Source organism: Rhinoraja longicauda, unplaced genomic scaffold, assembly GCF_053455715.1.
Source record: "Rhinoraja longicauda isolate Sanriku21f unplaced genomic scaffold, sRhiLon1.1 Scf000487, whole genome shotgun sequence".
NCBI classification, from domain to species: domain Eukaryota; kingdom Metazoa; phylum Chordata; class Chondrichthyes; order Rajiformes; family Arhynchobatidae; genus Rhinoraja; species Rhinoraja longicauda.
Window position 1 is genome coordinate 2,864 of NW_027601704.1, and position 72,089 is coordinate 74,952.

The 72,089-nt window shown below is 41.3% G+C and overlaps 1 protein-coding gene and 1 long non-coding RNA gene across 2 annotated transcripts; both read left to right on the forward strand.

Annotated features, from left to right (window-relative positions):
- Window positions 1-456: 456 nt before the first annotated feature.
- On the forward strand, window positions 457-24,570 carry LOC144591015 (uncharacterized). Its single transcript, XR_013546661.1, has 2 exons — window positions 457-600; window positions 12,687-24,570. It is a non-coding gene; the product is annotated as an uncharacterized LOC144591015 (long non-coding RNA).
- A 37,818-nt stretch (window positions 24,571-62,388) lies between these two features.
- LOC144591014 (E3 SUMO-protein ligase CBX4-like) lies at window positions 62,389-70,271 on the forward strand. The gene is made up of 5 exons (XM_078395361.1): window positions 62,389-63,170; window positions 63,285-63,328; window positions 63,669-63,734; window positions 66,442-66,508; window positions 68,155-70,271. Exons 1-5 carry the CDS (start codon window positions 63,102-63,104, stop codon window positions 69,541-69,543), a joined length of 1,635 nt encoding a protein of 544 aa, XP_078251487.1. The 5' UTR covers window positions 62,389-63,101; the 3' UTR covers window positions 69,544-70,271.
- Window positions 70,272-72,089: the final 1,818 nt, after the last annotated feature.

Here is a 72,089-nt window from a genome sequence, read left to right on the forward strand (position 1 = left end):
GACCACTAAACATTCTCTGGTGCGTCTCTTGCACAGAAGTAGAACGGTGAAATTTAAAAGCTATCCCAATCAGAAGTGACTAACTTGTCTTTTGTAACTGATTATTTAAGTGTCAGTCATAAGTAAATTGGTAAAAGTAATGTACCATGAAAGCAAACGAGAAAGAGCAGGAAAGTTTTGTTCATGTACGATCCTTATTATTTGTAATATTTGTTCAAAGCCTAGTGCTATCTGTAATTTCAGATTTAAATGAATTAGGGTGAGTAACAATTTTGGATTTTCATTTGGGAAATTGTAACGGTAGAGAGGATAATGAAGTGCTGCTAGTATTTTGGTTACTGATGAGTCAGTGTACAACAATCCTGTTGCTTTGGTGTTTGTAACGTTGAATGATTACATGTATCTCCAGTTTCTCTATGGTAGTAATATCATTTATGTACATGTGACTTGCAGACTGACTACTTCCACCTGTTTGTTTGTGTGGCCATTGTTGTGATCTATGGAGATGATGTGAATGAACAACAGTTAGCGACAGACCAGATGCTACTCCATTTTAGCAACCTGGCCATGCATATGAGTGGGGAGATTGTCCTAAGGAAGGTAAGAACTTGGAGAAATGCTTTTGTGTATACATTTTAATCAGATGCAAATAATAACAAATGTAATAGATCTTCCTTAAATATGACTGTTTAAAATGCATAAATTCTTTCAAATTACTTATTGAGGGATTGATCAAAAGTATTGATGCAGCAGTATTATTAATACAGCGATGCATTGGTTTTATTTGGATTCCTTTACATTATAAATTCTTGCAATCATCCCATTTCATGCAAAAACAATGTGATAATTATTCGCTGGCAAAGCCCCGTTCATTGATTGTAACCAAATTTCACAGAAGTCATTTTAATGATGGAATTGTTTTCTTAAATTGGTCTTTCAGGCATTGCAGCAATATGAACATAAGTGATGCCTTGACATTTTGCCAAGGTTTAGTATTCTGTTCCTTTATTGTGCACAGCAATGTTGAATCAGAACAGGACACCCTGCTTTCATTTTAAAATTGCTTATGTTAAATGAGTTTTTACTGTTTGCAAGGTACTGTACAGCATATGATTTTACAACTCTGCTCTATGCAAAGAAGAAAGTAACAGTTATTAGATTGTAATAATCAGATTTTAGTAGATGTATGCACTGTGAGCCATCTGTTCAAATATGCAAAACTTGCACCATGGATCACTTTTAAATTTACCCCCGCTCACTTTAAAACTAAGCCCTCTATTTTTAGACTCCTCAAATGGTGAGAAAAAGACTCTGACGATCTAAGCTATCTATGCCCCTCATAATCTGATAAACTCCCATATGGTCACACCTCAGCTTATGGTTTAATTTAGTATAGCTTCTAATAATTACTCAACAATCTCATTTGATATAGTTACAATATTCACAATACATCTAAACTGAGACTATATTTAAAAACAGTACTAGTAAAATGGTTATGAGTTGCAACCGTTTAAAATGCAGAAAATAAGCAAAACAAAACTGCATGTAGTGCTCAAAATTCTAGTCTAAAAAAGATTAATTTGAAGGTGTATATGTCGTCATTAAAGAATCATAGTCATAGAGCTTTTCAGCTCAGAAACAGGCCCTTTGGCTAACTGTTCCATGCTGACTGATGCCTATCGATGCTAATCCCATTTGCCTACAATGATCACATATTCTTCTGCTCGCTTTATGTCTAAGTACCTGCCCAAATAGTTTTTTAAGCATTCTAATTATTTCTACCTCACCCAGCTCTTCTAGCAACTCGTTCCATATATCCACCACCCTCTGTATGGGCAAAACATGCACCTGTGCGTTGTGTAAACACTCTGTTTAATAATGAACCGATACGGCTCTTATGCGCACATCCCCGAGTTCAAATTCTAACTGCAATTTCTTTGTTCTCCGCCCACACACGTCGGCCCACACCCCCAGACCCCGTGATTGGTCAGCCCAGATCACGCCCAGCTCACGCAAGAGTTCAAGCCCGACAAACGACTGTTCGAAACCAAAATGACTCAGCCCGCCACACACCTTTTAAATTCTCCCCCCCCCGTCTTCAACCTGTGCCCTCTATTTTTAGACTCCAATGTGACAAGTATGTTTTACTTCGATGTAGCTTTTAATGATTATCAAAACTGAAAGAAGAAAGTACACTCTTCATTGTTACCAATGGCCATCTTGTTTCGATGTTGGAATCAATATGTTTTGTCTGTTAGTTTGTCTATCAGTGTATGAACTGGATTTTTCTTCTCCATCAGAAATCTGAGCATTATTTTGATCACTGACTATTGGGGACTGGGAAAGAAGGAACTCTGAAGAAGAAAAATATAATTTAAAAATGGGATGGTTAAAATAATTCAGGTGATTGACAATTTTGGTCTATCAATACACTCAAGGGAATATGAATGCACAGAAAGATTAGGTTATACACAAGCTTGCCCTGCTTTTAATACCTACAAACACACAAATTAAGTGCAGGAGTTGGGTACTTGGTACCTTGATCCACCATTAAACCAGATCATGGCTGAACTGATTTCAATTCTGCATTCCTGTCTTTTTTGCAATAAATTTTCACTCCCTTATACATAAACAGAGTCTTTGCCCTTAAAATATTAAAAGATATGTTTCCACCACATTTTGAGAGCGTTCGAAGGACTCTCACAATATTTTTTTTGGTCACTGTATCTCAAATGAGCAATCCCTAATTTTAAACAGCGATGCCACATCTATCCCACAAGAAGTGGATAAGGGAGAACCAGTCGATGTGTTATATCTGGACTTTCAGAAGGCCTTCGACAAGGTCCCACATAGGAGATTGGTGTACAAACTTAAAGCACACGGTATTGAGGGTTCAGTGTTGAGGTGGATAGAAAATTGGTTGGCGGACAGGAAGCAAAGAGTAGGAATAAACGGGTCCTTTTCGGAATGGCAGGCAGTGACTAGTGGGGTACCACAAGGCTCAGTGCTGGGACCCCAGTTATTTACAGTGTATATTAATGATTTGGACGAGGGAATTGAATGCAACATCTCTAAGTTTGCGGATGACACGAAGCTGGGTGGCAGTGTTAGCTGCGAGGAGGATGCTAGGAGGCTGCAGAGTGACTTGAATAGATTAGGCGAGTGGGCAAATGCATGGCAGATGCAATATAATGTGGATAAATGTGAGGTTATCCACTTTGGCGGCAAGAACAGGAAAGCAGAGTATTACCTGAATGGTGACCGATTGGGAGAAGGGGAGATGCAACGTGACCTGGGTGTCATGGTGCACCAGTCATTGAAAGCAAGCATGCAGGTGCAGCAGGCAGTGAAGAAAGCGAATGGTATGTTGGCATTCATAGCAAGAGGATTTGAGTTTAGGAGCAGGGAGGTTCTGCTGCAGTTGTACAGGGCCTTGGTGAGACCGCACCTGGAGTATTGTGTGCAGTTTTGGTCTCCTAACCTGAGGAAAGACGTTCTTGCCTTAGAGGGAGTACAGAGAAGGTTCACCAGATTGATCCCTGGGATGGCGGGACTTACATATGAGGAAAGACTAGATAGACTGGGCTTGTACTCGCTGGAATTTAGAAGACTGAGGGGGGATCTTATAGAAACATATAAAATTCTTAAGGGGTTGGAGAGGCTAAATGCGGGAAAATTGTTCCCGATGTTGGGGGAGTCCAGAACCAGGGGTCACAGCTTAAGGATAAGGGGGAAGTCTTTTAGGACCGAGATGAGAAAACATTTCTTCACACAGAGAGTGGTGAGTCTGTGGAATTCTCTGCCACAGAAGGTAGTTGAGGCCAGTTCATTAGCTATATTTAAGAGGGAGTTAGATGTGGCCCTTTTTGCTAAAGGGATCAGGGGGTATGAAGAGAAGGCAGGTACAGGCTACTGAGCTGAATGATCAGCCATGATCATATTGAATGGCGGTGCAGGCTCGAAGGGCCGAATGGCCTACTCCTGCACCTATTTTCTATGTTTCTATGTTTCCTCTCCATATCATCTTGTCAAGATTCTTCAGGATCTTGCGTGTTTGAGTCAAGTCTCCCCTCTCTCTCTCTCTGTCTCTCCTAAGTTGCAGTGGGCACATACCCAACGATTCAATTTGCACATTCTGGGTATTAATTTCATTAAATTTCTTTGGAACTGCTTCCATGCACTCTTGTTTGATCCTGTGCCACATGTCCACTTACGTAGCTGTTTCCTATATCCTTTGGTTCCCTACCTATCCAAAAATGAATTTATTTAGTTTAGTTTAGAGATACAGCGCGAAAATAGGCCCTTTGGCCCACCAAGTCCACGCCAACCAGCGAATCAAGTATTCCAATATTCACAGGCCTTACAGTGGGAAAGAATATCTTCTCCTTTTGGTCGTAAGTGTCCAATATATTGTCTGGAGACTGGGATAAAAATATGTGCCGTGTAAAGCTGGCCTGTTGATGTTCTTTGGAACTACATTTCAGAAAAGGAGTACATTAATCAGCTGCTCTGGTGTTGTGCTTCAACCACAAGCAACCGAGGACAAATTTCTATCCACGTGCCCCCTAGTTTTAGATTCTCACTTGAAACCATATCTCGGATTTTTCAGCAGTCTGTGGCTTTATTTGCTGAAAGATATGGATGGATGGATGGATGGATGGATGGATGGACGGACGGACGGACGGACGGACGGACGGACGGACGGACGGACGGACGGACGGACGGACGGACGGACGGACGGACACAAAATGCTGGAGTAACTCAGACAGCATCACTGGAGAGAAGGAATGGGTGACGTTTCGGGTCGAGACCCATCTTCAGACTGATGTCAGAGGAGTGGGAGATACATAGATAAGGAAGTGTGAAGGTGTGAAACCAGGACAATCGGGATGGAGATCAAGGAAAATGTAGAATAGATCATTGTTAACTGGTAGAATGTAACAACAAAGCAAACAGAGACAAAAAGTTCTCGGAGACAATCAGAGTCCTGGTTGGAGAACTGGGAAGGGAGAGGGATGGAGAGAGGAGGAAAGCAAGGTTACATGAAGGAAGAGAACCCAATGTTCATACCGCTGGGGTGTAAGCTGCCCAAGCGAAATATGAGATGCTGTTCCTCACTCTGACAATGGAGGAGGCCCAGGACAGAAAGGTCAGTGTGGGAATAGGAGGGGGAGTTAAAGTGTTCGGAACCAGGAGATCAGGTAGGTTTAGGCAGACTGAGCGGAGGTGTTCAGCAAAACAATCATCGAGCCTACGCTTGATCTCGCCGATATCTAGGCAAATACAGTAGATTAGGTTGGATGAGGCACAAGTGAAGAATGGATGAAATTTGAAGTAGGTCAGCCAACCCTGTTGTGCCATTCAATTGGGCATGGGTGATCTGAACCTCAGTTACTCTTAATGTTCTTTGATCATATCATAATGTCATTAACTAACAAAAGAAAAATCACCAACCTCAGCCTTTTAACATTTCAGTTCACTCAGAATCGACAGGCTTTTGGGGAAAGAGTTCCAGATTTCCACTTTACTTTTCTCCAGGGAGTGGGGAGGAGAAATGCCCTGGCTTTAATTTTTAGGTTGGACTTTCTTTCTCGTTTCACTTTCCAAAGAAAATAATATCTCTATGCAACAGTTAAGTAAACTTAAAGAAAACAGCAGTAACATTGATGTGGATGGTGAGTTTCTTCCCATTTAGATGTGACCTGCTTTCACATTGGCAGCAGCTGAAGTTTGAAGGAAAGGAACCTTTATTAGTCTATATTTTATAAATCTGAAGGAAACAGAGAGTTAATATATAAAATTAAATCAAATAGGATTACTTGCTTCTGTCACTGAGATAAAAGAGTAATTACAATCGTTGTTCTAGTGACATCCTTGATTGACAGCAAGGTGATAGGATCCTGAGATTCAATTAGAGCATTGCATCTCGGCATTGTTTTTGTAGCAGCCTGGATTTTCCACTTTTGTGCCTGCCAGACCTTGATTTGTCTCACATTTAGAGTGTGGAAAGCTGCATACTGCCAAGTGCAAAAGCAGAAAACCTCTCGCCAGCATTTTTACAATTGCTTTAGCTGTTCATTGTCTGTAACAGTTTTGCCCTGGATGTGGTTTTTGTGGCTTGTTCTTATTTAATTATTAAAATGTGCATCAGCATTTAAATAAAAGTAGAATTCTGCTGTATTGAAAATATTTATTTTTGAAGCAAAGCAGTCTTTTTGTCCATACTGTTTCATCATGAGAATTAAAGTTAATTTTGGTGCTGGGTTACAGCTCTAAATTATTTTGCCATGTTAAACTTGTTAGTCACCAGAGTTATCGTCAGATGACTATATCAATACATCATTCTGAAATGGAGGAAGTACATTAATACAATATTTTTGTTTTGCATCAAAATAATTCAGATGATATTTATTATGTTTATTGGATTTTTTTAAATAGTATTTGTTTTTGCTCCTTGTCAATGCTGTTCAGTAAATCATCCAACCTCACATTTTCATTTTGTCACAAGCTAGTTCTTTCTTTAAGTGCCAGTGGAAGCAAAATGAAAGTTTACTGTGTAGGAAGAAACTACAGATGCTGGTATACACCGAAGATAGACACAAAATGCTGAAGTAACTCAGCGGCACAGGCAGCATCTCTGGAGAGAAGGAATGGATCACATTTCGGACCGAGACCCTTCTTCAGACTTACTAATTGTGGCAAAACACAGAGGACCAACAGCATATTAGGCAGGTGGTCATAATGTTTTGGCTCATCAGGTCACACCATAATGTTTTGGCTGATCGGTGTTTCTATATTGTTAATGTACTGGCAGTCTGGAGAGGTAAAGAAGGGAACAGTGTTCAGGAAGGGAAGGTAATAGGAAGATCAACTTCCAGTGGGAGTATGGTATCAGATGTGGGATTGGTGAAGAGAAGATTGCCCATATTCATAAAACACTGATCATTATCTCGATGCATTCTTTGACGGCATCTCAAGAGAGGGATATGGATTTATCCAAGAGGCAATAAAACTGATTTGTCAGAAAGAGAGGAGGCAGGTAGAAAGTTTGAGTAAATATTTTGTGAGGCAAAGAACTGACAAAGAGCTGTGCAACCGAATTACAGGAAGCATGGGTTTTCTTTCAGTGCTCCAGTATACCCACATTAAAAAATAGGCTTTTTTGTATGTTGATTTGACCACAATAAATTGCTCTCAATGTGTAGGTGAGTGGTTGAATCTGGAGAGCATTGATAGGATTATGGAGCAAATTTTTTTTTTTTAAGTGGTGCCGGGGTAGTGTAAATGGGTGCTTAAAAATAGCCGCAACTCAGTAGGGTGAACGGTCTCTTTTTGTGCTATATGGTTTAATTACTCGTGTGTGATACTATAACAGAAAGGAGATTAATAGATTGTCAACCACAATTGGGCGTGGAGGAGATTAGTTAAAACAGTTAATGGAAATAGAATATTATTTTGTGTTAATTTGGAGTTGACATTCGGTCTCTTTCAGTTTTCTAAAGATTCAAAATCTGGCCTTTTTTTCACCAGTGTGCATTCAATTGCTGCTAAAATTTAAGGTTAACAGTTACCCATAATGCCAATATTTTTGAAATACACAGGAAATGTAACGTTACTTGAAGTATTTAGTACTAAGCAATGTATTTGTACAGCAACCAGCTACGAAGACAGATGTGTATAGCAATTCAGTCTTCCCTCGCACAATTAAAGCATGGAATAATCTTCACCCTACTATAGGTACTCAACCAGACGCAACTAAATTTAAGGTAGCTCTTCTTCTCCAAGAAGCCATTCTTGCTTAGGTCCATACGCCACCACCTCCAGTTTAAATTCCATTTGGAATATTTTGGCGAACCAAGAATACATTGCCTTGAAATATATTGCTTCAATTATGCTAAAAAAGAGATAGCAATCTAATGGTTAGGTACAGCTGTTAGTAGATTGTTATTTCCTGCAGATATCACTCGATGAGGAAGTAGTTTTTTGTGGTATTTCTGTTTTTTTGTTTACAGTTTTTTGACTTATTCTAGTGTGGCGAGAATAAAAATAGTAAATGCACAACGAGTACTCTCCTACATTTTGTTTCATGTGTCAGTTATTTAGCCTAAGCCATATTTAATATGATAACAGTGGGGAACGTGTAAAGAATTATTGTTAACTCTTAAACTAGTCAGACCAAATGAATGCATAATTTCCAAATCATCATCTGATTTAGCTAGTCAAGCACTCGTGAATATTTAAACAAATTGTATTCATCTCTATTATTTAGTCGTTTCATGATCAAATGTGCAATCTTGTCATCTTTCAGTTGGGGGAAGTGATATAACAACTGCCAGAGTTGTTTCAGGGCTGTTATCCTCGGGTCTTGTGCTTGTCTCTCTGACAAAACAGGGTATTGGTTACGACAAGATTGTGTATCATGTTTTTACTGCTCGTTCTTTGCCAGAAATTGGTCTTTTCTGCTCCAGCACTTAAGTTGCTCAAGAGGATCAGTTTATTTCCCACTGGATTGCAGACCATTTTTTTTCCAAGATCAGAGCAAAAGTCCTTGGCCACAGCCATAGTTTAGAGAATTATGGTTACGCACTGACAAATGTTGTATATTGCGAAAGATAGACACAAAATGCTGGAGTAACTCAGCGGGTCAGACAGCATCTCTGGAGAAAATGGTTCGGTGATGTTGCGGGTCAGGACTCTTCTTCAAACTGATTGTAGTAGGAGTGTGGAAGGAAAAAACTGGAGGCAAAGATAAATGTCAGAACAAATCGGGGCCGGCAACGGGTAACCTTGGGCAAGGACGTTTCCCTGATAGACTGCCTATTGCCAAGAAACAGGTGTGAGCCCAAGAAAGGTACATAGTTGCAAATTGTGGAACCAGTTCCCGACTTTTAGTGGAGGAGTGGAGGAAGGGGAGTGGGGGGGGGGGACGGGGACATCACTGCCAAAGTATCTGAGCTTCCTGACTATCTTAATAGGATCTTAAAATGGCAGTCTGTTTGTCTTTTTTCCTTTTTTTTTGTTTGTGCGTCGGTGTTGGGATGGTTTTTGTTTTTGTTTTTGGCTGTGTATGTGTGGGGTGGGGTGGGGTGGGGTGGGGGAAACGTTTCTTTTTTTAAGTCTCTTCCCCGGGGCGCGGCTCGGCCGCGGGGCCTTCCATCGCCTGCGGGACCTTCCATCGCCCGGCTCGGCCGCTGGACTTAACATCGCCGGCGCGGCTCGGCCGCGGGACCTAACAGTGCCCGGTGCGGCTCGGCCGTGGGGCCTTCCATCGCCCGGTACGGCCGCGGGACGTTTCAGCGCTCGGTGCGGCTCAGCCGCGGGGCCTTCCATCGCCCGGCGAGGCTCGGCCGCGGAACGGTTTTGCGCCCGGCGAGGCCGCGGGGCCTTCCATCGCTCGGTGCGGCTCGGCCGCGGGACGGTTCAGCGCTCGGTGCGGCTCAGCCGCGGGGCCTTCCATCGCCCGGCGCGGCTCGGCCGCTGGACTTAACATCGCCTGCGCGGTTCGGCCGCGGGACATTTCAGTGCCCGGTGAGGCTCGGCCACGGGGCCTTCCATCCCCTTGCGGGGGCTGTGCGTGTCGGTCGCCTCGGTAGGGGTCGAGCTGCCTGTCCGTGGGCGTGGGGGGAAGAGAGTGGAAGTTTTGTTGCCTTCCATCACAGTAAAGGGGTGTTTGGAGTCACTGTGATGGATGTTTGTGTTGGGGTCGTGTGTCCTGTGTTCTTTTCTTTTTTGTTGTGTTCTGTGACTGCTGTAATTTCGTTCGGTACCTCGGTACCGAATGACAATAAAGTTCTGTACAACACATATCATTCATGGGGTCCATGAGGATATGGCAATTGCAGATAGCTAAATTCATAGTGGGTATTGAAAGTTACCTATGTTTGATTTCTTTAAATATGAGCGACGAGGTCTAGGATAAATGGAGTGCAGGCTGTGCTGCACAGTGAATGATGCACACAAAGGTGGCCATTAAAAAAAAAACTAACGCACAAACACACATAGTACACAGGCTCTGTGCAGATTCCCTTGTCCTCTGTCATTTCCACCTCTTCCCTTGAGTTTTTTTTACCATGACTTTTTTCACCCATTAATGTTTTGTCCTTCTCCTCACCTCCTTGCCCTTTACTCACATCACCTTTACTCACATGGCCACATTACCAGTGCTGCAAGGTTTACCAATGACTGTTGGACAGACCATGGCCTAATCTGCTCTACCAACCCATCTAAAAAAATGGTGATGACAGAAATACTCCTGCGTGAAAATTAGTGTTGATGATATCGGTGACATCACAACAATTGCTTTCATCACCCAACATCTCATAGACAATCTGCTGACCCTCAAACAACTGTAGAATATCTTGTTGCCTATGCTGTCCTGAAGTTCACCATAATTAGCATTTCCAAAAAGGCTCTTGGATTTTCTACCAGAAAATTCTGCAACTAACTTGAACATGACCAGGAACAAATTAACAAGGCATTCTTGGATTAGAAACTCCGCCACATCTCACAGAAGACATACAGCTCCAAAGATATCTGAAGAGCAAAAATGTGTTCAAGGAAAAGACAGACAGAAAGAACAGGTCCAGGAACTTATTTGACATTCAAACTGAAGCTCAAACACCAAATGGCCCACATCACTATGAGTTAACAACAGGGGTAAACTTATTGAAGAATAGAGAGGCAACCAGCAGTCGGTGGAGGGAATACTTCAAACTCAACCAATCTGTCCATGACATAAGTGTTCCCTATTCCAGCCCAACACAAACAATCTAGTTCAGCCTCAATGCTACTCCGAACAACAGGTTGAAAAAGCCATCCGTGAACAGAGGAGCAACAAGGTCTTAGAAGCAGATGGCATTCCTAATTAAGTTATAAAACATGGCGAAGAACTTTAGTCAGAAATCCACAAACTGAACTGATGCCTGGGAAGAAGAGGATATTCCATGGGATCTCAGAGAAGCTGACCGCGCCAACCACCGATCCTCGAACACTAACACTATCATGATCGACAATTTTACAATTTTACGAAGCCAATTAACCTCCAAATCTGTACGTCTTTGGAGTGTGGGAGGAAACCATAGCTCCCAGAGGAAACCCACGCAGGTCATGGGGAGAACATATAAACTCCATACAGACCGCACCCATAGTCAGGATCAAACCCCGGCTTCTAGCGCTGTAAGGCAGCAACTCTACCGTTGCACCACTGCCGCCCAGTGAAGAGTGAAAAGACTAATAAAGGGAAACAGCAATGTATCTATGTTTGCAATGCACCATAGTGCAATGCACTATGTATCCAGTGAACAATTACTGGATAAATAAAATTCACGTTTTGTTTAATGTTAATTCTCGTTTAGACACATTTTGAAAAACAAGTTCAAAATACTGTTTTTAGCTTGGCCACCAGGTGGATGCTACATTAATGAATATTCCCTGAAGCAGATAAATGTGAAATGATCATAAACAAGAGCCATATGGGTATGGAAAAGAATAAACTCCTGGATATTCTTGCATCTGCAGCTGATAACAAGTGTACCTTTGTTTTTTCACTTAATGCTGTATTGTATGAAAAAAAGCTAAAATGCCTGAAATAATTTAATATTATCAGGATTGATTGAGTTATTTTCCTTAATGAAATAGTTGTTTTTAATGGAAATTGATGCTGAGATGATGTCATCAGCACACTCAGATACCAGCAAAATGGCTTCTTGTATGTGCTGATGAGACCAGGGTACTGCAGAATTCATCAAAGTAAACCACTGATCACCATCAGGTGTTCAGTATAAAGCAATTGAAGCGATGGACAAATGGTGATCAGAATAATTTGACCTACAGTCTTTGGTGGATTGGAATAATTAAAATATTCGCATCCTACTTCTATGAACAAGCAGGTGGACACAAAATGCTGGAGTAACTCAGCGGGTAAGGCAGCATCTTGGGAGAGAAGGAATGGGTGACGTTTCAGGTCGAGAACCAACGTCTGCAGTTTTTTCCTACGCATCTATGACCAAGCAAATTATTTTCACTATTGCAGACATGTACAGGTTTTCTCTAGCTATTGGACATAGGACCACTGGCAAGATCATCACAAGCTGTAATAGGGACTCGGCCTGGGGGAACCGCAGTGAGAAACGGTGGAAGAACAAAGGGGGACCCGGTGTGGGGGACGGGGGGTCACTCTAGTTTAGAATCCTCTGCCTAGGGGATAAGTCTGTGTTCGTTTATTTGTTTGTTCATTTGCTCCGGTGAAGGCACTGTGCACACGGCAGCCAGCCAACAGTCGCTTGTCTTTTTCTTTGTGTTTTCACTTTTAATTTCAAGTTTTTGTGTAACTTTGGTGTTGTGACTGTCAGCAGGCCAATTTCCTTCCGGGGATCAATAAAGTTTTATCATGTCGTTTCGTAACTTTAATTCAGGTCTTTACCCAGGTGGAGGGTTTTCTTTGAGAGAAATCTTTGAATGAGACCGTTGTGATTCAAACCTATTCAGATAATTTAGCAACAAAAAAAAGAGACAAAGTGCTGGATTAACTTAGCGGGTCAGGCAACATCTCCGGAAAACATGCATGAATGACATTTCGTCATCTGGGTCCCTTCTTCATGTGTCTTTTTTGTTGTTGTATAAAACCGGCATCTGCAGTTCCTTGTATCTCCGAGATAATTTAACACATTGTTTTCTGCTCTCCACAGGCAAGGAGCCTTTTATACCAATTTCGCCTCTTGCCCAGAATCCCCTGCAGCCTGCATGACCTTTGTAAGCTGTGTGGCACTGGAATGTGGGACAGTGGATACATCCCAGCTGTGGAGTGCACATTGAATCACCTGGATTTTGACGGTTGTCCGTATGGAGGGACATCTGCCACTCCATCTCCAAGATCAGCACATGAAGGCAAAAGAGGAGCAAAAGATGTTTTCACATTCCTGAGATAATCAGCTAATCATAATTTGTGCTGAAACCTCCAGTCAGTTATGAAGAACTGTTTAGGGAGTGATTTACTTGGGAGAAGATGAATCTGGGGTTTTAGTAACTAGTTTTCTTGGTATCTGCGAGATAGTATTCATGCACACTCCTAAGGCAGGTCGGTTTTGGGCATGCCCAGAATTAATATCATTGAAAAGAAAGAGAGACTTCTATTTTATACAACACTTTTCTGGGAGTCTCAAAGCGTTTTACAGCCAATGAAGTTACTATTGAATTGTAACCACTACGTAAAGTAGAGAATGTGACATTCAATTTGCACGCTGCAAGCTACTGTAAGTGGGCATTTGATAAAAATCAGATAATCTAGTTCAGTAATGTTGGTTGAAGGGGAAAAGTTGGCCACGAGAAAGAGCAGATGACTCTGGAAATTGTGCCACATGGTCTTCTGTGTCCACCAGCGAATGCAGCTGAGAGTTTGGTTTCAGGCTTCATCTAAAAGGTGAAAGCTCCAACAGTACAGCAGTCCTCATGTACTGCACAGCTATGTCACTCTAGATTTTAATGTACAACTCAATGAAGAGGGACTTTATTCTGTTCCAGAACACAAGATTATTAAGGATACTGAATCTGGCTGCCTTGAAGGAGAAGAGAGAGATTGTTACAACCCAATTATTTAAACCTGTAAACTTACAGATGGTTTTATTGGGATTTTTTTCATAGCCTCAAATATACTGTCCATATTAAATGACTGGAGAATGGTAATTCTGGAACAGTTATAATGTATTGCAAAAAAAAAAATCTGATCTTTTGGAAGACGTTATGAAGGTGAAAATATGAAGTTCAATGATAATGTGTATTCAGTGTAAAAATTAATTGCTGATTCTAAATGTATTTTTAAAACTGATGACACCCAATTATCTAGTGTTGAAGATAAATCTCACTTAATCATATCCCTATCTTAAAATATATTTCCAACTTTAGAAACATAGCCAAACACATGGCCTTTTCACATATTGCTTTTAAGCACATCTACAGTATTTTTAAACTTACAAATTTGTGAGAGTTTAGGGAATTAAGATTTTTATTGAAAGATAAAATTTCAATTGGGTTATCTTTGGGGAAAACTGGAGCAGCTCATTTATCAGATTTTTCCCATCACTGTACACAGAGAGTAAGCTCATGTATCCAAAAATGTATCTATACAAATTAATGTTAAATTGCAGCACCTCGATTTAAATATCAATAGTTGTAAAGAAATGCATTGAGCTCTGTTCTGAGTGGTAGTCTTTATCTTATGAAAAATTGTTAATGATTGATCTTCTTTCGAAAACTAATACCTACAATTAAAAGTCATACTTTGATTATACATGCCATTGAAATAGGTTGGCAGTGAAAGATTAAACCAGCATCAGCAGTTTCTTCCTACACAAAGAGTAAACATGACTTGACAACCATTACCTTCAAGTATGAATGCAAGGAACTCCAGATGCTGGTTTAAAAGAATAAGTGCTGTAGAAGGGTCCCGCCCCAAAAATTTGCCTGTGCATATTCTCCAGTGATACCTGCTAAGCTATTCCAACACATTGTGTCTTTTTTTTACTTTTGTATGATTTGAAGGATTTTAATATTATTCTTTAATTTGTTTAATCATTCACTTGGATCTTTAAGCAGCGACCAATGCATTTCCTTAATCAGATATGAAATTGTGGCCCTAATGATACTGTAGCAGTTGACCTCGATCCTTTCACAGTATTTAATGGGGGAATACCAAGCACTGGATCAGATTTCAGCATTCAAATAAGTTTTGGTGAGTGCTGAGTATTTTGCCACCAATGAAAAGCATTTCTGGCAGCATTCTTACAGGTCAGTTATATAACTAAGAGAATGATGGAATAAAATATATTTCCAAAAGTAACTTATGTAGGTGAAAATTGTAGGTATTTTTGTCTGCAAAAGCATAATTTCATTAATTTACTCTGTATTTTCAGTTGCATGAACTTGAGATATCTTCTCCGGTCTAAATATCTAAATATCTTCTCCACTCTGACACTAATACCGTATTGTTGTTTCTTTTCAAGCATAGAAAACCAGTACTTTCTTATGCCCCATTTTCAAAGTTCGGTTTCTACACTGTATACTTTGATATTTTTTTTCCTATGTTGTTGATGCTATCTGATTAGCTTACTCTAATGCACTTTTTTGTTTTCTGTTCATTGACCACAGAACTGTAACATTTGTATTGATTTGTCAAAAAAGTAATTGAGTCATAACATTATACAGCATAGAAAGGGGCCTTCAATCTAATAGCGCTGTACAGCAGAGAAACAGGCCTTCAGCAGACTATCAAACTTATCTCTACCAATCTCACATGCCTGCATTAATTCCATATCCCCCTGAGTCCGGCTTGTTCAAATACCTCAAGATGCCTCTTAAATGTTGTTACTGTTCCTGCCTCCAACACCTCGTTTGGCAGCTAATTCGCATACCAACTGCTCAGTGTGAAAATTGTACCCCTCTCCTTTAAACTTCCTCCTCTCACCTTAAACCTAAACCAAGCCATCACTTCATTCTTGTGAAATTTTAGACACCCCTGCTAGGAGAGTCAGTCACTGGCTCCCTACCTATCTATACATTTTGTAATTTTATATACCTCTATCATGTCAACTCTCAACTTCCTTTGCTGTAGGGAGAAGAGACCTAGAATATCCAATCTCCCCTGTTATCAAGGCAACATTCTTGTAAATCACCTCTGCACCCTCTCTAACTTAATCATGTCCATTCTATAGTCTGGTGACCAGAACTACACACAATACTTCCTAGTAAGGCCTAACCACCATTTTGTACAGCAATAACATGATGTCCCGAATCTTTTTACCGAATGCCTTGGCCGATGAAGGCAAGCATGCCAGGTGCCTTCCTCGCCACCCTGTGTACATTTGTTTCCATTTTCAGGGAACTATGTACTTGTATCCCCAAGATCTTATGTTCAACAGCACTCCCCAGGGCCCTGCCATTCACTGTGAACATGCTGCCCTGGTTTAACATGCCAGATCCATCACTTCACACTTGTCGAAGTAAAATTCCATTTTCCAATCCCTTCCCCACTTTCACAGTTGATCTTTTTCATGCTGTAACCCTGGACAATTTATTTTCCACTATGCCAATAATTTTGCTGTTATCTGTAAAATTACTAATCATGCTACTTAAATTCTCATCCGAGTCATTAATATATATGATAAACAGAGGACCCAGCAGCACACCACTTGTCACAGTCTTCTAATCTGAAAAACAACCCTCTATCATCCACTGTCTCATACCACTAAGCCAGTTTTGGATCCAATTTTCTATCTCACCCTGGATCCCATGTGTTTAAACCTTCCAGACCATCCTACATTGCAGGACCTGGTAAAAGCCCTTGCTAATGTCTCTGTAGTCTACCCACCTGCCCCTGTCAAACCTCGGTCAATTCGCAAAGAAAAACTCAGTGAAAATTCGTAAGATATGATTTCCCATGTACAAAGCCATGGTGAATATCCATAATCAGTCCTTGTTTTTCCAAATGCAAATAAATCCTGTCCCTCGGAATTCTTTCCAATAACGTTCCCATCACTGATGTAAGGGTGGTGCCTGTAGACATAATGGGGTTAGATGTAATGTGGACAACAGCACGAACAGGCCATGAAATGGAGAGCAAAAATAAAAGGGCTATTTTCAATCAGAATAAGAATCAGTACTGAGGTTTCCATTACTCTCAATCTATTTTAATGGCTTTGGCAAAGGAATAGAATGTTATGTACTGGTTTGCTTACTATAAATGCTATGTGTAAAAATATATATTGTATAGAGCAGAAAAAGAGAGGTATAGATTAGGTTTGTGCACAAAAAAAAGCAAATGAAAAAAAGGTAGGTCTTTAGCAAGTTCCTCATATATTTGTACACAAGATGATAGCGGAGCAAACAATTGGTATATTGGGAGTTACCACAGAGGGGCTGCAATCCAACAGTAAGAAAATCTAGAGCAGTTGTACACCTTTCTGGTGAAACCATATCTGGAGTACTGCGAGGATTTTTGTTTCCATACTCAAAGATTTGTCCAGGCCCAGCACAACATAGGTTGACCTGGGAAGCAAGATTTATCCTATTTGGAGAACTTTGTGCAGGATGGGCCAATGCCCACTGGGGGGTAACGATAGATTACTTCGATAAGGGGAATTGGAAGAATTGACTTCTCGAGGCTGTTTTTTCTGTCTGGAAAGTCAAGCGTGAGGGCTCAGGAATTTAAGAATGCTATCATTTTTTGCACTACAAACATAGTACGCAAAGAAGCTGAATGGCCGCCATTTTAGTAAGCAAAACCCACCGCCCGCTACGCCTTTCGCAGTGTAATCAGTGTTTTTGGGGAACAGTATGTGTGATGATACCTTAGAAATGCAGAATATATCTCATCTATCAACACAGGTTTTTGTTATTTTTCTTTTAAAATGTTTCTGCAAGTTTCTGCCTACTAAAATGGCGCCATGACATACTATGGTTTTTAGGGTCGAGTGGTCTATCTTGCTCTACTCTATTATCTTTGGTCTAAAGACCTCTTAAGGGTTGCCATCATATCTGCTACCAGTGCATTCCAGGCACTTACCACTCTATGCTTAAAAACAACTTGCCTCATACACCTCTTTTAAATTTCTCTCCTTTAAACTTATGCCAACTAGTATTTGACGTTCCACCCAGAGAGAGAGAGAGAGAGACTGACTTTCTACCCTATTTCACCTCGCACAATTTCACATACTTCCACCAACACTCCAGAGAAAACAATCCAAGTTTGTCCATCCTCATTTTACAGCTAATCCAGTCCAGATAATATCCTGGTGAACATCTTTTGCACTCTCTCCAATATGTCCTCATCCTACCTGTAGTGTGAGCAGAACTGCTTACTGTACTCTAAATGTGACCTAACCAAAGTTTTATACAACTGCAATATGAATTCCTAACTTTTATACTCCGTGCTCTGATCAATGATGACAAACATGATATATGCCTCTGTATTTTAGCTTAGTTTATTGTCACGTGTACCGAAGACAGTGAAAAGCTTTTGTTGCATGCTATCCAGTCGGCAGAAAGACTAAACATGATTACAATCAAGCCGTCTACAGTGCTCAGATACAGGATATAGGGTATAATATTTAGTACCAGGTAAAGTGCGATTAAAGATAGTGCAAAGGTCTATCTTGCATGATGGGGGAGGAGAGAAGACGGAGTATTTGGGGTGAGAAGCCCTTGGTTATGTGGGTGGCCTTGCTGACGCACCGTGCAGTGTAGATGGAGTCAATGGAATGGAGGTTAGTTTGCGTGATGATCTGGGCTGCGTCGACAATTCTCTGCAATTTCATTTGGTCTTTAATGGAGCTGTTCCAAAACCATGCTGTAATGCATCCTGATAAATGCTTTCTCTGTAGAAGGATTGCGACCTGAAAGGTAGCCTATCCATTTTCTCCAGAGTTACTGCCTGATCCGCTATGTTACTCCAGCACTTTGTGTTTTTTGCTCAAGCTTCCAGCATCTCAGTTCCTTGTGTCTATGATATATGCCTCCTTACCACCTTGTCCACTTGCATTGCCACTTTCATGGAGCTATGAACTAGCACATATTGATTGAACTGTGGGCATATTGATTCATCTCCTGAGTTGAAACCAGGGAACTTGGTAAATCTGAATTGTTGCTGATTTTTGAGGCCTCCAATTGAAACATGTAATGACATTTTTTTAAACTTGAGTGTAAAGTAGCGACAGAAAGAATAAAACAATGAAAGGTAATGGAAAGTAAAAGACAAAAAAAGCCATAATGTATGGGCATTTATATGAAATTATTCTGACTTTAAAATGTCTAATCCACAGCTTTTAAAGCGAAATACAAAGATCCTGAGACCATTATATTTTGGTCCTGTTTAAGTGCCGTTTTTGATCTACAAATTGTAGTCATTTTGTGGTACTTTACATTTTTTTTAATCATTATGAATCTGTCTGCCAATTTAAACATTCTGAAATGAAAATGACTTTACAAACTTTACACATTTTGGCAAGATGCCGATACTAAACTATACATAGAAATACCACTTTAAATCCTGTGATTATAATTTCCCATTTAAAACGATGAACCAAGTATCCTGTTATATTCCATTCTTTAATTATTTTTTATTAACATGGTTTCATGATGAAGCTAATAAAATTCATACACTGTACAATAAATCCTCCAGAATCATGCAGTTTGAAGTCAGATAAAATTCATTTATAAGGAGGAATGTGTTGTGGGACATTAATTAGGGAGCTAAAAATAATTAGTTTCTTTGAACAATCATTGTGTTTTTCTAGAAAGGAAAGTTTTATGAATCCCACCCAATAACAGGTTTGTACGAGGAACTGCTCTTGTGCATTCCTGCAATTGCTGTCCTTCTGTTCAAATTGCTGTTTACACTCATCCAGGTATCACTCTCACTGATTAAAGGAGAAAGATAGAACTGTGGAGCTGCGGATAATTCACTTGTCTCGTGCCGGCTTTCAGATGGGATTTATTCTCCTACTTGCATGAACATAACTCTGAGATAAAGTCAGCAATGAATATCTATGTGCAAAATCCCTTAGCATTGTGATTTGAAACATGTATATTGGATTTCTAAACCACTGTGAATATTTGCGTTTTGTCAAATTTGAATACTTATATTTGTTGAGCACTTAAAAAAAAATTGAAGTGCATTATTCATCTTGCTCTTTGATGCAGTTATTTAATCTAATATACAAGTTTTCATGCCTAAGGGTCCCTTCGACTCAGGAATTCGTGATTCAGGATTTTAACCTTTTTGTAGAAAATCTTAATGTGCTATTTCTCGGTGGCTGGTGCTGTTTACTCTTTAGACTACTGTCCCTTTTGAATTCAGTTTGCATAGATTATGTAGTGAGCTAAAGGTTAAATAAGACACGCCATGTTGCTCTCATTCTGGCAAATGGAAATATTGTTTTACCTTATTGGTTTTGCATTGGTTGTATTGCAGTGGCACTTACTTAGATCATTGTGTCTATCCTATATTGGCAATAAATGAGAAATATCCAAATATTTTTAATAGACATTCTTCATTTAAAATGTATTAAGTAGGCTGCATGTTGCGTTAAATTTGTAGAGTTTAGTTTAGAGATACAGTGCGGAAACAGGCCCTTCGGCCCATTGATTCTGCACCAACCAGCGATATCGCGCACTGACATTATCCTACACACACTAGGGACAATTGTTTTTAATAATTTTGCCATGCCAATTAGGTTACAAACCTGTACGTCTTTGTGGAGTGTGGGAAAGAATCGGAGCTCCTGGAGAAAACCTATGTAAGTCACGGGAAGAACATACAAACTGTACAGACAGCACCCGGATCAGAATCGAACCCGGGTCTCTAGCGCTGTAAGGCAGCAACTCTACTGCTGTGCCACCATGCTGCCCACATAGAATTTTGGATTAAATTTGATTGAACAGGAAAATACGCATTGTTACATAGATATTCAGGGTGTTAATTGAAATGGGAGATTCCGTTCCTTTTCAGTTGAACAAAAAATTCCTTACACGCTGTCTCAGATGACAACGTAACCACTTGGAGAGAGTATTGAAGTGTGTGGCATTATTGAGTTTAAATATGTCTCCTTTTCTAAATATGGATTTAAAGTGATGCTGTTAAATCGAATATTCCCAGAAATTATTGTTCCTGAGACGGAACGAGAGAATTTGGGATGGTCAATTTGTGCTTTACCCCATTCACAATATATACTTTTTTTTCTAGTATTTTATTATGTTCAAGTGGCAACTGAAGATTTGTTTCTTAAGGATGTTGTCTGTGTGCCATATTACATCATCGTAAATACTGTCAGGGCCAAAACCATTGTTTTTACACAGACGCTGACAAGAATTGGCGAAGGGGGTGGGGAAGTTTTCTGAGGCTGCACTGTAGTTTTTGTAGGACTACACTTAAAATACATACATTTTCAATTGCTTTCTAGCAATGATTGAACACTTTAATGAAATTCTTGTGTTGCATGACATCAATGCTGCAAAAATGTAATTGTAACACTTGCTTTGCTCATGTCAACTTGATTTGATTGCTTTGAAAACTTATTTGAATCCTAAGCATGTTTTAGTAGTAGCTATTTATGTTCAAAAGTCATTGTTGGAATTACAAAATGAATGGTGGTTTTGGTATAGACAATAATTCATTTTTCTAAAGGAAAGTATTGTTCAGCCTTAAAGAAAAAATGAACATCAAAACCTTTACATGAAATCACTAGCTTGAAATGTTTCACTTTGCTGTCTTTGTTCAGCAGAGGTGAGAATGTTCACTCTGGTCAACATATTATTTGTTCACTAAAAGCAGTCGCGGTGGACTGAAAGGAAGCTGGTGGTTTAGCAAGTGGATACTGAAGCTACAAGGAAATGTTTGATTCACAACATCATGCCTGTACTGAGCTCTAACTGAACAATAGAAATTTATTTTCATGGTCTACTGTCTGTTTCTCAAAGTCCTTTGTAACCAAAGTAGGGCATAGTCAAATTTAAGAAATGAAACATACGCCAACTAAAAGTAATCTTTTTGATATAATTGTCTCAAATAACTTTCTATCCACAGCTGCTGTTCTTAAGTTAAAATTCAATAATGGACACGTGCAAACCAGCATTTTAAACTAAATTCAATACTAACATCTCTGTCCCTCTACACGTGGCAGTTTTTAAGTGAGTGCAATGTGCTAATTCCATGAGAGAGCTCTATACATTTACTTGTTCTTGTGTGTTTACTTTGTGTCAACTTGGCTTTAGCAGGAATGAAAAATACCATCCTGTTTTCTGAGAGTTTACCTATAATGGTCCTGCTATGATTGTTCAGCATGAAATTAATTACGGTAAACACCTCATCTCAGTACATTTTCATTAGTGCATTATTCAGATTTAAATTACGGTTTAAGCCTTTTTGACGAATTGCAGTTAGCCTAGCTTCAACCATTTGGCTTTTATTAAAAATTTATTAGGTATAATTCTGCTCTTAAATTTGATGTTCCTTCAGCAATAGTTGGACACAGCTATGTTAAATTGGCATTTTGGACTCATGAACAGTTGTAAGTGTTATGTTTGGAGTGACAGCATTTTCTAATACTAGGTCACACAGAGAACGTACAAACTCCTCACAGTCAGCACCCAAGGTTGGGATTGATCTTGAGTTATTAGAGATGTGTGGTAGTGACTCTACTAACTGAGCCACTGTGCTCAATTTTTGTTTTAGACTTCCAACATCCACAGAGATTTTCTGTTGTTGTAGTTTCATGATAGAACTCATGTCTCTATTAACAAAATCTTTGAGGTTTTGATCATATTTTAAATGTTTTGAAACACCAAGTATAGTGAGATCAGTGAGTGAGCTGTCATTCCAATTTCTAGTCATTTAGTTCATTGTCACAAAATAAGGAGGGAGAAAATAGCCTTTGGTGTTTGTGTGCGAGAGTCAGCCAACATTTGCATTCCTTAACTTAACTCTCAGAAATAGATAGATTCCTGATTAGTACAGGTGTCAGATGTTATGGGGAGAAGGCAGGAGAATGGGGTTATGAGGGAGAGATAGATCAGCCATGATTGAATGGCAGAGTAGATTTGATGGGCCAAATGACCTAATTCTGCTCCTATCACTTATGATCTTATGATCAATTACAGTTGCATTGAGTTCAATGGAAAACCAGATAGCATTGTATATGGCTACTGCTGGTAGTCAAAGTTAAATGTCTCTGTGCTTTAACTGTGTATGGAGAAAGTGCATGCAGTCAGTTTTGGTTCTCAATTTTAAAAAATGAAACAATTCGTTAAAACAGGTGATATAAGCATAATGATTGAAGGCATGCCAGGTGGCACTGTGAGCTGTGAAGAGGACCCAGAGAGGCCAAGTGGTCCTCTTCAAACATTTAGTATTTTGAACTGGTGAGAGATGAAAAGGATTGATGTTTACAGAGTTCTGAGAGTTTTTATAATAGGGATCACTGAAAGTTAATATGCAGGTTCACCGGGCAATTAGAGAGGCAAGTGGTACCTCTTGCACTCAAAATCTTGCATTAGAGATGTCTTGCTCCATTTATGTCTCAAAGTTAAGGATTGGCCTTTTAGGAGAGAGATAAAAAGAAATGACTTTACCCAGATGTTGGTAAATCTTTGGAATTATGTACCCAAGAAGGCAGCAGGTTCTTGATCACTCAGTGTACTCACAACCAAGATTAATGGACTTTCAGTTGTTAAAGGAATCACAGAATATGGGGTTAGTACAAGAAAATTGTGCTGAGGTGAAAGATGAGTCGTGATGTTGAATGGTTGAGTAGGCGCAAAGGTTTCTATTTTTGTTTCTGTTTCTTTTTCTTCTGTGCTCAAGATCTTAAGTGTTGATAGCAGAATTAACCCGGGGATCATTTAGATTCAGTACACAATTGCAAGTTAGTTGTGCTGAAGCAGATTTGGCTTGATTGCAAATGAATTCATTTCATAGTATTCTCTTTGCCCAGGGGACACTGTTAATATTGTAGAAATAGAATGATAAAACTGATTCTGCAACAGGCTCTTCTCCAAGGCAGAGTCAAAGTAAGCTCTGACAAGGAGTTCTGTAGGTTTATGCTCATCTTTACCGTTTATTCTGTAAGATGCTGAGGACAATGATGTCCATTTCAACTCACTCAAACTGATTTATTTGGTCCTCCAGCAATTGCTTTATGTAGTAAAAGGATTATGCTTACGGCTGCAGAATGCACTTGAAAACACAGGTTAAACAGGCCTTTGTTCTGAAAGAAGCAGTCACGTTTTCTCAATCGTTTTCATCACTGAACAGTTAGCAAAACTGTATTGACATCTTTCTCACTTTCCTGCATCTCTCCTAATTTGACCTCCTTTTACGCTGACGTGGCCAAATAAGGCAGTGTTTTTCTACTCCTCCTCTGAGGCCTTTGTTGCCTTACAAGGACCTGTTTCTCTCCACCTCGGCTCACACGTCTGTTCCCTGTGTCGAAACATTTTGCTTTGGTGATTGCTGACAAAACTGCCAGTTCAGCAGTGGTGCTGGTTTAGTTGTAACATACAGGATATTAGCATCATGAATCCTAGTCCTTGTGGTGCTGCACCCAACACATGACACACCAAATCTGGCAACGTGGCATGGAATGTATGAGGGGGTATGGAAGTATCTTATTTTCTGAACCATCATCCTTAATATTGAGGAAAGCCACACATTGTTCTTCATGGAGTGCATAATGTCAGCTGTAAATTAAACTTTACGGGAGGGAAATGGCAGAATTAAAGAAAAGTGCAATACTTAAAGTTTTTAATAATATCAATAAAAAATCTGTTGGCCCTTTTAAGCTGCCCAGTCTCGCCCAGAAGTATGCCTATAAGAATTTACGTGCACTGAAATCTTGTGATCATTAGTTTTATTTAGTTTTTACTTTGTGAAAAGGAATGCTGTCTGAGAAGTTTGTAAAGTTGTATTAATATTCATTTGAATATTAAAGGAAAGCACAATTCTGAAACATTCTTATGAAGTTTGTCTTAATCTTCCTTTGACCTAATTTGAAAGCTGAGCAATAAATCATGCATATTCATTTCTGTGGCATATCCTAGTTCGTGGAGTTCTTTCATTGAATTTCTTGAATCTGAGAGAAGGTTTAACAACTTTAATTCATTTATTATCCATTTTTAACTATCAAGGATGAACGTAATCTAAACAATGTTTACATTAGTCTGTTTGCATTCAGAAGTGACTTAGTTCACAACTGAAAATGTATTAAAATCCTCCATACTTTCAACATACTGAGGCAAATTGTGATATTCTGTTACTAATTCTGTTCTTTGATTTACAAACAGTTTGGTTGCTCATCAGCGGTAGATAGAGGGGAGGTAGAAACCCAGAAAATTGGAGTTTTACCACATGCTTCCAATTACTTCTGTCTCTTGATCCCAAAGGCTTAGCAAAGCTCTTAATTTCAAAGTAAAGGCATTTCTTTCCTATCACCCTTAATTATATAATTACCAATTTCAATTATTTGGTACACTTTGATCTTTTTACATTGGGTTAATTTTGAATGTGATGGCCCACAATATGATTCTGGTTTGAAAAACACCTTTTAATCCGATCAGCTGATTTTTGTATTAGGATTGTAGGAACATGTGTAGACACTTGCTCTTCATCTTTATAAGTGAAGAATTACTTATTCAATCTCAGGCTTTTTTCATCCAAAGAACAAATGTGAAACTTAAATTGTTTGCTTTGGAAAATAAAGTTCTGGAAAATTCTGTATTTGTGGCGTGCTTTTTATTGTAATTTGCTCCATTTATATGGCATTTCAACTATATTTAAAGTCTTGTAAAAAGAACTGCTTTTATTCAGTTCACAAGTATTTGTCCAAAAGAGACAGGCAGTTCAACCTGTTTGGTTTCTCAGAAAGATTAACCAATGATTTTGCAAAAATACTTATGTTTCTCCCATTTAAGTTTAACATGGTGTCATACTGTGTATCTTGTATTTCTGTTTTTCATGTCTTTCACATCCATTCAGAGCTCGAGTTCCTTTTCTTTCCAGTCATTCCCCTTGACATGTTCCACTGGCACTTGAGATCTGCACTGTCAGAGTGGGTTGTTGATATTCCTCTGGCATCTGAACAACCTTGAATTACAAAGTGCTGATGCTGTGACTGGAGTACTGTACACTTTAAGGCTCACTGCCTCTGATTAGTTTTCTGGCAAAATCACTAGTGCCCTGACTAGTTCACCATCTTTATAATTTAAAGGTTTCCCATTCTTCCACGGTATACTGTTTGTACTGAATAATCTATTTTTCACAAGCAAATGTTGTCCAAATTCTGCTTTGATTCTTTGAATTTGACTACCTCCCCCATATTGTTATTTTGTATTTTGCAAAATCAATTTTCACTTCCACACTCAAGCCTATGTACTGATTAATTGGGTCATTAATTTTTGTTCATTCCCCCAGCTTAATTTCTTTCCTAAATAGCCATTACCCACTACTATTTATCTTGCAAAGTGGCATTAAATATGATAATAACATTTAAGAGTCTTTGGACAGGCACACGGAGATGGAGGGAATGGTGGAATATGAATTATGAAGAGTTGGTCTTGACATAATGTTCAGCACAGACATTGTGGGCTAAGGGCATGTCTCTGTGCTGTATAATTGACTCATTGGTCAGTCAGGCCCTCTCTCTGAAAGTATGTTGAGTCAGATCACAAGTGGTTTGTTTTCATTCTATTAACACTCTAGATTGTTCATTGCAGTTCTAATTTTTTTGCCAGTTATTGAAGGAACTCTGTTGGCATAATGTATACAGACACAAATGTGTTTTGTATCAATGCTAAAAAATCAAATGTCTCTCCCACAGCACATTTCCAGTTGTCATGGTTAATTTTATATGTTCTTCAGCCCTCACGTGATATCCTGATTCAAACATTTAAATATTTTTAAACTTTTAATTACTTTATTATTACTCTTTTTTAATGATTTCCTCTTCTACACCCCTTGAAGGAATGTGGCAAACCTTTTCCTCACTGACTTTTTCCTGATAACATGACGAAGATCAGAAAATTGTGAAAATAATCCATACCTCTATCAAGGTTCTCGTGTTATCACAATGACCACACCTCAGAAAGTAATCATGGTTCCAATAAAAATCTAGTTAAGTTCAGTAATAAACTGCATGTAAGATATGGTTACAATGGCTATGCTTCATGTGATTATTTGAAGTCGAGTATTTATTTATCATATGCGCTGGATATGAACCAGAATAATGAAGTTCTTTCAACAGCTTTACAGGTACTTGGGATATTAAATGTTTTATAATGAGCATTGGAATCATTTTGATGTCTTAATTAACAAACCCTATGATTGCCTCACTTCATTTATATCTGCAAACTTTCCAACCTCTGCTCCTAATTCACTACCAAGTTCACATTTATCAGCTTTCGTGGATTTAATACTGAAAACCTAAACTTATTTTCCTCTTACCACACTGCTCCCAATATATAATTATTTGTGTCTCCATGAGTAATTTCTTTAGCCTTTGGACACAATTTGTTGCATTTCCTAACAACCCAAGTACTATCATTTTAGAATATACATTTTTTACTTTCATTTGCATCATTCCTATAATGCATTTTGAGTTTGCATGACAAATAACTTAAGTTATCTTAAGAGTGCAGCACAGTGGCACAGCTCATGGAGCTGCTACTTCACAGTGCCACAGACCTGGGTTTGATCATGACCTTATGCTATTTTAGTGGAGTTCGCAGGTTCTCCCTGTGACTGCATGGGTTTCCTCTGGCTGCTCCGGATTACTCCCTCATCCCAAAGGCGTGTGGGTTTGTAGGTTGTGACCCTTGTAAAATTGCCCCTTGTGTGCAGGGAATGGATGAGAAAGTGTAATAAAATAGAACGAGTATGATCGATGGTCGGCGTGGACTCAGAGGGCGAAAGGGACTGTTTCCATGCTGTATCTCCAAACCAAACTAAAACATTGAACAAATAAATCACTAGGACTTATTCATTAGTGTACTATCGTGCTATGTCATGACTGTTGTAAAATGATTAGCCCTGGCATTTTTACTTCCTTGTCACAGTAATGCCAAATACATTCTGTGTGTTTGCCAGTTAGGGAATATATGCAAATTTTAAGGTTAACTAGACCAAGTGGGCCCAAACTTCTGCATTGGTGCAGCACCCTCTCTCCCCCCCCCCCCCCTCCCCTCCCTTCTCCCCTCCCCCTACCTTCCTCTCCCTCCCTCCCACTCCCCCCTCAACCCCCCTTATCCTCCTTCCCCCTCTGTCCTCCCCTCCACCCCTTCCCCTCCTCTGCACTCCCTCTCCCCCACTCAACCCCCCCCATATCCCTCCGTCCAACCTCCTCCCTTCCCCCTCTCTCCACCCCTTCCCTCCTCCTCCCATCCTCTCCTGCCCCATCCCCTCCTCCCCCTCCCCCACTCCATCCTCAACCCCCCTTATCCTCCCTCCAACCCCCTCCTTCCTCCGCCCCCTCTCCCTCCTTCTCCTCCCTCGACCTCCTCCCATCCCTCCTCTCTCCTCCCCCCCTCTCTCTCCCTTCCCCTCCCCCCACTCCATCCTCCTCAACTCCCCTCCCTCCCTAGGAGATAGATTTTAAAATTTGAATAACGTTTTGGCTGTAGTTCAGGAACAAACAAACAAGAGTTTTAGTATATAGATGATGGCAATTGGAATCCTTGGTATGTTAGTGGTGAAAAATGTAAATGTAAGCAATGATGTTTTTCAGTCAATCATCTTTCTTGTCAACTATCACTATTAATAAATAGGATTATTTTCAAGACTTTCATGATACACACTTTAATTTTACAAGAATGATGAAATCACTGATATTTTAATAACTGAGTTTACAACCTTGCCATTAAGATTTAAACAGAAACTCCTTGAATTCAGTCACATTGCCCATGTATTTTGGGCGTTGTGGGACAGAATTGTGGCATAAAATTAATCCCATTTAATGATTTATAACAGTGTACCTCTTGTGCAAAAGATTCAATTTGCAATTTTATATGCATGTCATGCTGTTTGCGCAGGTATTCATGATTTAGTTTAGTTTAGTGATACAGCATGGATTCAGGCCCTTTGATGATCTTTGATCACCCGTCATCATTAGTTTTACGGAATCTCACTGCCTGCGCATCAGGGCCAATTTTACAGAGGCCAAATAACCTACAAACCCACACACCTTTGGGATGTGGGAGGAAACCGAAGCACATGGAGGAAATCCATGAAGTCACACGGAGAACATGCAAACCACACAGGCAGCACCTGAGGTCAGAATCGAGCCCGGGTCTCTGGCCCTTTGAGGCAACAGCTCTACCAGCTGCTCCACTATGCCACCCCTTATGATGTTCAATAGCATTCTGAGTTGACCAGAATTGAGTACAGTAAACCCTCATTATAATGGACCACAATGGTGTCCATTACTGCCAATTGTCCGCGATTAACCGAGTATTAGAGTAGCATTGCATAAGTAGTAGAAAAAAAGAACTGCAGATGCTGGTTAATTCACAAAAGAAAGTGCTGAAGTTGGTCAGACGGCATCTCTGGAGAACATGTACAGGTGATGTTGCAGGTCGAGAACCTTCTTCAGACCTTCGGACTGGACATAGACCTGAAATCCAGGTAAGTTGATGGCCCCGAACTGCTGGCAGCCAAGCGGAGGAGCGAGTATTGGCAGAGTGATTGGACTAGGTAGTGCGCAACAAAAAGCTTTTCTCTGTTCCTCAGTACACTTGACAATAATAAATTGAACAAAACTAAATGAGTGGCATACACCATGTGCAAAGATAACCGTTATTCCAAAGTTTTCTCCCCTTTATAATGGAACAGCTTTGGAACGTAGCGAACAGTGGACGAAGGCTGTTGAAGATGAACTACTGTAATCCCTGCTCCTGCTGTTCTCCAGGTTACAGAACATCCTGCCATGTTTTTCCTCTTCAGGAAAATAGATCCTCGCACTTTAAATAGTAATTAGAACAAGCATTACACAAAGCGTTGTCAGCAACAACACCACCCATGAACGATGAATCCACTCATGAACTTAATTACTTTGCAAGATTTTCGGAAGCTGTACGTGCTAACTTGTGGAATTGAATTCCTTTTTCTCACAAAGCCATTCCACCACCTGCAAGTTGCAGGTTAATGAATTCTGCATAATTTCAAATTCACGGGAGAATCTTTATTTAGCAAAACCAATGTGTTAAGTTGCAACTCAGAAATTTCACTGGGGTCTCTTTTGCAACATTTGCTGTGTGTGCAATAGTGGTAGATGTGGGGTTTGTAACATTTACAAGTCCCATTGATGGGTTTCTTCAGTACACCTTTGTCTGCCTCACTAATTCCCTGCAGTGTTTCCATATCTGCACCCAAGCTGATCAATGGTTCCCTTAGCAATGGAGATTGCTGATGGCGGTGAAACACAATCACAGTCAGTACATTATCGTAGGGAGGGAAATCTATCATTACCTGATCTACACTCAATATAACTCCAACCCCCAGCAATATGATTACTTTTTAACTGTTCCAAGCAATGAACAAGCAAGTTAATTAGTTCAAGGCCAATTCGTAAGTACAATGATTAAGAACATGTTTTTGCTGGCCACAGTGTGTAAATGCATTTTTTAAAAAGAATGAATGCTCCATCCTTGAACTGTGTCGAAGCCAAGCCAAATGGCTGTCATTGAGGGAGAGGGTGGCTAATGGCTTCTGCTGCTTTCTCGAGGAGGGCATCAACAAATGTAATAATCCATTGAAAACCTGCTATTCCAAGCCTTGGATCGTGCCCAGCAGCTCTTTTCTGGTGCTGAATGCCTCGTAATGAAAGACTGCTCTCCCTCACTCTACCACAGTTGGGTGAAAAACTGTGGCATGGACTTGGCCATCACTTTCACACTGAAGACGAGAGATCCCAGGTTACATGCAAAGTCACGTGCAAGGTTCGAAATGGACTCCTCCAAATGGCCAGCCATCTTATTTCAGTTTAGTTTCAGTTTAGCTTATTGTCATGTGTACCGAGGTACAGTGAAAAGCTTCTTGTTGCATGCTAACCGGTCAGCAGAAAGACAATACATGATTTCAATCGATCCATTTACAGTGTAGATACATGATAAGGAATAAAGTTTAGTGCAATGGTAAAGCCAGCAAGTCCGATCAAGGATAGTACAAGGGTATATCACAGAGGTAGATGGTAGTTCAGCACTGCTCTCTGGTTATGGTAAGATGATTCAGTTGCCTGATAACGGCTGGGATGAAACTGTCCCTGAATCTGGTGATGTGCGTTTTCACATTTCTATGCCTTTTGCCTGATGGGAGAGGGGAGAAGAGGGAGTGGCCAGGGTGCGACTCATCCTTGATTATGCTACTGGCCTTGCCGAGGCAGCATGAGGTATAAAGTGAGTCAATAGAAGAGAGGTTGGTTTGTATGTACAGGGCACAGTGCTCCAACCAATTCTGTGATCTTGATCAAGAGCATTCAACCATTAACTGCCACATTACAGTCTTTATCTGAGTCCAACAGAGTAGAACTTTGGTCAGCTGGCAGGCAATCCACCTTTTCCCCTCACCTGCCTGAGTCTATTAAGTTGTAAGGATTCACCTTGTGCAGATCACATCACAAATATAATTCATAGTGTCTGCAAAGTGCAGGATCTGGCAATTAGATAGAGTGACACAGTGCGTACCTCTTCTGACGTATGATCTCAGCAGCTGCCATTTTAGTATAGAAAATGATAAAGGCACAAAAGTATGGGAACAGTGAGGTGAGAGTACAAGCCATCTGAAAGTTTTAAGGCAGGATGCAGTGTGGGATGTGAGAAACAGGATTACATTTGGCCAGGCAATCATGTTCATTCTGGTCCTCTATTGTCCACCAGCTCTTTAGTGGACAAGCTCATGATTACTAGCACCCTCTATTCAATGGGGCTAAATCTAAGGGTAAAGAGTCCCATTATCTTTCCTTGAAGCAAGTCATGATTACATGATCTCCTACAAGAAAGAGGAGCGTGTACTGATGATTGTGGGGTAATGCCAAAGTGATCTGCCCGAGGTGGTTGAACAACAGGAAGCATGTGAAATGGGCACAGTGTGAATGTTATATTTGTAATGCTTTTCCCTTCACTGTCTTGTAGAATTTATGTTGTTATGTGTTGCCTGAGTCTAGCTGCCCGTGATGCTGCTGAAAGCAAGATTTTCTTTGTACCTGTACTTCACCATACTGGTGCACATGACAATAAACTCAACTCGAGATGAAACATGTATGTGTGATGTGATGGTTTGTGTTTGTCTCTTTCTTACTTTGAGGTACGTGAACATTAGATGTTACTTCTGGGGCCTGTCATCGGTCGGTAGTGTGGTGAAATGGGCACAGTGTGAATTAGGTTATTCATTTCTTGTCTGAGGGTGTTGGAGCTGCTCTTTCCCCTTTCTAGATCTCTCTGTCCCATTACAGGAGACAACGTATGTACTGGCATCTTATAATTCCTGTCTGAAGAAGGATCCCAACCCGAAATGTCATCTGTCCATTCTCTCCACAGACGCTGAGTAGTTAATAATAATAATAAAAATAATATATTCCTTTATTCGTCCCACACCGGGGAAATTTACAGTGTTACAGCAACAAAGTGGATAGCAAGAGAGCAAGAGATCATTCATTATAAATAGAAGATACATAAATTGTCATCAGTTTTCCGTGTGTTCTTAGCTGTTATTGTTGACTCGTCTGCTGGGAGCAGTGCTGGTTGTGCAGTCTCACAGCAGCGGGAAGGAAGGACCTCCTATATCTCTCCTTCACGCACTTGGGGTGAAGGAGTCTGTCACTGAAGGAACTACTCAATACAGTGACAGTGTCCTGCATGGGGTGGGAGTCGTTGTCCAGCAGCGATGTTAGCTTTGCCATCATCCTCCTCTCTCCCACCACCTGCACTGAGTCGAGGGGGCCGGCCCAGGACAGAACCGGCCTTCCTGACCAGCTTGTCGAGTCTCTTCCCTTCCGCCACTGAGATGCTGCTGCTCCAGCAGACCACTCCATAGAAAATGGCCGATGCCACCACCGTGTTGTAGAAGGTCCTTAGGAGTGCCCCCAGCACTCCAAATGCCCCGAGTCTCCTTAGCAGATAAAGTCTGCTCTGGCCCTTTCTGTATAGCGCATCGGTGTTTTCAGTTCAGTCCAGTTTATTGTTGAGGTAGACACCCAGGTACATAGGAATCCACCTTCTCTATGTCCATTCCCGGGATGTTCACCGGTGTCGGGGGGACCAGGCTGCGCCTGCGGAAATCTACCACCATCTCCCTGGTTTTCCTCCTCGTTGATCCGGAGGCAGTTTTGCTGGCACCAGTCCACAAACTCCTTGATCAGTTCTCTGTACGCCCTGTCCTTGTTGCCCGTGATGAGGCCGACGATGGCAGAGACGTCAGAGAACTTCTGTAGATAGGAGTCTGCAGAGCTGTGCCTGAAGTCCGCAGCGTACAGGGTGAACAAGAATGGAACTAGCACTGTTCCCTGCGGAACCCCAGTGCTGCAGACCACCCTGTCCGAGACCAGGTCCTTTGTCTTCACACACTGTGGTCGGTTGGTGAGGTAGTCCAGAATCCAGGATGTGAGGCAGTGATCCACTCCTGTGCACTCCAACTTGCCCCCCAGAAGCCCCTGACCTGATCCGCTGAGTTCTTCCAGCACTTTGTGCTTTGCTCAAGGTTCCAGCATCTGCTGCTTCTTGTCTCTGCTATTATCTGTCCATTGCTCATCGTTATCCTAGTTAATTTGATAGAAACCTAAATGTGCAGGCATGTATTAGTTTGAGAATATTGTCTGAATTGTACATCAAAAATGCAAATGACCCATCCAGTGCTACTTTTAGTGGCCTAGATATCTACTAGTTTCTAGTCTGGTGTTCTTTTGGGGATTTCCAGTAGAGTGCTCTCAGTGAGAAATGATTACATTCGGCGAGGAATAGTGCTTTGACTTCTTTAAATTAAAAATTATTTTTGAAACCACTTGTACAGTATCTCCTGCCGTACATTATTAATTGCTGAATATGTATCCCTGAGCCTATTCTTGTTCATATTGCAATTATTTCTGAGCAGGTGACCTGGAGTTTACTCGGCCTAAATTGCTGCAGATGAAAGGGTAAATTGATTTTTGATTATTGATTTACTATTGTCATGTACAGGTTGTAATTAGCTTTGACTTTAGACTTTAGAGGTACAGCATGAAAAAAGGCTCTTAGGCCCACTGAGTCTGCGCTGACCAGCAAACACCCCATACACGGCACTATACGATAGGATAAAGCTTTATTCATCCCCGGAGGGAAATGGGTCTGCCAATAATCACAACACACAAGGTACACGAAAACCTGAAATTAAAAGTGAAAACAAAAAGAAAAAGACTAGCGACTGTTGGCTGGCTGCCGTGTGCACAGTGCCTTCACCGGAACGAACAAACAAACAAACATACAAATGCAGACTTATCCCCTGGGCAGAGGATTCTCAACTAGAGTGCCCTGCACTCCCACCGTCCCTCACGGCGGTCCTCCCCAGGCCGGATCCTCCATTGTTCTTCACGCCGGGTCCTCCATTGTCTTCCCCTCCCCCCCTCAAGCTCATCGAACGTTGATCGTGAGGTCCCACCGCCTCCGGGGCTCCTGCTGCAGCCAACTAACACTATCCTACACACTAGGGAACATTTACAATTTTATAGTTTTTGTGGAAGCCAATTAACCTGCAAACCTCTACATCTTTAGAGTGTGGGAGGAAACCACAGCACCCGGAGTAAACCCAGGAGGGCACTGGGAGAACGTACAATCTCCATGCAGGCACCATCTGTAGTCAGGATTGAATCCAGGTCCCTGGCACTGCAGGGCAACAACTCTACCGCTGTGCCACTGTGCTGCCCATACAGTGAGATACAGTGAACAACTTTTGTTTGCGTGCCATCCAATTAAATCAGATAGTACTCTCCATGAATATACCAAGTGCAACAGGTCGAGCAAAGGGAAAGATATCTGAGTGCAGAATATAGTTTTCAGCATTGCAGCGTTACAGTTCCAGGCAAAATACCTAATGTCTGCAATGAGATTGGTTGAATGATTGGGGCTGCACCCAGCTTTTGGACGGACCTTTCAGACATCTGATAACAGAAGGAAAGAATATGTTCCTGAATTGGGTGGTAAATGCTTTTAAACGTTTTGTATTTTCTGCCCAACGGGAGAATAGGGAATGCCCGAGGTGAAAAAGATCCTTGATTATGTCGGTTGCTTTCCCGAGGCAGCGTAAATTGTAGATTGAGTCAATGGTGGGGAGATTGCACTGAGTGATGGACTGTGCTACATCCACAACATCCTATATTCTATCCCACCCACTCCTGCAACCCCAATTCGGAAAACATTTGTACTTAAAGCTGTCCACAATATGCCTCTTCTGGAGAGCTAACTGACAACTTAGGCTTCAGATAATTACCGCGACTACTTAAATGTCAATGGTAGCTGCCTAAAAGAATCTCTGAATGAGGTGCCTTATGACAGTGATTAGTAAACACAAGGAACTTCAGGTGCTAAAAAAAGACACGAAGTGCTGGAGTAACTCAGTGGATCAGGCATCATCTCTGGAGAACATGGATAAGTGGTGTAAGGATCGGAACCCTTCTTCAGACTCTGTAAGCCAATGTATATCAGAGAGACTCTGTTGTGATGTTGCTGTAGGACTCCAGTGCAAATTCCATGAATCACAGCGTGTTAGTGTGTTGCTGATTCTGAGGGCCGAGAGAAAAAGATCACTGACTTTATGGACTATACGGTGAATGCCTCACCGTACCTGTGCATGTGATAATTTCTTGTAAGCGATTATAATCCTGCATTGCAGCCCATTGAGTATATCAAAAATAACAATGCATGTTCGGCTTGCATAACACTGCATTGCAGTAAGAATATAATAGCATTAGAAGCAGGAGTAGGTCACCTGGCCTTTTTAAGTCTATTCCGTCAACCAGTACTACCACAGATTTTTCCACCATCTTCAGCAAACTTCTTGATTCCCTTAATATCCAGAAACCTATCGCTCATTGTTTTTTTAAGAACACAAAGTTTGAGCTTCCAAGGTCTCTGGAGGAGAAAATTCTCCAGAGGCTGTGGTCTGAAGAAGGGTCCCGACCCGAAACATCACCCATCCAAGTTGTCCACAGATACTACCTGATCCGCTGAGTCGCTCCAGCACTTTGTGTCCTTATGAGTAAACCAGCATCTGCATATCCTTGAGTCTACTAGGAGAATGTCAAAGGTTTGCCATCCTTTGAGTGAAGATTTTTTCCTCAGTTCAATCTTAAATGGTCTATTCCTTATCCTTCAACGGTAGTCCCTGGTCCTAGACTTCTCAGTTAGGGAAACAGTCTCCTTGTGGAGACCTGAAAGAATTTTGGAAGAATTCATGAAATTTCCCCTCATTTTTCTGAACTCTAAAGAATGTGCTCCCAGCCTTCCAAAATTTTCCTCATACAACAAAGCTTCCTCCTGGGCCCAGTCTGGGGAATCTTTGCTGCATTCATTCCACGACAAGTACATAATTTCATGGGTAAGGAGACCAGAACACTTCAGACTCCTCCAGGAGCATATTCACCAAGATCCTATGCAAATACGACAAGACTTCCTAACTGAAGAAGGATCTTGATCCAAAACACCACCTGTCCATGTCCTCCAGGGGTAGACACAAAAAGCTGGAATAACACAGCAGGTCTGACAGCATCTCTGGAGAAAAGGAATAGGTGATGTTTCGGGTGGAGACCCTTCTTCAGAGCTCCAGAGATGTTGCCTAACCTGCTGAGTTACTCCAGCACAAGGTGTTCTATGCAAAACTCCAGCTTCTACTGTACCCTATGTCTCCAAGACTCCCTTAGCGCTGTAATCAACTCTCTTGTAATTCAAGCTAACAAACTAATTACCCTGGAGTGCCTACTGCACCTGTGTGTTGGGCCTTCAGAGACTTGTACTAAAGTGCATCACCTCATATTTTTCCATCTATTGCTTTCTTCGCTATTTATTCAGCTTATCCACATCCCAGAGGTCTCTGTGCATCCTTCTCCGTGAGTCCTGAATCCTTTGTATCATTGTGCTTTTCATCATTTTTTTTATACCATATTTTATTGATCATGCGCCAACATTTTCCTTCTGGGTTGGAGGTCAGTGACCAATGGAGTTCTGCAGGAAACTATGCTGGGATCTCTGCTGTTTGCTATATATAGATAAACAACTTGGATGTAAATATAGAAGGATCGGCTAGTAAGTTTGCAGATGACACCAAAATTGGTGGAGTTGTGGACAGTGACAGAAATGGGCAAATTGAGTTTAAACCGAGCAGGTGTCAGGTGTTGCACATTGGGAGGTCAAATGTAAGTATCCAGTTAATGGCAAGTCCCTTTGCAACATTGTAGGCAGAGGGATTTTGGGGTCCAGGTCCATAGCTCTCTGGAAGTGGCAATACAACAGATAGAGTGGTCAAGAAGGCATATGGTATAGACACAAGGAACAGCAGATGCTTGTTTACCAATAAAGGCACAAAATGTTGGAGTAACTCAATGGGTCAGGCAGTATCTCTGGAGACCATGGATAGGTCACAGTTTGGGTTGGGACTGTTCTTGAGGCATATGGTATGCTTGCCTTCACAGGTTGGGGCATTGAGTATAAGAGTCAGTCGTGTGACAGGTTTATAGAATTTTGGGTAGGCCACTTTTGGAGTATTGTGTGCAGTTCTGGTCGCTCCATTGCAGGAAGGGTGTAGAAGCTTTGGAGAGGGTGCAGAAGAGATTTACCAGAATGCTGCCTGGATTAAAGCGCATTAGCTATAAGAAGGAATTGGACAAACTTGGAATGTTTTCTCTGGAGTGTCAGAGACTGAGTAGAGACCTGATAAAAATATGTACAATTATGAAAGACATGGATCGGGTAGACAGTCAAAGCATTTTTCCCAGGGTGGGAATATTAAACACTAGAGGGCATAGCTTTATGATGAGAGGCAATGTTTAAAGGAGATGGGATTGCAAAGTTTTTTACGCAAATAGTAGTGGGTGCCAAGAACATGCTGCCAAGGGCAATGGTGGAGCCAGATACGATAGTTCCATTTAAGAGGCAGTAAGATATGTAAGAAATGAAGGAATGTGGATCACATACAGACAGAAGGGATTAGTTTAATTTGGCATTATGTTGGGCACGGACATTGTGGATGCAGGGCCTTGTCCTGTGTTGTATTGTTCTGTTTTATGCTCCATAATGTAAGGACAAGTTCTGAATTTGCTCACCCAGAAGTAGTGAAGATCAAAAAATCAGCAATTAATGCAGTTTACAAACAATTCAAGTGTTTTGCACTTTTACCTACAAGAAATGTTTCAAGCCCCAGATAATGGAATGAAAAAAGGCATGTGGGCAGGTCTTCTGTATTTAGATAGAGTCATAGAGTGATACATTGTGGAAACAGGCCCTTTGGCCCAACTTGCCCACACCAGCCAACATGTCCCAGCTACACTAGTCCCACCTGCCAGCATTTGGGCCATATCCCTCCAAACCTGTTCTATCCATGTACCTGTCTAACTGCTTCATAAATGTTGGGATAGTCCCTGCCTCAACTACCTACTCTGGCAGCTTGTTCCATACATCCAACACCCTTTGTGTGAGAACATTACCCCTCAGATTCCTATTAAATCTTTTCACCTTCACCTTAAACCGATGTCCTCTGGTCCTCGATTCATCTACTCTGGGCAAGAGGCTGCATGGGAAAATACTATGGAAGGAGCGGTGGTGAATGTTCGATGTTATGGAATAATGTATTAAGGTGTTGCTGAGGGAACTGTGTCTTTGGAATGATAAAACGAGATGGGAGTATAAAACGAGGTGCATGTCAGTGACATGGTTGGCTGTGGCTTGAATGACTGAGAATGACACTGGGGATGACACAGTGGTGCAGCTAATGGAGCAGTTGCCTCAGAGCGCCAGACACCCCAGTTCAATCCCGATCTCAGCCTTTGTCTGTGTGGATTGGTTGTTCTCACTGTGACCGCACATGTTTGCTCCAAGTACTGAGGTTTCCTCCCACATCCCATGGTGTACGGATCGATGGGTTATTTAACCACTGTAAGTTGCCCCTAGAGTGTATGTGCATGATGGAAGCTAACCCTAGGTGTAATTGATGAGGATGCAGGGAAGACAATAACATGAGATCATTGTAAATGGACAGTGAAAGACTGAAACCACACTCATGGTGGCCATAGGGCCTGTTTCCATGATGTATCTCTCTATATGTTGTGGAGCCTGCCTAAAAGAGAGGATACAGTGTAATAGTAGTGTGGGAAATGGAATAGATGGTCAAAGACCCTATTAGTCAGTGCTTGAAATCTGTGGTCAAGGTAAAAGACAAATCAGAGTATAGAACTTGGAACATGGAACAGTACAGCAAAGGCTCACAATGTCCATGCCAAACATGATGCTAAATTAAACTAATCTCTTCCACAATTACAGTTTAGTTTATTGCCACGTGTACCAATGTACAGTGGAAAGCTTTGTTGCGTGTTATCCAGTCAGCGAAAAGACAATAATACATGGTTACAATCGAGCCATTTACAGTGGAAAGATACCTGATAAGTGAACAACGTTTAGTGCAAGGTAAAGCCAGCAAAGTCAGATCAAGGATATTCGGAGGGTCACTAATGAGGTAGATAGTAGTTCACGACTGCCCTCTGGTTCTGCCTCCATGTGGTCCATATCTCCCCATTTCCTGCAAATGCATGGAACAGTACAGCACAAAGGAACATGCCTTTCCATGCCGAACATGATGCCGTTAAACAAATCTCCTCAATCTGCATGCAATCCATATCCATCTATTCCCTGCATATCCATGTGCCTATCCAAAACCCTCGTAAATGCCACAATCATGTCTGCCTCCACTGCTATCCCTGGAAGCACTTATATGTGTGGTGTCATCTTAAATAATGGCCATGCCAAAATTGAAGGATGCCTTATAGGAAGTGGGACAGAAAAGGTGTACAGCAGAAATGGAGATGTGGAAATTAAGGAAAGTAGGTCAGTGATTCCTGAGGTTCCACAATTTTATGGGAGAGAAATATAAAATGAGTTCAAAGCCTATCCTGAAAAGATGAGGCGGCGTGTAAATAATCATAAAGTTATTTACAGATGATTTATACTTTAATATTTCATTAATTGAATTATTCAGGTAGTGCCTCCTTAAAGAGTTTGAAAACGTTACTTTTCTCAACTTAACTAAACGTCTGAATTTTGTTTTCTATTTGACTAAAAATATCCCATGCAAATTAACAGATGTGAGGCTGTGGTGTATGTGTGAAAAGGTTTACATGATCTTTGTCTATTCAAATAGATCTGAAGACATAAGGGAATCTTGGCAGAAATTTCAGCTACTTTAACATCACCACCAAGTACTTGTCATTAAATAACGTTTGTGTTTGAACATGTTTTACATAATTCAGCATCCTATTGCATGGCAGGGCCAGTTGTGCAAAGATCAAACTGTTGGCCCTGAAGGCAATGCACATTATATACAGATATTAAACTGTTACAAATTTTATTTTCGCGTCCTCTCAACCATAGCAGAATATTAATAAAATACATATAGTCATATGAAACCTGAGCACAAGCTCAGGCTTCCAATAATATTTAAAGGTATGCCAATGAAACTGGTAATCATTAATTGATTGGAACTCAGAATTTTTAGATTGATTGATTGAAACATACAGCATAGAAACAGGCCCTGAGGCCCACTGAGTCCACACCAACCATTGATCACCCGTTCACACCAGTTCTATCTTATCCTACTTTTTTGTCCATTCGTCCATTCCTGACACATTAAGAGCAATTTGCAGAGGTTACTTAATCTACAAACCACAGGTCTTTGATTATAACTTAGTTGATAATATCATGCAGCACAGAAACCAATCTCCTGGCCCAGCAAGTTTATTCCATAGTTTACAGAGGCCAATTTTAACCTACAAACCCACTCGTCTTTGGGATGTGGTGGGAAACCAGAGCACCTGGAGGAAGCCCACGTGATCACAGGGAGAATGTGCAAACTCCACATAGCACCCGAAGTCAGGATCGAACCTGGGTCTCTGGTGCTGTGAGGCAGCATCTTCACCAACTACCCCACTGTGCCACCCAAAGATGACACTGAACATTGTGCGCTGAAAGAAAATAAAGCAACGCTTTCAGTCCGAGAAAGAAAAATAAAGAGCACCATATATGCCAGAAAGAACATAAATCAAGAATAGTTCTTGCTTCCCTCCGGGCTCAATGAGTTTATTCAGTGTGTAATTGAGCAACATGGACTAGGAGCATCCAGGTTTGATCAGCAGCTTGTGATGATTTGTTAATGTTAACCAGGTTGTAAAGAGAGAGGAAATTCAGCCAGAGTTTCTGTTCCTGATTGTTAACTGATAATCTCCAAGCTGTGCATTTGTGAATTTTGAATGAATAAAAATCTTGCTGAATGGAATTTTCCACCTTTGTCAAAGGATCGATCACTGTTAGAATCCGCCCACTGCTAATGACCTTTTAATGAGGATCTGAAGGTAACCTTGTCTGAGTTAAAATCTATACCAGCAAATAGACGATGCTTCATAAAAAGGGAAAATGTGAAAAAAAACTGAAGAAGATATTGCACTGAACAAATGAAGGTGGTTTATGACATTACTCCACATCCTTTCCAAGAAATGAAGGATTTGAGTGGTTACTTCCCAACTATTCACTTCCTATTTTTTGAAGGTTATTCTTGATTTGGACTTTCTGTGTGGGATATTATAGGGGATTGACAAGTAATATATGAAATTCTTGGCAACCCCCATATTCTCATTACATTCAATTAATTTTTTTCATTTTTGAGATACAGCATGGAACAGGCCTTTCGGCCCATCGAAATGTAAAAGATTAGAGGGCATAGCTCCAAGGTGAATGGGGGAAAGTATAAAGGAAATGTGCAGGGCAAGTTATTTTACATAGATAATGGATGGTGCTTGGAATGCACTGCCAGGGGTGGTGGTGGAGGCAGATACAATAGGGGCTTTAAATTGGCTTTTAGATTGGCACATGGATATACAGGGAATCGATTAAATGCATCGTGTGCAAGCAGAGGAGATGAGTTTAATGATAACATGCTCGGCATGGACATTGTGGGTTGGAGAATCTGTTCCTCTGTTGCACTGTTCTATGTTCCATTCCTATATCGTTCCTTCTTCTATACCTCTACCTACTACACCACATGCTCAAAACATGAACATCACTGCAGGTCTATCGTTTTATATTCACATGTGTTTTCCACAAAGGATTGAGATTCGTACCTATTTTGTTTTTGTACTAGAGGGACAGGTTGCACCTGAACTGGAGGGGGAGCAATATCCTGAGAAGATTTGCTAATGCTACTTGAGATGGTTTAAACCAGATTGATAGGAGGAAAGGACCCAGAGCGGAAAGAAAGCAGATAAGATATTGTGCTTAAATATTACAGTCAAAGAGAGCACGGTCAAGAGAGGACAGGCAAGTGCACAGTGAAGAGAGCGGAATGACCAATGATTTAGACTGGATTTATTTCCGGGAAAGAGGATTTATAGGTAAAGCAGATGAACTTAAGGTGTGGATTACCTCGAGGGACTGGGATATTGTAACCATAACAAAAACATGGCTGGGAGAAAGGCAGGTCTGGCAGCTCAATACTCTAGGGTATACTGTAGATCAGATAGAGATGCAGGTAAGAGAGAAGGGAGGGTTGACTTTTTGATCTGAGAGGATATAACTACAGTGTTCAAAGAGGATATTCTTGGGGCATTATCCAGTGAGGCTACTGCTATTTATTGTATATATTACAGTGACAGTGTAGTTAACATTGTTCATAAATTTGCAGATGATACAACAATTGGTGGTATAGTAAATAGTGAGGAAGGATATAGATCAATTGGGAATATGGGCCAAGGAATGGCAAATGGAGTTTAACTCTGACAAATATGAGATGTTACAGTTTGATATGTCACATGAGGGCAGGACTTTCACAGTAAATGATAAAGACCTGTAGTGTTGGAGAGAGATCTGGGGGTACAGGTGCATGGTTCCCTAAAAGTGGCAGGTCAAGTGGACAGTGCGGTGAAGAAGGCAGTTGGCACATTTGCCTTCAATGGGAAGGGTACTGAGGACAAAAGTTGGGACATCATGCTGCAGCTGCACATGTCATTGACGAGACAATAGACAATAGACAATAGGTGCAGGAGTAGGCCATTCAGCCCTTCGAGCCAGCACCGCCATTCAATGCGATCATGGCTGATCACTCTCAATCAGTACCCCGTTCCTGCCTTCTCCCCATATCCCCTCACTCCGCTATCCTTAAGAGCTCTATCCAGCTCTCTCTTGAAAGCATCCAACGAACTGGCCTCCACTGCCTTCTGAGGCAGAGAATTCCACACCTTCACCACTCTCTGACTGAAAAGGTTCTTCCTCATCTCCGTTCTAAATGGCCTACCCCTTATTCTTAAACTGTGGCCTCTTGTTCTGGACTCCCCCAACATTGGGAACATGTTTCCTGCCTCTAATGTGTCCAATCCCCTAATTATCTTATACGTTTCAATAAGATCCCCCCTCATCCTTCTAAATTCCAGTGTATACAAGCCTAATTGCTCCAGCCTTTCAACATACGACAGTCCCGCCATTCCGGGAATCAACCTAGTGAACCTACGCTGCACGCCCTCAATAGCAAGAATATCCTTCCTCAAATTTGGAGACCAAAACTGCACACAGTACTCCAGGTGCGGTCTCACCAGGGCCCGGTACAACTGTAGAAGGACCTCTTTGCTCCTATGCTCAACTCCTCTTGTTACGAAGGCCAACATTCCATTGGCTTTCTTCACTGCCTGCTGTACCTGCTTGCGTGCTTCCTTTCAGTGACTGATGCACTAGGACACCCAGATCTCGTTGAACATCCCCTCTTCCTAACTTGACACCATTCAGATAATAATCTGCCTTTCTATTCTTACTTCCAAAGTGAATAACCTCACACAAAGTGAGACCACACTGAGCTATAGGCAGGACGTCATTAAGTATATGTTATATCCCTTAACATCAAAGGATATACCCAGATGTTATCTGGCCTTTCGTGCCTGTGTTATAGGGAGAGGTTGGATGAGATAATTCACTGGAATTTAGAAGGATGAGAGGGGATCTTGTAGCAACATATACAATTGTTAAGGGATTGGACAGGCTAGATGCAGGAAAAATGTTCCCCATGTTGGGGGAGTCCAGAACCAGGGGTCACAGTTTAAGAATAAGGGGTAGGCCATTTAGGACTGAGATGAGGAAAACCTTTTTCAGCCAGAGGGTTGTGAATCTGTGGAATTCTCTGCCACAGAAGGCAGTGCAGGCCAATTCACTGAATGTTTTCAAGAGAGAGTTAGATTTAGCTCTTAGGGCTAACGGAATCAAGGGATATGGGGGGAAAAGCAGCAGCAGGGTGCTGATTCTGGATGGCTGATCATATTGAATGGTGGTGCTGGCTCGAAGGGCCGAATGGCCTACTCCTGCACCAATTTTCTATGTTTCTATAACTTTATTCTTTGAGGCATTTGAGGCATTATGAAGGTGTATAAGATCATGGGAGGCATGGATAAAGTGTCTTTTTCCCAGAGAAGAGTGATTCAAAAATTAGAAGACATAGGCTTGAGGATTAAGAGAGATGTCAGGGGCAAAACCCAGAGAATAGTCCGTGTATGGAATTAGTTGCCAGGTGAATCTATAAGGCTAATAAATTACAAGTTTTAATTTGGGCAATGGAAAGGAAGATGGATTTGGGCCAAATGCAATCTAATGGCACTTGCCCAATATGTCAACTTAGTCAGCTTCGACAAATTGGCCCGAAAGGCCTCTTTCTAACCTGCACTAGATCTATAACTATTTCAGTTGCTTGTGTTATGGTTGAGGCCTCTGATATGGGCTATTTTCCAACATCAGCAAATAATAGGCCTAACAGAGAGATTACCAAGTCACAACATGCTTTATATTAGGCTGAGAATGTGAAAGTATAATATCAGAGTCCACACAAACCAAGTATTCAGTCACAACCTACAATACATTCTTCTCTCTCCCATCAGGCAAAAGGTACAGGAGTTTGAAAGCGCACACCTCCATATTCAGGGAAAGTTTCTTTCCAGCCGTTATTAATCAACTGAATCATCCTACCACAACCAGAGAGCAATGCTGAACCACTCTCGACCTCATTCGTGACCCTTGGACTATCCTTGATTGGACTAGCTGGCTCATCCTTGCACTAAACATTATTCCCTTATCACGTATCTATCTCGATTCTAATCATGTATTGTCTTTCTACTGACTGGATAGCACGCAACAAAAGCTTTTCACTGTACCTCGGTACACGTGACAAGAAACTAAAATAAACTGAACTGAAGAGAAAAAGAGTTAGTGTTTGAAGTCCAGGACAGTTCACCTTGACCTACTGAGTATGTTCAGCATTTATGTTTTATTTCAGACACCCAGCATCTGGAATTGTATCATCCAGTGATGAGTTGGACTTGGCAAAATCCCAAACTGAATGGGTGACCCTCATGCAGTGAGGTCCAAAGGCAAATGAGACAAAGTTTGCATTGAATAATGTTTTTTTCCCACTTTGGATGAGTATAAATTCTGTAAATGTCTGTGCTAATATGTCATGCCTGAGTGTACATTAACATTAGCCATTCCTTTGCCAAATGTCGATGTATCCTTTTAGTACTCTGCTTCTAGGCATCAAATCAGCGGGTGGCTTGACGCCAACAATTCTAAGAGGTCACAAAGTGCTGGAGAAACTCAGCGGGTCAGGAAGCTTCTCTGAAGAACACGGATAGTTGAGGTTTCGGGTCGGGACCCTTATTCAGACTGATTTGAAGACGGGCCCCAACCTGAAACGTCACCTATCCATGTTCTCCAGAGAAGCCGCCTGACCCACTGAGTTACTCCAGCTCTTTGTGTCTATATCTTTGTAAACCAGCATCTGCAGTTCCATATTTCTGAATTCTAAGAGGGCTGCGGTATACATGAAAGGTCCCAACCCCAAACGTCGCCTATCCATTACCTCCACAGATGCTGCCTGGCCCGTTGAGTGGCTCCAGCACGTTTGTGTTTTGCTCAAGATTCCAGCATCTGCAGTTCTTTGTGTCTACTTGCAAACGGCGCACTGATCAATTGAAGGGGTTCAGGGTCAGACAGCGTTGAACCAAGTCACCAGCTCGCTATGATGTTCCAAGGGCTTATGTGGACAATCACCTTGAGTAACAGCACTCGTTATCAAGGATCAGACACCCATAAAATGAACAGCCACTGACACGTACACTAGTGGGATTATCCCATGGGTTTTTTTTAAGGTCAGTGGCGATGGGATGACGCCGTGTCTTGGCGGGAGTGGAGTTGTGCTTTGCATGACTTCAACGTCATGACATCTCTTTCACCTCGAAAACAACATTAGCCGCAGAGACGGTTCCAGATCCACAGGCAGGTTCGCGGGTTCGTCAGGGCAAAGAGCTGACGCAAACGGAAAGTGGCTCCTGAGCCACTGCACACATAATGTGCGTCAACGACTGACCTCGGCAAACTACGAGCCTTGACTGCAGGTGCGCAGTCAACATGCTACGTTGAAAGACTGGAGCGACTAGGCTTGTATACACTGGAATTTAGAAGGATGAGAGGGGATCTTATCGAAACATATAAGATTATTAAGGGGTTGGACACATTAGAGGCAGGAAACATGTTCCCAATGTTGGAGGAGTCCAGAACCAGGGGCCACAGTTTAAGAATAAGGGGTGGGCCATTTAGAACGGAGACGAGGAAAATCTTTTTCAGTCAGAGAGTTGTAAATCTGTGGAATTCTCTGCCTCAGAAGGCAGTGGAGGCCAATTCCCTGAATGCATTCAAGAGAGAGCTAGATAGAGCTCTTAAGGATAGCAGGGTCAGGGGGTATGGGGAGAAGGCAGGAACGGGGTACTGATTTAGAATGATCAGCCATGATCACATTGAATGGTGGTGCTGGCTCGAAGGGCCGAATGGCCTCCTCCTGCACCTATTGTCTATTGCGCCGTCTGACAGCGAGCCACAAGTTTCTGCTGATATTAAACGATGCCTCCAATAAAATAATGATGGTAGACCTAGAACGATGAGAATATATTCTACATTTTGGACTGAGCAATAAATGCAGGGCATGCTAGTGTTAAAGTTTGTTTTCTCAAGACAGACAACAATGCAACAAAGTTAGTGGTAAAGCAGTAAATTTATTATGCCAGGCAGGAGTGGGGAGGTTAGGAGTTCACCTTGTGTCCCACTCTAGAAAACAAAGGACAAAACGGTTTAGTTATACCTTTATCTTATCAGTGAATGATGTGACACAACTCACATCGTGCCCATACAAGGTAGTAAAGGAAATAAGACCATGTCCATATAAGGCATTAAAAAGTCATCAGTAGGTCAGCTTTTTTTTCATAATAAAGCAACCTCAGCTTATTTTTTTAAGCAAAGCCAACTAAAGGTCAGTTTTTAAAATTAAAGTACGTGCTGTACTTCCCAAGGTTAAACACAGCTCAACCCCTTTCTGCTTAGCTAAGCAATTTACAATGTGCAAAGAAGAAGCAGGCATCCATTTTGTGACCTGTTTCTTTTATAATTACTTTAACTCTTTCATTCCCTCCTTTTATCATAACATGATAACATTCACAGTCCTCGGGAGATACACCATGATCGCAAACATTTGATGATAAAAATCAGAGCAATGATTAACAGGAAGATAGAGCCATGTGTCACAGCACCCCAAAGTCCACCAAACTAACTGTACGGCCACCAGTTCCCACTCGCTACACCGTAACCATGCGTGGCACTGCCAACCTTGCAGATCTTTTTAATTTCTTGGGAAATGTGGGTGGCAAGGTTAGTGATATGAGAGGATTCATCGTGGATACAGGTGTAGCACTCATGTTCTATCATAGCACAGGTGCCCCCTTTTTCTGCCAAGATAAAGTCAAAGGCCATACGATTTTATAAAGCCACAGTGCGGATGGCAACCATTTCGGCTGAAAGAGACGTTATGGCCATGTTTGTATCTACCAGGGCACTGGCAGTTGTATTTGCCAATGTTTCCATGGCGAAGGCCATATTGATCAACTCCCTAGTTGCCTTAACTGTCCCATAGCTGGGGAAAGTGATCATCCAAAACCTTTGAGCTTCTGAGATACCCTTCTTGACTCTCAGGGTTATTAATGTCATTGTCCTTTTTCCCAGTTACCAATTCTTTTGCAATCAGTTAGGTGTATCCAACGAGGGTGATATTCGACCTTCACTGCTGTAGGTGTAGTCAGTAGTACTTAGCAGGGCCCATTCCACCGTCCCCTTAGTTTTTTCCGATCCCAATTTCTTATTTGTATGTAGTCTCCTGGTTGTATGAATTTGCCGTTATGGTCTCTGCGTCTCCAATACCTGTGAATGCAAGACTGACAAGATTCGGGCCAATTGCTGTACATACATAATTAACTCTTCACTAAGGGCATGTAGATCAAAACTAAATTCCGTTCTTGCAAACGCACCCCAAGGTGTACGTAGTGGTCATCCATATATGATTTCGGCAGGTGTTAGTTTAATAATACTGTGTGGAGTGATTCTCATTTCAAATAGACCGAGGGGAAGAACCTTAATCGAGCTCTGCCCCATTTCTCCCATTAACTTAGTCAATTGAGTGCCCCATTTGCCCTTTCGACTATACCAGAAGAAACACGGATGGTGACCACAATGAAATTATTGCTTGATTTTTAAATGCTGGCATATTTCCTTATTAACAGTGACTATAAAGTGAGGACCATTGTCGGAGCTGATAGTGGTTGGCAATCCAAAGCGGGTTATGATTTCTTTTAACAGCAACGTAACAGTCGTTTCTGCCGTGATATTCACAGTAGGCAAGGCTTCAGTCCATCTACTAAATAAATCAACAATTACTAAACAATATTTATAACACCGTGCACAGGGCATTTCAATAAAATCTATCTGTATGCTTTCGAAAGGGCGGGATGGCATTGGACTGACTCCCTTTGGACCTTTTACTGCCTTACCAGGATTGCTCTGCTGGCATATCCCACACTCAGAGGCCTGCTTGAGTGCCTCTTGCCGAATTTTCGGGTGCCACCATGTTTCTTTGGTCATCCTTACCATTCCCTCCTTTCCAGCATGAGTAAGGGAGTGTATGTAGGTTAACAGTACAGGTAAGAATGCATCAGGTACACAAACTTGTCCAAGAGAGGTGAGCCAGAGGCCCGTTTGGGTATCAATGGCACAGCCCTTTTGTTTCCAAAGATCTTTTTGTTTGGCAGCGGCATTCCTTGCATTAACTTAACTTCGCCCATGTCTGGCAGAGCCGTTCTGTTTGTAAGAACTTTTTGTTCAGGGGGGACAAATATTAATGGAGTGGTAGGCCGACGCACGGGCAGTGGTGTCGGAGAGGGCATTTCCTTTGGAAACCTCATCCAACCTGACCAATCTTTTTAAGAGATTTTTCACGGATAACATCCAACCTGACCAATCTTTTAAATAATGTTTTCACGGAAGACAACTGACCTGACCAATCGTTTTTCACTCTTTCCCATTAACACATGTGATATCTCACCTTATATCACAAAGAATTGTCTTACCTATGTTGTGCGTCTAAAGGACCTCGGCAGGAACCAGATCGACCTCAGACGAGGAACCACAGTGTTCCCAGGAACTCGTTCGGGAGCTCAGACTCAATGGATCCAAGAGTGCACTTTTTACTCCCCTTGAGGTCCCGGTCAAACTGCAGACTCTTAGTCAGTCGTTAAAGTTGGTACCAGCGAGATCCTGCCGACAACACCAATGTTAAAGTTTGTTTTCTCTAGACAGTCAACAATGCAACAAAGTTAGTGGTAAAACATTAAATTTATTACGCCAGGCTTCATTACTTTATTACTTCAGACACTGACAGAGCTCACCTTGTGTCCCACTCTAGAAAACAAAAGACAAAATGGTTTAGTTATATCTTTATCTTATCAGTGAATGATGTGACACAACTCATATCATGCCCATACAAGGTAGAAAAGAAAATAGGACCATGTCCATATAAGGTATTAAAATGTTATCAGTAGGTCAGGTTTTTTCATAATAAAGTAATCTCTTTGTATTATTATTTTTTAGCAGAGCCAACTAAAGGTCAGTTTTTTAAAAATTAAAGTACGTGCTGTACTTCCCAAGGTTAAACACAGCTCACCCCCTTTCTGCTTTGCTAAGCAATTTACAATGTGCAAAGAAGAAGCAGGCTTCCATTTTGTGACCTCTTTCTTTTATAAATACTTTAACTCTTTCACTAGGAAAAACTGCACCCAGAAAATAATGAATTAAAAAAAGAGGGGGAGGGGTGGGAGGGGGGATAAAATAACGAGAATAATTCCAATGAAATAATTAAACTAGATATTTTCCTTCAAAATATCTAAGTTAAAGAAATTGTCCAGTATGTCGCTTTAACAGGATGGATATTTTCTCTCAGTCTCCTGTCTATTAGACTCTTTGATAATGTGTTTACTAGTCTCCCTTTCCAGGGATTAAATTGGTACAAAAACAAGGGACTGCAGATGCTGGTTTATACCAACGATAGACACAAAAATGCTGGAGCAATTCGGCGGGTCAGGCAACATCTGTGGAGAAAATAGATAGGTGACATTTCGGGTCTGGATCCATTTCGTGTCTGCTGGCAGGAGGGAGCACGGGAGAAGCAGGGGGCGACTAATTCAAAGGTGTAGGCTTTTTACTCGGTTAGGACTGGGCCACGCTAAAACTGGTGTATAAGAAACTTGCCCGTTTCATCCACTGCATAAATTGCCTGTATTTTTTTTTAAAACTCGCCCTAGGTGTGTGTGCGGCCGGCATAGGTGAGCGCTTAGTGTAACCAGAACAGGTTGCAGTAGAAGGGAGAGAGATGACTGCACGGCACCGCCATTACTATAAATACACTGCACTGTTGCTGCCGCGTCAGTAGTAGATACTGCGGCTGATGTACCAATGGCAAATTCCCACTCTCCACAAACATAAAGCAGCCATATCTGGATCGAGGCAAACGTCATCCTTCTACCATCTCCCTCACCAATCCCCCCCCCCCTCTCCCTCCCTTTCCTCCTTCCCGCCCGGTGATGTTTTAATGATGAAGGCGTGCCACACAGGTGCCGAACTGTAACCTCCACCAGCGTCCTGGGTCAACTCACAACCCCTCGCCCCACTGACTCCAGCTTCCATTTCCCCAAGGCAGGCTTCTTTAGAAAGAAAGGCCAGCCTTGGTCGAAAGGTCTGGCCAGTGCTGACCTCCACCATTTGACGTCGAATTAATTGAACTGTAGGGGGGAGGGGGAGAGGGAGAGGGGGGGGGAGGAGGGGGAGAGGGGGGGGGAGGAGGGGGAGAGGGGGGGAGGAGGGGGAGAGGGGGGGGAGGGGGAGAGAGGGGGGAGAGGAGGGAGGGAGAGGAGAGGAGGGAGGGAGATGGGGGAGAGGGGGATGAGGGGGGAGGGGGAGTTCTGGAGACACAATATTCAACTGGGAGGGGAGATTTACCTGCTTACCATTATTTCCATCGTTATTTTGAGTTATATTTTGGTGGGGGGGGGGGGGGGGGGTGGAGTCTGGAATGGAATCACAAATCCACCACTTTATTGAAACAATTTGCATCTATACAGATGTCACCGGGGTTTCTAAAGTCCAGGAGCAGCCGCTGAGGTAGTCCACTCCGTTGGTATAATGGACTTGGACCCTTTTTTTCTTTCCGTCCACAGCGACTTCCAGCCAGTTGCAAGGTGCAAAACGTTGTAAAACCGTTGAATTATGTTGGGTTTTTTATATAAAGAAACATGAGATATTGCAATAACAGGTTTAAATTAGAATGGAAACACCAGGCGGCCGTGCCAGCGGCTCCAGCTGTGCTCCCATGAGACAGACCGTGTCCCCTAGTGATACAGTCGGGACTCGGGGGCGGCACCAAGCGCTTGGGCTCACGTTTGGCCACAGTCCACATTCTCTCCCATCTTTCTCGTGGGGATTCTTTATTTTATTTCAATCATTCAGCAGAAAGGGGATCAGTTTGAGGAAGAAAAAAAACCGCGACCCTGTAATTGTTCGCAGGCAAAGAAAAAACATAGCTACATTACGAGTCTATAATTTAACTCCATTGACACAATTGCAACCGATATAATTGAACTTTTCTCGCCGCGGGTAGAAAATAACATCCAAGATTAGTGTTGTTCTTGAGAGCAGCCAGGTGATTAAAGGTTCACCCACTCCCAGGTACACGAGTGCCGGAAAGGTCAGGGCTATTTTAAGCACTCAAGGTTGAGCCAAGCTTTTACTTTCGGAAAGTATATATTAATAAAAGGTGCAGCCACGTCGCGAAAATTAAATGTTAAAATGTATGTGTGTGGCTTGGGGTGGCACGTTGGTGCGCAGATGGATTTTGGGGAGGGCCAGAGTAAGACTAGTAGCCGGGACATTGCAACCGAAAGCGGTCTTGGACCGTGCAACTGGCGGGGTAGACCCGGTGACACGAACACACGTTGAAAACTAGGGAGGAACTGACACCTTTTCATGTTGATGGCTGAAATCTCCACATTACAAACAGCAACTAAAAAAAAAAGAGATTTCTGCAAAACTGCAGATATGCATTATGCTCCGATTGGCCGCCCGCTCGGCTGAAAAAGCACGAAAAATATTTATCAACGCAGCAAAATGTCTCAACGTGTTAGCGTTAACATTAACTCAAAATGGCGGAGAGTGTAAGGTTAGCTCACAGCTAAACCACTCAGCGCTGCACAGACTGCACAGGTGCTTTGTGCAAAGTTTCAGTTGCATTGGAGGGGAACGCGAATACATTTTCTTATTCTGGGGGTGCCAAAATAAATGAAAAGTGACCTTTAACACCCGTAACTGCCAGCGAGGTGAAAGCATTCTGTTGAAAGACCGGACAGCATGAAACAACAGCAATGCCTCTCCGCAGATGCTGCCTGACCGACTGCGTATTTCCACCATGTTCTGTTTTTATCGCAGGTTTCCAGCTTTTAATTCTGGCTTCCAGTCATTTATTGCCCGAAGTATCCTGCCCTGACATTTAAACGCATTTCAAAGGGAATACCAAATGTTTGGAGCCAATATTTTCCATTACAGCTAGCTCATGGTTTACACTGGATATCGCCCTTAGGTCTGGAAGCGTTGTAATTTATTTATTTTTTAAAGCGATAGGCGTAATTAACCTGAACAATCTAGGAAACCCATTTGTCGAAGAAAATTAGCATAGTATCAATGCTTAATTCGCTCTGTGCGTCGTGTATTATTTTTACGATCACAACTGGACATGCATCGATTACTAATAAATATCCTTTAAATCCTAATTATGGTATTTATTCCCCGTGCTGTGACATTGACACACGTTTAAATGCGAGTGACAGTATAGGGACATTTCTCTCGGGGTCACCTCTCACTCTAGTTGTAACGCTTGATTTTTTTCTAGCTACTTGATGTTGACGAATGTGAAATATCACATCTTACCAATAAATACATGAATTGTTCACGCGGACCATGATTTTAAAAGTGGGGGGGGACTATAAAAGAGAGGTGGGGGAGAGAAAGAGGCGTCTGCCAGGAAATGATTGTTGATCAGAAATGAGGAAGAGTTTCGTTTTTGTTAAGGTCACACAGCTCGACCGCAGCGAAGGGCAGGCGGGTGGTGGCAAAATGAGCAGTCCCGGCAACAAGGGAGAATGCTAGAAAATGAAGCAAGCTGATAAACCAGAGCATGGTGGCAGAAGCTTCAGAAAAGATGTCTAGGCTGGATTTAATGGATAAGATTTACAATCTACGGCATTGTCAGAGGAGTTTGCGATACTATTGATTAACGGCAAAATGGCAATGGACTAAGCACACAAATAGCTACTGCTAGGTTGCTATAGCACCTATCTCTCATTGATTTATTGAAACCCGTCTCTCTTGTCGATGGTACTTTCGCTGAACAAAGGAGTGATTTTTTTTTTCATAACCTAACCGCATGGAGAAATTCACAGTCATCTTGGCATTCGGGATCGTTCGAAAATTGAGGTCGGATTCTGAACAAAAGAGGTCTCTATTTGTCGTGAGGGAGTCCTCGCTGATGCCACTGTCATTTAGCGTGGTGTTTGTTGGTCGGTGACACGTGCCGATGTGTGGATTTCCGCACCATTTTCCTGGCCGCCCTCGTGTTGGATATTGCTTGGACGACCTCGGCGAGGGCGATTTTTGACGAGTGAACTGCAGAGGACCCAGTTGGAGCTAACAGTCCGTGTCTTCCCCAGTCACTAGATACACAATGCGAGGAAAAGGGTTCGTTGGGTCCAAACCAAACATTTAACGTCTAATTTTCTTACACGCGATACTCAATTGATCCTCCTTTGAAGTTATTACATAGTAGAATAATTTTCTACGTTAATCTCCGGTTTTAACCAATAAGACGACCATTCATTTGAATCAGAAAGTTGTGGCTCCATTAGACTCTAAGGCGTTGGCCATAAGTTTCTGCGCTGACACACCCGTATTAAACAGACGGCGTGCTATGCCGTTAGGGAAACAGCCTTCTCGATGCGGCATTAAACAGAATCTCCCGTCTGTTCTCTCAGATCAGTTCCGTTCTCTGACCCTATGGAATGCCAGTAAGGGTCCCTTTTCCTGGTTCCTAGTCAATATTTCTCTCAAACAGCGCCAGTATTATTTTTTTAAAGACACAAAGTGATGGAGTAACTCAGCGGGTCAGGCAGCATCTCCGGAGAACATGGATAGGCAACGTTTCAGGTCTAGACCCTTCTTCAAATCCGAACGGCCGCCTATCCATATTCACTGGAGATGCTGCCTGACCCGCTGAGATACTCCGGAACTTTGTGTCTTATCTGTAAACTAGCATCTGCAGTTCCTTCTGTCTACACTATCAGTAATCAGATCGGTCTCGATCACCTTGCTACCTGTGGGAGCTTCCTATTCCTAAACCGTCTGCAGTGTTTTGGGCATTCTCACGGTGGTCAGACTACATAACGTACGGTGAAACATCACATTTGACATTAGCTTTGTGTGCTCCCGTGTGTGTCGGAACCACACGATCTCTCTTCTTGTACAAAGGGTTTAGGGAACAATATGTGGTTTGAATATAATTCCAAAGAGTCGTTTTGCAAGTTCGTTCAACGCCAGATTGAGCCAAGGGTGCAGGACGTAGAAACAAACAGCACTTTTAACAATAAGAAGTCTGAAGAAGGGTCTCGATCCTAAACGTCATCTATTCCTTTTCTCCAGAGATGCTGCCTGACCCGCTGAGTTACTCCGCATTTTTTGTCCCTCTTCGGTGGAAACCAGTATCTGCATTCCTCCATACACGTTTAACAATAAACCTGATCTTATCATTGATATAATATTAACGGATCGTTAGACCTTTAATGCATTTAAGAGACAGATCCCACTACAAATACGGGGAAAGGGTTTAAAAAATGACCGCGAATTCAGTGCCATCTGGTCACCACTACTGCGTTATGTACTCTTTCATGGAAGCCGCCATCTCAGAGGCGAGCCAAAGAAACACTGGAATTGCTACAAGGAGCAGGACCAAATCCTTCCCTTACCAATAAGTCAATGAAGAACCTATGGCAGTAGTCTTAGACGTATACCTTGCGTAACCAACGTACTCTGAAGTACTAGATACTAGAAGCGCTGATGGTCCTTTGGTCGAATGAAGACTAAATACTTATGCTCGCATTCGGTTAGCAAGGCGCACGAAATATGGAATACAAGTTATTCAGCTCTTATGTGAAAACATCGTAATTTTATGAAATAGTGTGGAAAGTGGCAGGTGAACGGGGGGGGGGGGGGGGTGGTGGAGACGAGAGAGATGGTGTAGAATTGAAGGGCAAGAGTCTGAAGAAGGGTCCCGATAACGAAACGTTGTTTATCCATTCGCTCCCCAGATGCTGCCTGACCCGCTGAGTTCCTCCAGCACTTCGTGTTTTGTAACGAGAGGGAAATACCGCGTCTGTTTCAACTGAACTCCACAGCAACGGAGAAACCCCGCAATATGTTGGGTATTTTGAATTTTAGGAACTATCGCCACTGGCTGCTCATTCGCAATTTACATTGTAAAATCATCTATCTGCATTAGTCAGCGGTAGTGACCAAGCGCTCAGAAAATGGCGCTTTCTGTCTCGGTTGCTTTGCCGTCTAGCTTTCTAATGGAGACCGGGTTTGGCTCACATGGGGGAGTTTAGAAGCTGTATCTTGACAGGGACGTTTGGTTTGGTTGAAAATGCTTCCAACTAGATTCTGAAATCCACACCAGTTCATCAACTGCAGCAATCAGATTACATTTAACGTGTCCCGTTCTTTTGGGTTTACGTGGCACTTTACTGATGTATCCCAATCCAGAAAGCAAGGGTTACTCTACACGTTTAGCCAAGACTAGCCTCAGTATTATACATCTAATCCCATCAACAGTTTATAGCATTACATTATTGGATGCATTGAACAAATGAACAATGCGATCACTGCGGAATAGCCTACATCGTGAAAATCTTTGTACATCATTGGAAATAAACTAACGGCCCAAGTGTATCATATGATGACATCGAGCTTGCGTCCATCGGCACCTGTCATAAGGCGCTCATTTGATCTGGATTCTTCAAATTAACGTTACCAATGCGGTATGACACCGCTAATGTTCGCGGACCAGTAACGTCGGAGTTTGAACTGCGATTATACATTGGCTATGAAATGCGTCAGTAAAATTATACTTTTTTTTGGCAATACAAGAAGTTGAGCTCTAGGTTTATGAAGATATTGGTCACAAAAAGCAATGTTTCAATGAATGGTTATCAATTAATATCTATTAATACCTCATTGCACGCGTTGAAATCAATGCAATCAATTCACTTACAATATTTAGCTGTAATTTACACTTCCATCTAACAAAACATACTTAATATGAAATATTCCTGACTGCGAATTCCGCATCATTAATGCAATGTAGAATTATTGAAAGGATTTCTATGTCGGATTAGATTATAAAGAACCAAATAGTGATATTTAAGTGCTTTCAATTGCCTTGACAGTCACACTCCTACTTGCTGTTAGAAAAAAAAGCAGAAAATTCCTCTTCCAACGATAATCCCTTTGCTTAGCCCTTGTTTGACTCTGCTATTTTGTGCAGGAAAAGGTCGGTGAAGGTTGAATTGTGACACTCTGATTAGATGACGATCATACACTCGCCCTGATTTGAGAATTGTTCTGTTGACTAGTTGATCTATTGATTAACTAGATAAGTAGCAAGCCCGATATAAATCCTTATGATGGATAAAGAGCCATACGGCTCCGGCACCTGGAAAATCTCTCGGATTCTGGGTAAACATCGTCAGCATCAGCAATCGCATTTATTATTATCAGGTGTATCACCATTTTTTAGTTCGATTCCTGGTTTAACAATAGACAGTTGGTCTAGGCTTATATTCACACAACCCTTTACAAGGGATGAATATTTGAGATTATCCCATAAACCTGCAGAAAATGCATTACAGAAGCCTTACAGTAAAGAACAGACAATGAAAGATAAATATCAAACACTGGGCATGTAGGTGAAAAGAGAACGCCAAGAACCAATCACTCCATATATCAAACCCAGGCTCCATCCAAACCAGGCTCCATCCAAACCAGGCTTCCAACAAGGTTTACAGAATTTCACCCTGAGGAAATATGCTGAAAAATGATGTTTTCACATACAACAGAAGCCATGTACACCTATGCAGTGGTATAATTGTAAAGTTTATTGAAACTGTGGGGAGGTATAGAGTATCTAACACCTTGTTGGTTTTGCTGTGGAGTGTTAAATGGTCACTATTTTGGATATTCTGTTGATTATCAAGGAGTTGAATTTTGTCCAGTCTGCAAATGAAAGACATAGATTAACAAGGTTACCGAAATATCTGGTTATTTTGCAAAACCAGTAGCGCCCAAAAGCTCATCAGATAAATCCAATTCTTAAATAAGGCAAGAGATTAATGCATTGTCACCAGTTGCAACTTGAAGCAGGGTAGTTCTTTATTAAATGAGTGAAGATTCTTATGATCAAATTAGATTGTTATAACATGCAGTTGTTTTGTTTCAATATGATGAAACTATCCGAACTACTTGTCCAGTTGAACACACTATATATTTACTTATCCTAAAATTCTCAGTTAATTTTTTTTTCATTGTCAACCAGCAAAACAGTGATGGATCAACCAGAACATATAATATAGGATTTAATGGCATTTGGATCCTCAAAAATTCCTGAAGAAATGCATACACCCCATGCCAAAGCAGTTGCACCTCAGGGCATTGATAATGCAGATGGAAAAACATACCATCTGTTTTATCATAATGACTGAAACTGGGCAACTGCTTAATTCCATTTTACAAAGCCTTCTTTAACAGTTCGAGTTGTGCATGTATAAAACTGATAGCTGGATCATCACATAATGATAAGAGCACTAATTATCCCTGGAAAGCATTTAATAGCTCTATCTATGTAAATGAAAATCGCTGCTTAGAAAAATGTTTACTATGTAGATGAAATGTACAAATTAATTGGTGTTAAAGATGGGTGGGGGTGTATGCTCCACTCGAACTTGAGCCAGTAGATTTCTTTGAATAGAGGGGGGAAATAAAATATCCCATGTAATGCTTGATACATTTTGGTAATGTGAAAATACCAGTATCCACTACACCTCATGGAATATAATTGCTGGTATTTTCCAATTAGTATATCCATGTAATGATGGCATCTCTGTACTTAGCAAAGATGTGCCAGATGCCATTATCTTCACTATTAGCACAGTGATGCCATTTCTTTGCAGGTGTAATCTTGAGCTTGATATACTGCTGTGTTAAACAGGGAAATCATAACTTCCTTTCCTTCAACAGGGATTTACAAGAAATTACCTTTTAATTGAAACACGAAAGTAAAGGGCTGGAAATGTTTCCATGTTAGAAATCCCATGCTAATTGTATGATTCTTTTAAAGTAAGCATTTAGAGTAAGTACTAATCTAAGCATTGGGATTTAAAGAAAACTCTGAAAAATGAGATCCACTAAAATCATGGAATTTTTATGCAGCTTCGGTTTAATGTTCATGGGTTTATAAATACACTGAAAGATTCTCAAATGCCAGAACAAAGACCATTGGCTGTACACAACTCCAAATTTCATTTGATTATTAGAAGCATTCAACATTACCATGTTAAAATAAACCAGATAGTGTTTCAAAAGGAAACTTCTACATGGTTCAGTGTTCAATTAACAATACTGCAATTGAATATTACAGATGCAAGATGCTAAGGCCAATGTGAAAATGCAGAATCAAGCCATTTTGTAATTGCGATCATACACAAATATTAATAATAGCAATTTGATGAAGCAAACAGACATGATGATAATGGTAGTTCTGTATTTAAATCACCAATTTATAATATTTTGACCAGTAACAGAACCTGTTGGAATTCTGACAGTCAAGAGTGTTTTTTTGTCAATTGTTCTGAAACAGAACAATAAAATTCTTACTTGCATCAGCACAACAGATATGTAAGCATAGTATTCTGTAAACACCATAACAAGCAATAAAAAGTTCAGTATGTTTATATAAAACAATACAAACAATCAAAAATGAGTAGATTGTAAATTCTAAAATATCTAATTAAGGTCCAGTAGAAAAGGTTTATCATCATCCTGCATTACTGAGTTCGATTGGTATGTGCCTCTGTTTGAATATTCTATATTTGTCCTTATCCACTGGCCACCTATTAGAGAGTAACCAGATGTCTATGAGTATGAATTCATACAGAATAAATTAACTTTTTAGCATCAATTTTAGGTGATATAAATAATGGCTCAATAATTTTTTTTTGCACAAATTAAGAAACTAATATGCTCGGCTTCCTTATGAGTTAATGGATTTTAACACACAAAAAAAGCCAAGGCAGGGTTGTTTGTTAATTACATAAGTGTGCATTGTATCCACATGAAAGAGTTGCAGTACCTAACATGCATTATGACATTTGCAGTTGGTCAGGAAGAGATGGTCCAAAAGGTGTAATGGCAGAAGGCAGGCACGGGTTACTGATTGTGGATGATCAGCCATGATCACAATGAATGGCGGTGCTGGCTCGAAGGGTCAAATGGCCTCCTCCTGCACCTATTTTCTAATGTGGAAGATTTTGCAACCTTGGATCTATATTATCTTAGCATAATGGACATGTTTGAAATGCACATACCTAAATTGAAATTATGCACACTTGTTTTGGGCAGTTATAAATGTATTGATTTTAAATGGTGTGGATAATATTTCTGTTTGACTAATTCCAATATAGCAAACCAATGTTGATCATGTGTTGGTAGACACAAAATGTTGGAGTAACTCAGCGGGTCAGGCAGCATCTCTGGAGAGAAGGAATGGGTGACGTTTTGGGTCGAGACCCTTCTTCAGAAGACTGAAGGAGGGTCTCGACCTGAAATGTCACCCATTCCTTCTCTCCAGAGGTGCTGCCTGACCCACTGAGTTACTCCAGCATTTTGTGTCTACCTTCGATTTAAACCAGCATCTGCAGTTTTCTTTCCTACTTGATCATGTGTTGGTTCCTGAAGTCACTAGTTATTTAATATGCTCTAATCCATTGTGTTGAAGCTTAAGAGAAATTGCTGAAAGGCATATCTCAAATGTGAACAAATAAAGTCAGCTCTAATCGTAATGTTGTTTTAGATTAACTCTCAATATGAATATTTCTACATTAAACATGTTGAATGTAAATATTCTGAAATGAATCCTTGTTTATGAATCGGAAACATACCAATTCAATAGTGGTTTATAATGCTACAACAGCTAATATATGTATTGTATATTAATGCTAAAAATCAGTAATATTCTTGTTCCTTCTCTTCTATTGTCAAGATATAGGTAATAGGGTACTAAGATATAGGTAAACATATCTAAACCAAGGTTGTTCAATTGCCAGAGTTCTACAGACAAACAATTCTATCATTGTTTCTAAGAATGTAAAAATGACTGAGGACGGATTATATTTACACCAAACAGCTATTTACCTACATCAAATAAATGCCATAAGCAGAACAGGGCTGTGTTTTGGAATGAGTCTACATTTATTTATGAATAGTCAGTCTATATTTACAACACCTCTGCCAAGCTTGACATGCTGAGTAATTCAGAATAGATTCAGCAGACTAAATTGCCCTGTGACTATAATGCAGAATGCTCTTGCTCAGTTCTTTGTGCAAAACAGAGAAATGTAAAATATTATTAATATCATTTAACCCATTTATTTTTTAATGGAAATAGCTATTATCAGTGATAAAACGATTTATATCTATGGTGCATTTCTGGGCCTCTGCAGTCTTCAGATGGCAAGAGTTGCTGTTCATTAATAGTAACATGCTTGCACTGGATATATTTGGGGATTTTTACATTTTATTCGTTTAAAAAAAAAATGTATTCAAAGTTAACATTTTGGCTGCAAAGCTCTTAGATTAATGACTCCACACATCCCCCGAAGGCCAACAGTAATAACCCACAAGAAGCCTGGCTGTTATTACAGTAAAGGGGCCGCCTGGGCTTTCTGACTATTCACGTGAAGTACCAATGATATCAAATGATGTGCAGTGTCAAAGAAAGCATTGCACGACGTGGACTCAGCATTTCTGAGGTAAATACCATGACAATCACACAGTTCAACCTGCTCGGAGCCAAATATCCACGTGTCAACTGAGCTGATCACTGCCACTCACACAGCCTCGATATTTTCTTCCAAGTACAAGAATCTATTGCTGGGAAAGCACCATTCTCGGCTTAGATGCGGACTCCAGAAATAAAGGATTATGACCTCTCTGTTATAGATGTTCAAATATTGTGGTTCATTGTTTCATTCATTGTTTTGATCAAGTATATGGAATCGTCAAGCATGTCCTGCAAATGCAACAGTGGTTGTACATGTCGTCCGTGACCAATATCCTAATATGGGCATCCTGTGTCAGAAGAACTTTGAGCGTTGATTAACTTGAGTGGAGAGCCGTGGTGAGGGGGATGGGATATGCCGAGCCTTTTCATTGACTGGGATGTCACCTCCAGGCGTTGTGTTTGAAAAATTCTAATTTCTAATTGTATCGATGCTTCTCCCCCCCCCTCCCCCCTCCTCTCCCACCCTTTAGCTATGGGTTTGAAAAAATCCGATACTTGGAGGAATGGGCATTTTGGAAGTTGCGTCATTCTCAGTTGCCTTCCAAATTAATTCCACAGCAGGCTTGTGTTACCCTTTTGCGACCCGTTTGTAGGGTGGTTGCTTAAATAATCGAAGCAGGGTGATGGCCAATTCTACACGTTGCCCACGTTAGGTGCAATATAAGCTCTCGGGCATAAATGAAACGTGTCATCGCAGTATTGTGTTTTGGAAGCTATACTATTTTGAGCTGTTGGTTCTGTCTGAGTTACACATGGAAATTGGCATTCCCCGACCAGAAGGAGACAGGGTTGCGCTTTGAGCAGGCTTGTTGCAAACTGGTTTCGAAGGCTCCATTATGTAACACTACAGGTCGGCGGATGATCATTGGCCCAACATGATGTTGCCATGATCTTGCAACGCCTGTGCTCAGTGTGGAGGGATTGGGGGGTGGGGGGTGAGGAGGGCGGGAGCAGAGCTGCCTAACGGTAATGCATACTTTGCAAATTATGCGCACGATCATGGAAATCTGAATCACTGTCAGTTATCTGTTGGCAGATGAAATGTAATAAAGCAGTGACGTGCTGAGATGCATGCCAAAAAAAAAACCCCAGCAGGTTTCTCCAAGAACGCAAGACATTGCTAGCTCGATGCAGAGCCAATTAGAAGAGGACACGAAAGACATTTGCACCTCGCCGTGAAACAAAACTGCGAACCCGGGGAATTACATTGTTTAGATGCGATGGAATAGACACAATTGGAAGAGAAAGGGGCGCGGGGGGAAGCAAAGTGCTATCTTCTGATGTTTATTTTCGTGTCGTTACTCCTCGATTTAGGGGGAAAATAAATTATCTTTCCGCTATTACCATACAAGGCTGCGTCTTGCCCGTATTTGGTGCTGTACTTAGATTCTCGGACCCCGGGCGGGGCCGCGCTGATTGACAGCCCAAGCTCCTGACGCCACAGCGTTGTGTTGCTGCGTTTTTTTTCCGCGTTGCCGTCTCTGCTGCAGAGAGAGGGAGAGGGAGAGAGAGAGGGAGAGCGACAGAGCATAGAGATCTCCCGACTGCGAGTCGGGATCCGAAAGGACTAGGGAGGAGAAGGTGGGGGGGGAGGAAAAAGAGCCCCGCTCAGTTTAAAAAAAAACCCGAGCCAAAAGCAAAAGCAAGGAAAGTAAAGCGGGAGGCAAACGACAAGGCGGTGGGAGAGCGATCTCCAACCCGGGGAAGGTCAAGCGGCGTTCGTCCAGCTCCTAGCATCGACATGGAGTTGCCAGCCGCGGGAGAGCACGTATTCGCCGTGGAGAGCATCGAGAAAAAGCGCATCAGGAAGGTAAACGCGACCCGCTCCACTTTACCTCTCCACTAATTCCGCCACGTTATTGATCAATTACACGGCTGTCTTTTCCTTTCCCCTGTGACGAACGCTGTATTTATTTCTCTGCAGGGTAGAGTCGAATACCTGGTGAAATGGAGGGGATGGTCTCCCAAGTGAGTTCCATTTTGCATGTTTTTAAAAAAAATAGATAAAGTACGGGTGGGTTGGTGGGTGGGGTGGGTAGTGGAAGAATTTGGTGGACCTCAATCATTTCCCCTTCTGACAAATGCCAACAGTAAGTTGTTACTCGATTACCAATGTAACAAAAAATGGCCAACGAGAGTCCTGGAATGTCTTAATGGAGTGTGAAACAGATATGATAGTGCACGAACGGAGTGAAAATGGCCTCTCTTGTACATTGCTTGAATAACAGCTATAGATCGCTTTATTTTTCGGCTTGTGAAATTGTGAGAGTTTTTTTTTTAACTTGACCTGCTGGTGTCTTCTCTGCAGATACAACACGTGGGAACCTGAGGAGAATATCCTCGACCCTCGACTGCTCCTGGCTTTCCAACACAGGTAAAGAAACGAGGGAGGGAGATGGGGAGGGAGGGGGGGGGGGAGCAAAACTATCACTATAACTGCAACAAATAATAAGGAGAGTTGAGAACGATAGCTGTTGGAATTAGAGGGCCCAGAGACTTATATGTGGTCAGTTTCAGTCCAACCACGCAGATGTGACTAAAACAGCTGGAAAATCTGAGAGATTAGCTAACAAGTTAGGATAACCCCTTGAAAGTGGGGAGAGCATAGAGCGGGAGCCACTGTCAGCAGATGGCATTACAGCCCCTTAAGAAAAGATGTTTCGTGCTATTACTGAAGGCTCAGATGCGCCAGCAAATTAAACAGTACATTGACAACACTTAATGGTTATCGGAGGAATAAATGTTAGTTTGTTTTTTTTTTAGGTGGAAAAAATCGCTTTCAGCCGTACTCCAAATAGTGATGTAACTGCCAGTGCGATGTTGCAGATCGAAGATAGATGGTGCATTTAGCTCCTCAGTGTGTCGAGTGCAGCGAGTCCGTCACATCACAGAACGTCGTTCTAACGACTATCTGCGATGTTCCTGTTTCAGAAGCTCTTCTGCACTTCTCTCGAATGTACCAGCTGACAGGCAAATGTCATTTTAAAGGGGCAACGCTGATTTGTAATCGTCCTTGTAACCTGAAAAATACCAAGGTCGCGCAGTGTTGCGTGTCCACTTTAATTTGGTACGCGCTAATCGATCTGAGTGGTTAGTGGCTCACGGGGTTGCCATAACTGCCTGCAACCCTGTGAATAGTGGAGTCATGATGCGTATTACAGGGAGGGAGGGAGGGGCGGAAAGTTGCTTATAAGTAGGCTAGGATTAATGAGACTGTCAGCAACGCGTTACTTTTAAAATAATAACGTGTTCTTGCATTTAGTCCAATCTGACTTCATTATTTTTTCTTTTAGATGTAATTAGAAAGACCATAGCAAAATTGGTTGGGTCGGCCATTACAACTATAGTCGGTCACAAATTGGTAGTTACTTAAACTTAATTAATCAATGACTGGCCTTTTACAGAATTTGATTGTTACAGGAGCTTATAACCACCGTGATATCACAATATTTGGTCCATAAACCAAATGTTCACATTTTCTTGGAAACATTTACAAAAGGAATAGTCTTTGGTTGCATTACAAGGAATATAACCCTGTGACTAAGAATCCGACAGAGGGTCACACTATTGGAGATGTAATGTGCAGCAAAACATTCATATATAGCAAGAATACAGTTATAAAAATAACTGATGAATATTAAATGGACCAATTGCATATCCATTTCATGAAAAATGGGAATCCAACTTGCCTGTTTCATCTGAAGAACAGTATGAGAATCACAAGAAATAGTTGTGAATGATAAAATGAGCCAAAAAGATCATGTACGGGAACTTCCCTTCGGTTGTGAAAGATGTTTCTGAAAATGCACATGTCATTTCAGCAGAATAACATGTGTCAGAAATTTGATTCAATACTTTAGGCATCAATTTAACACCTTTTGGTTGGGCACATTGGTGTATAGTTCAGTAGCATACTTGAGACACTGCCATTCGCACTAAGTGAACACACCTAACTAAACAATTTTCTGGTAATTTCGAGGAACATCATTAATATTTAATTTGGAAATAAAGTGTAAAAATTGTGAATGAAAGGGATGGAATAAAGTGAGTTGCTATTCCTAGTCTGGAGAGAGATTGAGTTAAGAAAAGATGCCCAGGATTAGGAGTTCCATCTTAAGATCATCTTAGGACCTAAGTCTGACCATGAAACCAGATTCCTTCCACAAACCCAAAGCTATTGTCTGTTGGGAATGGAATCAATCCAATTCCACTTTGAATGGATCTGAGTTCAAATGTGTTCAAAATCACATTTTAAAGGACCCTAACCGCGATAAAATTCACCCTTACTCTAAATGTTGATAGCTGTTTGTGGTATGTTATCTTGAATATGTATGCACCATAATAAATGCGATTATTTTCCCCCGGTCAAACTAGATCCAATTTTTGAACCTCTCTTCAAAGATCAATGTTACTGAACTCTTTATTTTCAGTTCCTCCACCACGCTGAGCAAAACACAAAGTGCTGGAGGAACTCAATAGGTCACGCAGCATCTGGGGATGGAATGGGCAGGTGACCTTTCGGAAATTGGGCCCCTTCTGACTTCTTCAGAACACGAGTTCCCCCAGCACTTTGTGTCTTGCTGAAAATTCCTGCATCTCCAGGTTCTTGTGACACCCATTTGCTTCCCATTATTTCACATTGTAACTGGAAACAATGTTCATTCTGAAGGTCCTCTCACTAAGGGTTTTCAAAATTGTCTTTTGTGCAGCCACTTGTTTTATTTGAATTTATTCCTTCAATAAAGAAGATTGTATCCACCCACATTTAAATTTAGGCAAGACATTCACCAAGAAAATACAAAACCTCACTGATACATATGTTATAGCATTATATTTTTGTTGTGCAGATGTTTAGTTGGTGATGAAGATGTAAACTGTTTATAGTTACAGGACATAGACGATTGTCTTTTAGTTGAAGAGATTTTTGACCATATCATGGTGTCTCAGGATAAATGTAGAGCATGCAACAATGATATCCAATCTTTTAGAAGCGGGGATAAAGATTACTTCTTAAACTGATTATAAAGTTTGTAGATATTTAATATCATCATGCTCACTTTGATTTTATTCAATGATTGCAGAGAAAGACAAGAACAGTCAATGGGTTATCGTAAACGAGGACCTAAACCCAAGCACCTACTGGTTCAGGTAATGTTATCTATCTAGTTCAAATTTGATTAGAAAATTGCTCGATAAGCAGTCAACCCTGTTTCTGAATTGCCCCACTGAGTACAGTTTGTTAAATATATTACATGGCATACAATACACATGCTGAGAATCATCAAATGAATCATTGTCACGGTAATGTTGCAAAATAACATTGGAGTTCATGGGAGTATATTATTGATAATGTAATGGATCTCAGAAACAGGTAGTAAATTTGAGCGTAAGTTCAATTCGTTTTTCATTTCTTTAGTAATAAGATTATTTTGAAGTGACACAAAAATGATTCGCTCGTAAAGTTGTAAATGTTTTGGATCATATGGTTATGTACATATTTCTATGTAATTTTAGAATGTGTTGAATTTACAAAATGTAATTGTTTAATATGAGAACATCCATCTGAAAGTAATGAGATATAAATCCAACTTTTATCAATTCATTTAAGGAAATGTGCCTGTGATAGCAAAGGCCAGCATTTATTACATACCTCAACTGTCCTTAAGAAGATGGCGATCAGCTTCATTGTTAAACAACTGCAGTCTGACTCATCGATTTGGGATTAAATATAGCTATGATGAAAGACTAGGTGATAAATACCACAGCAAGATAGTGTGAATGGGAGGGGTGGCAGAGCTAACCTATACATGGTGGTAACCCCATGAGTCTCCTACTCTTCGTCCTGAGATGAAAGTTAACGGACTGTAAAGTGATGTTGTAGGAGAGGAACTGTTGCTGCCCAAAGCAACATTTGTAATAAGTAACCAAAACCTTCATACATCCACGGGCATTTTAAATATGATCTCATGATTGAACCATGGTTAAACATTCTCAGAAAATTATTAATTTGTAACTCATTTTGTTGAGGCCAGGTGCTTCAATGCACTGACCAAACGGGACCCAGTAGTACAGTTACCCATGTATTATCCTTGTATGGAAGGCTCTGGGCCTGTGTTCGCTGGAGTTCAGAAGGATGTGGGTGGGGATCTCATTGAAACCTACCAGATAATGAAAAGCCTAGGTAGAGTGGACGTGAAAAGGATGTTCCCAGTAATGGGAGAGTCTGGAACCAGAGAGCGCTGTCTCAGAAGGAAAAAGATGTACCTTCAGAATGGAGATGAGAAATATTTTTTTTAGTCAGAGGGTGGTGAATCTGTGAAATTAATTGCCACAGATGGCTGTGGAGGTCAAGACATTGGGTACTTTTAAGGTGGAGATTGATAGGTTCTAGATTGGGAAGGGCATCAAAGGTTATGGGAAGAAGGTAGGAGAATTGGTTGAGAGGGAAAAATAGAACCGCCATGATTGAATGGCAGAGTAGACTCAATGGGCTGAATGGCATAATTCAGTTCCTGTCTTAAGAGTCTTACAGAATAGATTGAAAATGAAATAAAAGTTTGTTCCTTTGAGCCTCAAATGGAGAAGTGGAATTTTTAGAAAGGCAGAAAAGTATGCCGTTATTGGTTTCGGTCTTGATAGAGAGATGCAAATGTCACATTGCAAATATCATTCAACTTAGAAAGAGCCTGCAGAGAGAGCTAAGTTATAACCTTGCCTTATCATTCATTGATTCTAGTTTATTTACAGAAGATTAAGATCTAAACAATACTAACCTGTGCATTCTCAATTTTCAGCTACCAGCTTTTGCTCGACGTTCAAATGTCCCTTCAGAATTACAGGATACTTATGTCGAAGATGAACGATCAAAGAATGACACCCAGCAACAGACCATCAAACGTCAATATCAATTGAACAGTAAAAAGCTTCATCAGTACAAACCCTGTAACACGGAGGAACAACGCCAACACCAGGCCACCAAACATTATTACCAACTCAACAGCAAGAAACATCATCACTATCAGCCAGACATTATGTACCCCAATCAGCAAGCTGATTGCCACAGGAGTGAATCTGAATTAAACCAGGAGCAACATCAGTCTACTCATGAACAGGAAGCACTGCACAGTTTAATGAAGAGTGGAAGTCACACTCATGTTGTAGGTTCGGAGAGGCCAGTGATCAAGGAAATGGAATTGAAATCTGGAAATGGGCCAGAAATAGCCAAGGAAAGCGTGAAAAACAATGGCATGAATGGTAGAATGAAGATAGTGAGAAATAAAAACAAAAATGGGAGGATCGTAATAGTAATGAGCAAGTATATGGATAATGGTATTCAGTCGACAAAAGATAAGCATAGTAAGAGTGGGGATGGAGGGAATGAATCAGTGGCAAGCAAGGCTGGAGAACGAGAGTTATGGATAGTCAAGAACGGTCATGGCAAAGGTTCAGCGGTCGAGGAGAGAACAGAAAAGGTCAAGGATAATAAAGTCGAAAATGGGCGGCAAGAGGTAATAAAGGCTGTTAATGCAAACAAAAAGGCAGAGGATGGAAAGGATGGTCATGTTACAACTGTGGTGGTTAAAGAGAAAGCTGTTTCGGCACAAAATAAGAATTTGAACAGGGAGGTCGCTGGCACAGTAAGAGATGAGGCAGCTAATAGGAAAGAGTTGAGAAGTCCAAAGGATCAGTACCCCATGGACCAGAGGCAATGTGAAAAACCAAATACAATGCGATGGTCCTGTGATTCAGAAGACTCCAGCAGGGATGGGCTGTACTCCAATTTGCCCCATTCCAGAAAGCGCTATCTGTCGGAACCCATTGTGGACAGTGAGGCCAAAAAACCAATGACATGCAGAAGTATCAGTGTCCCAGGCAGTGCGGTCCAGCTGGAGCAAGAGGACCTGATCGAGACAGAGGCAGTCGATGGTTATCGAAATCTGGGAATGGATGGAATTTTTGACTCAAATCCCGAACAACCAATCGACCTGAGCTGTGTCAAATCCAGGCCGGAGCCTCAGAAAGCAACAGCACAACCAGTGGAAGTCGAGGAGAAAGAAGAAGTAGCGAAGGGAGAGCAACAATATCCCTGGACTGGACTGAAACCTTACCTGGGAAATCTGATCATCACAGATGTCACAGCGAATTGCCTCACAGTTACATTCAAGGAATATGTAACTGTTTGAAGGAGACTTAACTCAGTCCTGGAATTCATGTAGAGATCTTTCGAGTGAATGCACTCTTTATCCCAAATCGTCATTCTTTAAACTGAACAGCTTATATGTATGAAAATGTATTTATAAATAGGCACATTTAATATGTAGAAGTAAATATGTTTCTAAAGCCAGACTGGATTAACTGGCAGTAAAGAACACTCTAGAACTTGCTTTCTTAAATTTGGATTTTTTTTAAGCAAAACTCTATGATCTGACTCATGATCTTATGATCTGACTAAAACCATATTAAAAATGTTTGATACATTATTTCATTTTTTAATGATCTATTATGACTAATATTTGTGATAATACGTGTGCTATTTAAATGTGCAGATGCCTTGTATTTCCTGTCTGTTTGATATTTCCAAGGCTGATGGGCTTGTGCTGCTATTATAAAATTGTATTTTTTTTGTGCTTGAATGTAAATATGTGAAAACGCCTTTAATTCACTGCTGCAATAGTGCGACGGTTAGTAATATAATGGAAGAATGTTGATATTCTGTTTTGTACCCAAGGCACGCCATTTTTGACCTGGCGTTTATTACTACCAGCTGAACGGTGAATAGAAATTCTAAGAAACAAATGAGTCATATTGCTAATTTGTGATGCTCATTGTAAAATTAATATGCAGTCATTGTGAAGTTACTCTCCCCGAGGACTCTGGTACTGTTTCTCAGTGAGTAAAATAATGAATCTCTGGAGCCGCCTTTGAAATTTTACTGCACATCTTAGAGCAAGATTTTATTCTATGGGTGACTGTGGTTACCAGCTGGCGTCGTTTCACGGAAACCACAGTTTTATTTGTGTCACATTGACAAATGGTGCAGATTAAAATAGTCAAGGAGCCAACATCCTCTGACTTGAGTGAAATAACTGCACATCTAAGTATCATCACTGTTCAGACATCTGACCCAGAAACCCTTCTTCACAGAGTAAGCCATCAAAGTGATTATAACTCTTCGCCGACCTCGCAGGTCAATCTGCAAATACAATCATGATTACCTTAATCTTACGCATGGTAGTCGTTTATCTCACCGATCATGAAAAAAAATACATTACAATCATGCAGAATAAATACAAATCTAGTAGAAGGGGGTTGGCTAGGTTTTTTTTAAAAGTTCCCGAAGTAAGCATTTGGTTTTAGTGTTAATTTTAAAATACCATGATACACGATGCAATCGAGATCATTGTCACTAGACTGCTGCTGGAGAACGCGGCAATCCGTGGTGACGGAACAGCTTTCGGAACTGATGTGTGCGATAAAATCCAGGCGCCATCTCCAAAATAAAAAAGAAGAGTTAAAAAATAATAATTGAAAGACTTCTGCAGTATGGGAAGAAAGAGGCGGCCATTTGTACATAATACGATATTACCCTTTTCACCGTGGATACGTTTGGATGGTCTCCTTCAACCGAAGAAATGTTGGTTAGATGTCCTAACAAGTAACCAGCGTGAGAGAAAACTCTGATATTCGAAGGCATTTGAATTAATTCAGTGTGAGGCGGAAAGGGCAAGTCCGCATCGGAGGGAGTCTGTCATGGAGTTCTCCAGTATCTTGGTGATAACTGCCCCCTGAAGCAATGGATGTGGACCTGTTTTGTCACCACCAATTATTAGCAAGATGGCTCCTACTTGATTCGCACCGGAGATTTGTCGTGCTAACATATTGTAGTCCAGCGATATGTAACTAGAGGCGCTTTGGCGTTCCTCTGTCTGGCTCGCCAACGTGTGTCTATATCCTCGGTTCTTAGATGTTTCCTTGGCAGAGGCGCGGGGCTTCCCATATCACGCAGATGGAAGATATATGTGGTCTTGAAACTTCAGTCTGGAGACAGGGTGTGTGAGGAAGGAACTGCAGATACTGGGTATATACCGAAGATACGCACAAAATGCTGGAGTAACGGCGGGTCAGACAGCATCTCGGGCGAAAGAATGAATAGGTGACATATCGGGTCGGAACCCTTCTTCAGACTGAAAGATAGGGAAGGCCAGAATCATACAGGGCCGGCAACAGATGTCCTCGGGAAGGATGAAGTCCATAACGGCCCATTGTTGGCTGGGGATGTTAATATCGGGGTTACTTTACCGAAAACTGAACCAATCCGTGAACAAAATTAAGCAAATAAAAGTTCCAGCGGCTGAACACAAATCCAAACCAGAGGACCCGCATGACCACGAAACTCTGACAGAGTGCAGACACCATAATTACAGTTATGAGTTCATAACGTTATGAGTTGTAGAAGCTGAATCAGGCTATTTGGCGTTTCACGTCTTCTCCCCCATTCAATCGTGGCTGATCTATCCTTCGCAACCCCTGCCTTCTCCCCATAACCCCGGACACCCTTAAAGATCAAGAATCTGTCAATCTGCGCCTTGAAAATCCCCAATGACGGCCTCCGCCGCATGCGGCAATGAATCGTACAAAATCTACAACATATGCCTTAATTTCAAGTTTGTGCCGTTTGAATTTTGTGTATCTTGGGCATGCAAAGTTCTATTGCCATGAATGTTTTTCA

What these genes read in the sequence shown, in the direction of transcription:
- LOC144591014 (XM_078395361.1), top strand. Translation starts at nt 63,102, where the DNA reads ATGGAGTTGCCAGCCGCGGGAGAGCACGTATTCGCCGTGGAGAGCATC. An exon ending in TGGAGGGGATGGTCTCCCAA is followed by an intron (nt 63,329 to 63,668) that starts GTGAGTTCCATT and finishes TCTTCTCTGCAG; the next exon opens with ATACAACACGTGGGAACCTG. An exon ending in CCAAGCACCTACTGGTTCAG is followed by an intron (nt 66,509 to 68,154) that starts GTAATGTTATCT and finishes CTCAATTTTCAG; the next exon opens with CTACCAGCTTTTGCTCGACG.